At 33.6% G+C, this 72,089-nt stretch overlaps 1 protein-coding gene across 1 annotated transcript; it reads left to right on the forward strand.

Moving 5' to 3' along the window:
• The first annotated feature begins 10,574 nt into the window (after window positions 1-10,574).
• Window positions 10,575-45,652, forward strand: LOC133327723 (capon-like protein). The gene is made up of 7 exons (XM_061536267.1): window positions 10,575-11,094; window positions 11,335-12,212; window positions 17,960-18,143; window positions 33,766-33,854; window positions 41,179-41,346; window positions 41,414-41,536; window positions 44,489-45,652. Exons 1-7 carry the CDS (start codon window positions 10,575-10,577, stop codon window positions 45,635-45,637), a joined length of 3,111 nt encoding a protein of 1,036 aa, XP_061392251.1. The 3' UTR covers window positions 45,638-45,652.
• Window positions 45,653-72,089: the final 26,437 nt, after the last annotated feature.

Genomic DNA, 72,089 nt, shown 5'->3' on the forward strand with positions numbered 1-72,089 from the left:
TTAAAGTATTCGATATGAAAGAGTTAAATAAAATACTTGAAAACCCTATATAATAAATACGGATTAGAATTCTGAGCAAAAAGTTGAAAGAACCCATAACTTGTTACAGTTTTATGCTGAAATCGAAAATCAGGTTATTCTCGTTGAAGCTCCATTGACAATCCTTTCCCAAATCGGTAGATAAATTTGGATAAAATTTTCAAAATATCAGAAATTGGCCAGTTTTAAAAATATCACAAAAGGGCCAGAGACCTTTATATGGAGACTGTGTCAAAACATTAATTCATATTAAATATTTTCTGAATAGATGTATTTCGCCATTTCGGTGGAATAATGCGGATAAACCTTCACTATCCCGAAAATGGGTTGATATATTTTAAAAACGCCATAATGCAAAATTATAGTTACTTTAGTGGAAAATTTTGGTTGAAAACATCAAAATGCTGAACATAGGACTTTACCGTTACATATGATTTTTGGCCACACATGGACATATATCAAAATTATTCTGCAAAATGTTGTTCACGCTCCATGAACCCGTAATGCCAAATAATAGCTACTCCAATTGAAAAAATCGGTTAAATACTAAATATCGATAAAAGAGCGATACCGATGAGAGCTATATAAAAACGTTCTAGGAAATTTGGCATCAAAATATGAAATTAAAGTCAATTCGTGTATTAACGCCCCACTGTCTGCAAAATAAGAGGTAGCGTTATATGGAGTGAAAAATTTTAATAAGATTTGGAATTGATTCCCAAACTGCGGACAAAATGTGTCCAAAATTCCCAAAATGTCGAATATTTGGGGTAACGTTATAAGTTTTCATACCATACAAAACTATGTTGTCAGGGTATTATAGTTTCGTGCTGCTCCAAGAGTTTGTAACTTCGAAAAATATTGGTCCTAGACACACCTTTAAGTATACCGATCGTCATCGTCACTAGCTGATCTCGACATGTGTGTCCGTCCGTCTGTCCATTATAATTTGTAAACATGATACAGCCCATAGTTATGGATCAGGAAATTTTGCATGTAGGATCTCTAACCTCTGATCTTTACCTATAGGGTTCTTCATTGGCCAGAACCCAGGCCAATGAAGAACCCTATGGGTAAAGATCAGAGGCCGCATTTATTGCCCGAACATCGCGTAATCGTACATGGAGAAAATTTACATTGATAAAGATTGGTAAATATTTAGCGTGTCTAATGGACCCTGACCTCTGTATGAAAAATTACAAAATTTATATTCTCCTCCCCTGAGGAGGAGGAGGAGTGGTTGGCCTTTAAATTGAACCCAGGCCAATGAAGATCCCTATGGGTAAAGATCAGAGGCCGCATTTGTTGCCCGAACATCGCGAAATCGTACATGGAGAAAATTTACATTGATAAAGATTGGTCAATATTTGGCGTGTCAAAAGGACCCTGACTTCTGTATGAGAAATTACAAAATTTATATTATCCTCCCCAGAGGATGGGGAGTGGTTGACCTTTAAATTGATACCAATATATTGTCGTATGCACCTGGCTGTGGGAGTTATACTTAAATATTTACAAGTTTTTACGTATTCATATATTATTTAGAAACCCATTACCACACTAGAGGGCGGAAATATAACGCTGATCGCTTGGAAATTTTCCAAAGTTCCAGTTATGGTCAAAGACAACTCCTATAATTTTCGGTGATGATCAGATAATAATTTTTGGATGAAGTGGACTGAAAACTTATTTTTGTGCTGTTCTTTCGAGTCGATCTATGAGCCACAATTATAAGCCGAACCAACGGTGAAGCGAATCTGGACAAGTAATTAGAAGGGCTGTACTGTGCTGTTCTTTCGAGTCGATCTATAGGCCACAATTATAAGCCGAGCCCACGGTGAAGCGAATCTGGACAAGTATTTAGAAGGGCTGTACTGTGTACTGAATATTAGTAATATTCGGAAAATATGTCAGTGTAAGTCTGCTGTTGACCTCCAATCGGGGAAGAGGGTTCAAATTTCACAAAATATTGCCCAGGCTCGGAATAAACATCCGCAGAATGTTTGAGTTCCGTGGTATTTGTGTAGGGTATTGTATGGTATATTGTCCGACTATACTGCTCCGCTCACTGTTTTTTTAATTGCAGGTCGAGATATACTATTTTCAATACCAAACATCCTCTATCTTAAATATTGCATTCTATAACGTGATTTGAATAGACAGGCGGACATGTCTACATTGACATCGAATTTTATTCTGTTCAAGAATATTTATACTATATAGAATCTCCGACCAATATTTTCAGGCATTGCGAACTGAATGAGAATTTTTTTTATTTAATCATATTCTGTGGGTATTTATGAGTCAACTATCCTAACTGGCAAACTGTGTGTCTCTTTCGATTTTATGTTATGATTTATTGTCGCTATAATTTCGTGTTTTCTTGCAATTATGTCAAATATTAATAAGACATAATTTTCCCATCTGTCATAAATACATGAATTCGTACCACAACCGATTGTCTAAATAAAATCTATATGCTGTCTAGGATAGATAATTTTGTGTTTCTTGGAAAACATACATATTTGTTTATTTCAAAAAGTGTAGCGATATTAACACCAAACACCATCTTAACAAAAAATAAACACATATACACAAAGTTTCTTGTATTCTTTTGTTTGTTTTTCCATAATTGCCAAAACCACATATAAACGTATTTCATCTTAAGATATGATTTAAAAAAAATCATAAAATATTATTACCCTGCAAATCATTATTGGTTGCAAATTACCATCGACATTATCGATGAGCTACTTTAGATAAGCAATAAATCTTTGTGATTTGACTGCTGTTGTGGTAAAGAAAGGAAGAGCAGAAAATCAATTTGGTCTTAACATCACTCATGTCTAAGTATAAAAACAAATACAGTAGAACGAGACATTTTGCAAATGCTACAGTAATGACGTCAAATTATCAATCTCATTTGGAATTTAGTCAAATCTATTGTATATGTGTTAGGTTTTCATTCCGTAACATTTTCCATATGTTTAGGCGGAATTTATTTGTCGTAAGGTAATTGCATTTATATATAAAATCTATAAATTGGAATTAATAATATTAAATGTTACATTTTATATATAACCAAAAGTTAATTAGCTAGTCACATGATGTGACACATATATTGTATTTTCGAACGTGTGCGATGAAAGAATTTCAAAAATGTTTCACGAGAATAAATCGTTAAATAAAATACCAACAAAAATATGTATGCCAAAAAGTTCTTAAAATATATTCAATACCTGGCAAAACAACGGAATGATGACATTCCCATACTTAATAAAATTAAACGAACATTATAGACAATAAATAACTTGATAATCCCTTAATTCCTTAATACAAAATTACTATTCTAGGAAAAAATATTCCAAATTATTATCTTTTTCGAAAACATGTTGAAATGTGTTTCACAAAAGAAAACCGGAACCTAAAGTAAAATACTCGGTCCCTACACTACAATTACCAAAACTTTGTTTGTCTGCGTAGGTACTTCTCGACTCAGTGTAAAATGCACTACATTTGCATCCACAAGCGCGATACTGGAAATATTAAAAAATATCAGTATATAAAGACATTTGTAAGCATTTCAGTATAAGTCTCGTACCCGCGAAAATTCCATATACTCGATATCACATTTACAAAAATTTTGATTTCATCCTAACTTTGCCCATATTTTTATTTCTTCCAAAATTAGTTCAAGTTCGAACATGGGGAACATATTCGAACTTGAACTCCTTCTGGTACCTCCCACACAGGGTCACAGTTCATATATATTAATATATATAAGGTTAATTATCGAACCTTATGTTCTAGTTTTTTCGAGTTTTAAAACCAAACCCAAAATAGGAACAAATCATATAACTATTTTAATATAAAAAAGGAGGTTATATGGGGACGGCCTCAAAATAGTAACAATTTTAGGGCCTCAAAATAGTAACAATAGTAACAATTTTCGGTAGAAAGATTTGTTAACATATACGACTACAAAATACCAAACTGCAGCGAATTCGGTTGAAAAACGCGCTCTAGATCCCCAAAATACCGAAAATTGGGGTTACCCTTATATGGGGGCTATCCGAAACAAATTACCTATGTTTATAATTTCTTTGTGGAGAGATTTGGTAGCTATTAAGAACTCAAAATACTAAATTACTGCCAATTTGGTGGAAACATACCATAAAAACCCCCAAAATACTGAAAATTAGGAGGTACCGCTATATGGGGGCTACCTGAAAAGGTGGACCTATATAATTTTTTGTGCAGACATTTAGTACCCAATAAGAGCTCAATGTACCAAATTTCACCGTATACGGTTGAAAAACGCGCTGAAGAACCCAAAAATACCGAACGTTGGGGGGTACAGTTATGTGGGAGCTATGCCTAAACGTGGACCGATATATCCCATCTTCGAACTTGACCTGCCTGCAGACAAAAGACAAACCTATGCAAAATTTCAGCACCCTATCTCAATTCCTTCGGAAGACGGACGGGCGGACATGGCTAGATCTTCTTAGAATTTTACCCTGATCAAGAATATATATACGTTATAGGGTCGGAAATGAATATTTCGATGAGTTACAAACGGAATGTCAAAATTAATATACCCAGAAAATGTTCAATATAGGTTAGACGTTTTTATATAGTCTCATGAAGACGCATTTTCCATCCGAGGGGGTTTTGACCTAGTCCCTATATAATGACTCCATCACATTTTGGGCGAATATTCCAACACAAGTGGCATGCCGGGTACTTGGTGGGTAAAATTTTTTCTCCCAAAAAATAGTTTTCACATTTGTTTGTTTCGTAAACATTTTTAAATATACGTCCATATTAAATATACGTTATATTCTGGACTCTCATTTTTTGATATTCTGTATTCTACTTAGAAAAATCTCACTACCTAATATCACATATATAGGTCCTCGTTTTGGTGTATCACATATTACGGTAACATTGAGGATTTCAGACATATTTTTTAACGGACATGCGTTAGTTTCGGTATGCTCAAGGGTCTAGCCTATGTCTGTAACTTAGTATATCGCTATTTCCTGGTAGTGTTAATCAATTTTTTTGAATTTTGAATGTCCACCTCATTTTGGAGGGTATTACTTGGTCGGATTTTATCCGTTAACCAGGCTTTGTCGTTTGTAGGAATTCATTACCAATGTTCCGGTCCAGTGAGGATGAATCGTATTTTCAATATTAAGTGTCTGTAAGCTGGTATTTTGTTTTTCAGAAGACATAAAATCTCATGGCTGATGAGGATATAAACATTTCGGTCTTGATCGGACTTAACTAAAGTTTTTCGAGTTTTAAACTCGATCTAATTTGGATATGAGAATAAATTGAATAGTGCCTTCGCTTCGTGTGGAATTAACGTATATATTCGAATAGGGGGAGGTACCAACATAAGTTGGCCTGTAGTCTCCATCTTCGAAATTTATTTGAAGTTTTTTTTAGACACATCGGTTAATTCTTTCGAAAGACATCTCGTGTGCCAGTCATTAAGGCAGGCAGACGGACATGTGTTTGTAAATCTTCTCTAAATTGTGTGAAACGACCCTTAGAGTCCAAAACTCTCGATTCGGTGTCTAAAACTGAATCGCTTTGTAGTTCATCAGATCAGAAATATCAAGTAACAGTTTATCCTCTAAGAATCCGGAATACCAAATAGAACGCTCTTAATAAACATTCCAGCCAAATTTCATCCGCTTCGATTGGAGACTAAACCTTTATAATCCGAAAAGTGAAGGTATGAGTGGGATAACGTGTACCTGTGTATAAACAGAAATATCATATTCCAGCTAATAATGCTGAAAAAATATGCTTTAATTAAATGGAGGTTATTTGAAACCATGAACTGATATATTTCGTACTCAGTACCCACCATCCTAGCTATGTGGCATTTCAAAGGCCTTTCATTAATAATTTCTAGACAGGGTCTCGGCCAGGTCGACGTAGATTATTACTCTGGTAAAAATGTATGGTATAATATTTGTACCTTATGAGATCTTCGGAATGGACAAATTAAGGACGCGTACCCCATTCTCTATTTAACATTTTTATCACATACTTGAGAACTTAAAGGAAAAGAAAATGAGTTGAAATCATTTTGTAGTTGTTTTTGGTAATTAAAGAAAATTCCTTCTCTTCGGGCATAACTTCCGATCACTGCAACACCTGATTCCAAAGACATTCAAAAGAGTACATGTCTGGCGCTGGCATGAACAAGGATTTTTAACATCGCGAACATATGAAATTGTTTTTATTTATTTATTTATTTTTTTTTTTTTTGGAAAATTCCCTATTTTCGACCACAACATATGTTAGAAAATAATGAAGAACATGATCGGTTATATCTTCAAGATATGTTGAGATTTCCACATGAAATTTTAATGGGACATTCTTGAATTAGGGTAGGTTCGAATTAAATAGAAATCCAAAAATCCCAGGGTATACAAATAAATCAATAACATAAATGATTTACAATAAAAATTTTAAATTCAAATTAAAATAATAAGTGATATAAATTTCAAATTCCATATAATTATTTTTTTTTATTTCACATTCTTGGTGTATTTCCTTTTCTTCCTTCTTTGTGAACGTCGCATTTTTTTGCAAATGTTATGAATAATTGCGTTCATAGTTTCTATATTTAAATTTTATGTCTGCTCAATTTCTGACAGTCAAATTTCAAAATATACTTATACATATATAAAATACACTTGGAAAATTTCGAAATTTGGTGAAAAGCTTCAAGAGACAATTAATGTTTAAGTGAATATATATATATATATATATATATGTTTGTATGTATTAAAGTGAACCCATTATGCCAAATAGTCATAATTAGATTTCAAGTGTTTTTCCTTAATATATATTGTTTACTTATCTATGATTATAATAATTATCATAATTAACTTTAAATATTATTGTGAAACATAAACATATGGGCATTGGACAATTTTAGTCTTATAATTGCGTCTTAAATATTAGCATGCACCTATTGGAAAAAAAAAACAATAACAACTATGTATACTCTTATAGACGTATGAAAAGGAAACAGCATGTCGATACATATTCGATTTATAAATTTAGGACATTTATTATATTGAAAATGTAGTCAAAGAACTAATAGGTATTGCTTTAATTCATGAAATTTAATAAATATTTTTCATATTATTTTTGTGTTTATGTATATGTGAAACCTTATATGTCCCATTATGTCATCTAAGTGCCACGAATACTCATATTTCCAGAATATGTCAAATATGTTAACATTGTTTTGTGACATTCGTCTATGGTATATGATGAACAACATAGTGGAATGGAATTCATTTGAAATCCATAGGTCCTTTTTTGTCCTGAACATCACAAAAATCAAACATTCTGCCTCTGATAATTTTATATACACAAAACATATTTTTTGTGTATATCTTTTGTTTGTTTGTTTGTTTCTTGTTTACATGGATTTCAATTCATTTGTTCTGACATTCATATCTTCTACTTATGAATGTTGTCCTTTATCTAAGGTATACAATAGAAAAATATACGAAAACATATATATGTATGAACATATTCATTTATATGGTAAATACCTACTCGCGTATGTGTTTATGTGTAATAAGAAGATTCATTTTGTTATCATCATCATCTTCACATCCAAAACATTCAGGTGAAGTGGCTGCCGTCCTATTAGACATGTATGTGTCATAAACATTGTGGTGTTTGTGATAGATATTTTTTATTACATATTTACAAATATATAAGGGAATTGTTGTATATAAAAACGTGTTTTGTATATATTCTTTGAAATAATGTAATAACACACAAAATGATACAATAATTTCGAAGAAGAAAAAAATTAGTGAGCTATGTCAAAATATGACGACTAGGACTTTCGAAATAATTTAATACTACACTAGATTTAAATACGGGATATGCGATAAAATAAGCGTAGGCAATTTTCTTCCAACAGGTCTTTTATTACCATCTCTGTTGCAGAATCTGCAAATGTGGTCATTAAAATACCTGAAAACAGGTGGAGTTTTTTATATGTGTGTTACATAAAAACATAACATAATATTGGATATTTTCTGATATTATTTCAGCCGATAAGAATCCATAATTCCTATATAGATTTATAGTTGTTTCTAAGACTATATTTATATCTACTTTTTGAGCCGATATAATTTTGTACCGCAGTCTGTCCATGTATTTCACTGTGCGACAAGATTTTGGGGAGTTGATAAAAATAAATTGAATATAAAAAACCCCATACTTCGGAGATATGGAGATATTCCTAGTCACCCTATTATACATTAAGTGATTGCTCAATATATTGATTTGTAGCCTTTGTATGTAATTGAGATTACATTTCTTCATTAAAATCAAATGAGGATTTTAAGTCCTTAATTATTGAACCGGACTCCAATTATCACAAAATGTGATTTTTCATGCTCGCAGTGTTTTACAAAAATGTTGCTTATACGATTTTAAGAGAGGTCCTTAAAGCCCAGACATCGATATTTTAACGCTTTAATTGTATTCTCTCAATTTTACCCGCACTTAGTTTTCTAAACCCCTATGTCATTTAATAGATCCACTAAAAGTGCTTAATTATAAAAGTGTTTACTAAAATCTTAGACAAAATTATAACCGGTTCTATAAAATTTTGAACCGGATATTGACAAAATAAACCCGGTTTAAACACATAGCATTGGAATTATTTACTAAAATCATATTAAGTTAGACCAAATAAGCTAATTTCGAGGAAAAAAGAACCGGTTCTATAAAATTTGAAACCGGATATTGACAAAATAAACCCGGTTGAAACACATACCATTGGAATGTTAATAAACAAACGCGCTAAATATATTGAACCAGACTGTTATCGGTTTTATTATCTGAATATCCGGTTCCTTAATTTAGAAAACCGGTTCTTTCTCCCTCGAAATAATTTTCTTTTTGTCTATATTCGTTTTTACTAAATATAACGGACGAATTCGAAAGTTATTCATAATAATGCTTAAGTATATATTGAAATACATACATATAAAGGGTTTAGCAACATAATGCGGATAAAATTGAGGTAAAGCCATTAAGACGTTAAAATATCGATACCGATATTATGAGCAACATTTTTGTAAAACTTTGCGAGGATGAAAAATCACATCTTGTGGTAATTGGAGTCTGGTTCAATAAATTAGGGACGAAAAGGACACATGAGTTAGAAGGACAAATGTTCTACAAAAAATTGTTATTCGATTTTACTGAAGAGGTGCAATCTCAAAAAATACATATAATAGATACAAATCAAAATATGAAGCTATCTCGTCATGTATAAAAATATCACACCATATCTCCTAACTTTGACCTACGACGCATTTTTCCTTCTGGGATTCTCACATACCAAGGCCTTTCATCCCCAATATACATTTTCCATGCCCATGTCATGATCTCGATTTTGTCTCAAAATTTTATTTTGAAACATTTATGTCCTATTTTACTTATGACTAATTGTTTGGTCTGTAAATGTACACCAAAAAAAAATAACATAATTTTTTTTCAAAATAAAAAAGTAAACAACAATATGAAAACCTCCCATGGAGTACTGTCCTAGAAATGTTCCACTTTGAAATGTCGATTCCATCTGTAAATATGTTATCAGGTCACAATTTATTGTGGACCGAACATGTGGCGAAGAATAAATGTTCCCTTGAAAGGCAATTGAAAGTTGGAAAAAAATGTGTACACAAAATAATAATCAATTTATTTTTAAACTATTTAGTATAACAAACAAAAAACTTAAATAAATACATATTTGAAAAAAAAAACATTTGAACAAAAATATTATAAACAAAAAAATAAGAAGAAAAAAAAACATTGTTTGTGCCAGAAAGTGAGAAAAAATCACTGAAATAGAAAACCAAACAGAAGCTGTCGCATTTTTCGTCTGTTGTTTGTGTTCTGCGTTCAGAAAAAATGATTTTCAGCGGTTGCCAGCTAAATCTCATGGATGGACTCACAGTTGGCGTGCAGGCAAGGCGGGTGTGAACAAATGCGTTGAAAATTAATTTGCAAATATTGACTCATATTGTCAAAATGAAATAAACCTACATGGTACATGGTGTGAATAACCTAAGACAAGGATGTAAAAACCCCGAAAACAAAACAGATTAATAAATTCTCAAACAAAAAATATATCTGCATACACAGACAGACATATCGAGTATCGAGACAGACATATCGAGTATTTAAATTTACGCTACATAGTGAAGTGGCCACTAATACTTAATTACCCCCTGGTTGAAGATGGCCTTGTCTAAAGTTCAATAGAACCTATTGCAGGTGGTAATTAACCAGCTAAACACTAAGGAAAACCACATGACAAATGATCCCAGAGGGAATTCATTAATTAAATATTGACCGTAAACTTCGACGGAACTCATTGTCTGCCAATCTAAATTAACATTTCCGTGGTAGACACATATTTTACGGGCTACTGAATTCAAAATAAACAACAACAACAATTTGTCATGATGAAGCATGATGTAATGGTGAAACCCTTACCCGTTAGTGTTGGCAAAGACATACCAAAAAAGAGTCTGTGGAAATCACGTTCCTCTTCGGAGACTTCCACGCCAAAAAGTCCCATGACCAAAGCTTTTGACTTTCTACCATGGTCACGTAGCAAAAAATCCAGTGAAAAATCAAATAAATCCACGGAGAATAAAAACAAATCAGATCTGCCACCACCGAGTGGTGCCAAGAGCAGCTCCAACACATCCTCCGAAGATAAACGGGATGCACTGAACTATCAGCGAAATATTTCCCGAAATGGCGGCAGTCTAATCAAGGACATTTTGGGTGATAAACAAAATAAAGATGAACGACCGCTCAAGAAGTCATCATTGCGTCGAGCTCGCCAAGTCACCACGCGCAACAAGAGTCTCGATATTCACGAACTCATCAATTGTGTGGAAAAAGAACTCGAAAATGGCTCGGAAATGGGTGGGGAAAAAGGTCCGCACCGTTTTCTCGATGATACATTCATTGAAAATATAATGAGGGCCAAGGACGCCTATCAGAGAAATCTCCTTGAAGAAGAGCAGCAAGAGGAAGAAGAAGAACTTCGAAGAAGGCAGCAACATTATTCCTCTCGGCATCCAGATGATTTCCCTGATACTGAAGATGAATATTTTTATCAACAACAGCAAGAATTGGCTCATCTGTATCCCAATGGGGGTGGTGGTGGTGGGGATAGTCGTAAATGTGTCAATGCTACGGGTTCTGGTAACACCTCACCAAAACACATCCTATTCAACGATGAGAACACGGTTTATCTGATAAAGAAAGGTCAGCCGGTCAATAAATCTCTCAAAAACTGTGATAAAGAACGTAAAACTCATACGGAGAACATACTCAAGGCCCGCCTTAGATTCAAGAAAATCTCATCATCCTCCTCCCCTGCCTCAGCTGATAGCAATGCCAATAATACAACAACACATGCGGATTATAAATCCTCAATACTTTTAAATAATAATCATGTGATAGGCCAAGATAAAATGGTCCCTTCTCGTAGAAGTATCCTGCAAAGGCAAATTACCAATCCCGAAGATTATAGTGGCTATAAGCCTTGTACTAGTCCCATTCAATTGCGTAAAAGATCTCCTTCGGCTGGACGATATCAGCAACACCAACACCATAAAATGCAGGGTTCTGGTGGTGGTGGTGGCGCCGGAGGTGTTTACTCCTCACCTCCCTTTCAGCGACGCAAATCTTTAACCGAAGGCCTGATCTATGATACGCACAACAGCGGTGGCATGCTGTTGCATGATAGCGGTGGTGCGGCTAACTCCAGCACCAGCAGCATGGGTAGCGGTGTTAGTGCAAGTGGTGGCGGAGGTGGCATTTTAAATGATCGCCCCAAAACCGATAAACCACGCAAGAAATTGTCCTTTCGTGAACCCGTGGTCGCAGAAAAACGTCGCTCCCGCCGCCAAAGTGCGGAAGTTGTTTCGGTCACCACAAATGGAATTAATGTACAACCCGCCACAATCAAAACCAACTGCAACTCACCAATTTCGAACTGTGATAATTTAGCTAATAATAGTAGTCGACGTTCGACGCCATCTAATGATGTGACAACGCCGACAGAAGAGGATTTAATGCAGGTAAGGCAGAAAATAAATGAATAAATATATAAATGACATTGGTAAGCTAATTTAATCGTAACAGAACTATGTACTTTTAAAATGTCCTTTTTTACGAAGAAATTGGTCGAGCAATCAATTTGTAATTCAAATTCAAAATATTACAATTTTGATTAAAATTATTTTATTTGTAGTTTGAATAATAACATTTTAATTAAATTACAATTCTAATTTAAAACATGAAAAAAACCTCAAATGAAATGATTCGAGTTTAAAATGAAATTCTTCGAATTTCAAATGAAATAGTTTTAAATGTTAAGTAGATTGTGTTGAATTTCAAATAGAATAATTTGAAATATACAAAAATAGTTTTTAAATTAAAAAGTGTATCTTTGAACTTAAACTGAAATAGTTTGGAATGAAATTCTTAAATTAAAAATGCAATCATTATAATTACAACTAAAATGTTTTGAGTAACAGCTGAAAAGGCGTAGAGAGAAGAGTTATGGTTTGTTTAAATCAGTTTTTTAATTCAACATGTGTGAATTAAAAACCGATTTTATTCAAAACATTTGATATTAGGAACGTGTTGAAAAATTGGAAATTCTAAAAAATGGAAAATGGAAAAAATGTGTCATTCCCCGTGCAGCCCTGGCGTATTACCCGCTTTAGCCGATTTTCGGTACATGGAAGGTCCTGAATGATAATTTTAATATTTTTATTCTTTATATTATTATACCCCTCCCCCACAACGTGTGTTTTGTATTCAATTTTTCTTTCCGTTTGCCAAACTTCGAACTATTCAAATGAGACCCCATAACATTCTTGATCAGAATAAACATCTATGTCAAATTAGCCAAGACCATCTATCCATCCGCCCGTCTGTTGAAAACACCATAGACCAAGCAATTTTTAAGATAGCTACATTGCTACTACTCCTAGGATATTTGGTATTGAAAATGAAAATGAAATGGATATATCGGTCCACTTTAGGTATTTGAAACTTTTGGACACGTTTGTTAATCAAATTGACTCTAGATTAATGATTTCGATTCTCATCGATTAGAAAATCTGCCTTAAGTTTTTTTTTCAATGTTGCCCATGGTTCCATTCTTTAATCGAATTGGCTCTAATTTGATATTTTTGATTAACAGAAAATCTTCCTAATAAGAATTATAAATCTTGGCCCATATTTCGGGGTAGACCCCATAGTGTCAGGGTATTATAGCTTTATGCCCCAATAGTTTGTAACGCCGCGAAATATTGGTCCTAGACCCACCTTTAAGTATACCGATCGTCATATCTCGACTAGCTGAGTCGATCTAGACATGTGTGTTCGTTCATTCGTCCGTCCGTCAGTCCATTATAATTTGTAAACACGATACAGGCCACAGTTATGGACCAATCTTCACGAAATTTTGTATGTAGGATAGGTTCTGGCCAATTAAGACCCTTATTGTTTTTGGTAAAGATCGGTTAATATTTAGGGGATGAAATGGACCAAATACTTAATTTTTGTCGGTTTTTCAGGTCGCTTCAGAGCCCGTAATTATGACCCAAACATCGCGAATTTTTACATGGAAAAATGGATGGGGCCAAAGAATAAGCACGCCAGTTTTGATAAAGATCGGACAATATTTAGTGGATCAAATGGACCCTGACTTTTGTGTGAAAAATGACAAAATGTTTATTCTATTGCTTATACATTTACTCCTAAAGGACATAGACCTGAGAAGTTGATAGTATATCCAAGAGAAGTGGTTGACCTTTAAATTGATACCAATTATATCGTCGTATGTACTCGGATGTGGAAGTTACACGTAAATATATACAGATGCTTACGTATTCATATATTACTTAGTAATCCATTACCTCAATACAGAGCGGAAATATAGCGCTGATCGCTTTGCACACAACACAACAAACGGTGAAGGGAACCTGAGAAGTAATTAGAAGGGCTGTACTGAATATTGGGAATATTCAGAAAATATGTCAGAGTAAGGAAGTCGTGCTGTTGATCTCTAATCGGTCAAAAGAGTGCAAATATCACGAAATATTGCCCATGTTCGAAATAAACATCCTCAGAACGTTAGAGTTCCGTGGTAGTTGTGTAGGGTATTGTATGGTCGGCCCGGTCCAACTATACTGCTCCACTCACTGGGGACTTCAGCATTTGGTTACTTTGGGCACATTTCAATCGATTTGATTGTAATTTGATATTTGACACTGAAAACTATTTATAGCGGTCTGCGTTTTGGCAAAGCTCCCATATAACAGTACAACTCATTTACGGGTTTTTGTTTTAATTACGTTTTCCAACCAAAGTAAGTTTAATTTCACATTGCTGGGTTTTCGAAACTGGCATACATATAAACAGAAAATTATTAATTTTGGTCAAGTTTAGCCATGGCTCCTATACAATAAGTACCGCTCTATTTCCGATATTTTAAAGGGCTTAGACCCACTCTGCCCTTGAAGGGCCTCTAATTTGGCATTCCGAGTCATCGCAAGAAACATGTCTTTTTGCAGAAACTTTTGTACATGCGTTTATGGTTCGACATAGCTTCATAAAAATGTTCCGTCCCATTTTCCTACACTACAAGTTTTGAATGATTCTTCTAACCAAGTTGTTGTATTTTGACATTTCGTGTTCTTGATTGGTGGAAAATAAGTTAGCCGAAAATTTTGGTTGTTCATCCATCTTCTGGCATAACCCCAATAAAAGAAGGGACGCGGCCGAATTGGCTATAATGGTTTGATTTTTACTTGTCCACATACAAAGGACCCACGTTGGTATTCCAAGACCAGTTTTTCAACCTGAGGATCTATAATTCGAGTTTTCATTCTCTCAAATAAAAATCCTACTGACAATGACATGACAATGACAACATATAAAGTTCAGGAACTTACAAAAATAATGCACCACTAATGGTGGGGGTTATAAAAATTTCAGCCCAGCGGAACTTTAAGACGTTTTTACTTGTGTTTTTTTGATAATATTGAAGTCAGTGATGCTAAGACAGATAATAAATGTACCATCATGTTATCGACATAATGACACACGTTCGTTAGGTTTTATGTTAATGTTTCATTTTATTATACTGCCATTTGGAAAAGAAAGCAAATGTAAAAAAAAAAACAAATAAAAAAACAACCAAATGTACAAAGGTGTGACTAATTGGATATTTTCTCTTTATTAACAAATATATGTTCAAGACTCACTTTCAGCTAATGTCATTATAATTGGCCAACCAGTTCGTATTAATGTTGGGGATGTTGCAAGGAATAAATATATAATATATTACTACTAGCATATACCCATATTAACACTTTTAGAACCGTTTAGTACCAATGTTCTCTTATAGTACTCAACCCTACACACAAATTCTGATCGCAAATGAAATCTAGCTCTATACAGAATTTGGTGTCATTTTTACCCTTTGTACTCCTGTAAAATCTCCAAAATTCAAATACGAATTTCCAACACTTCCCACATACCCCAATCTTAATTCCAAATTTCAGGATTCTATCGGTTCACCTAAATCCAATTTGTTTCAAATTTAGTGCCATTTAGTACACATAGGTACAAATTTCCATTACTACCTACATCATGCAATCCAATGGAAATCTTATTATTCAATTTCAAGATTTAATCTCTATCGGTTAGCTTTTAATCCAAACTGTGCCAAATCTAGTGCCAATTAGTACAGATTTGTAGACATTTCCAAAACTTCCTACATACCCCAATTCTACACATCCGCAGTGATCCTAAATTAAAATTTAGGATTCCAACTCCAATCCTACACACCCCCACTGATACTAAATTAAAGTTTTAGGATTCCAACTCTATCGGTTCACCCACATTTCACATTGTACTAAATTTAGTACATAGTAGTACCAATTTCCAAATCTTCCTACATACCCCAATCCTACACTTCCACAGTGTTCCTAAATCAAGATTCCAACTCTTTCGGTTCACCCACAAATCAAATCGTACTAAATTTAGTGCATAGTAGTACCAATTTCCAAACCTTCCTATACCCCCACAGTGATCAAAAATCAAAAATTTCAGGATTCCAACTCTATCGTTTCACCCACAATTTAATTTGTACCAAATTTAGTACACTTAGTACAAAATTCTAATACTTGCTACATACCCCAACCCTACACCCCCACAGTGATCCCAAATTCAAGTTTCAGGATTCCAACTCTATCGGTTGACTCACAATTCAAATTGTACCAAATTTAGTACACATTAGTGAAAATTTCTAAAACATCCTACATATCTCAATCTTACACCTCAACAGTGATCCATACTCCAAATTTCATGATTCTAGCTTTATTGGTTCAGCTAAAATTAAAATTATACCAAATTTAGTACCATTTAGTACCCATAAGTATTATTTTCTTAAACTGAATCCTGACCCCAATCCCCCTACAGTGATCCTAGCTTCAAATTTCATTGTTCCCGCTCTATCGGTTCACCCAAATCCAAACTGTTCCGATTATAGTACGATTTAGTACTTTTCGTACACACAAGTAAGAAATTTCCAAAACTACGTTTATATCCCAATCCGACACTCCGACCGTATTTTTAATTTCAAATACCAGAAATCCAGCTCGATTTGTATCTCCAAACTAAATTTGTGCCAAATATAGTACCATATAGTACTTTTCGTACACATGAGTACACGCTTTCAAAGCCATATCCTTAGATGGACCCTACTTCTAAACCATAATTCACACTCCAAATTTCAGGTTTTTATCCGTTCCAATGCTACAGAATTGTACCAAATTTAGTACATTTTCTTACTTTTCTACATTTCTACCTCCACCGGTTCGCCAAATACAAATGGTATCACATTTAGTACGTTTTAGTACTTTTCGTACCGTTCTAGTACGAATTTCCAAAAGCCCAGCCTTATCTGTCACCTCTAGATCAAGAGTGACCCTCACCCAAAATTTCAATATTCTAGCTTCAGCCGTTTCGTCTGGACGTTGATGAATCGTTAAATCAGTCAGTCAATCACTTTATTTCTTTATTAGTATAGATTAAATTTGTACCAAATATAGTACCATATAGTACTTTTCGTACACTTAAGTACACGCTTTCAAAATCATCTCCTTAAATAGACTCTACATCTCAACCCTAATTCGCATTCCACATTTCAAGTTTTTAGCTGTATCCATTCACATGCTACAAATTTGTACCAAAATAAGTACATTTTAGTACTTTTCGGATAGTTATAGTTCGAATTTCCAAAAACCCTTTGCTACACCTATCCTACACTCCATCAACGACCACGAGACCAAATTTAAGACTTCTACCTTCACCGGTTCGCCAAATACAAATGGTATCACATTTAGTACGTTTAGTACTTTTCGTACCGTTCTAGTACGTATTTCCAAAAGCCCGGCCTTATCTGTCACCTTTGGACCAAGAGCGACCCTCACCCAAAATTTCAAGATTCTAGCTTCAGCCGTTTCGTCTGGGCGTTGATGAATAGTTAAATCAGTCAGGACCGTTCTAGTACGAATTTCCAAAAACGTTAAATCTGGCAGTCAGTCAATCACTTTACTCTTTTATTAGTATAGATAAAATCAATTGTGTGGTCCAGCTTAAAGAGAACGGTCGTTACCATTTACTTATTTTTTTTTTTTTTAATTTTTGATTTTTAGTATATTGTTATTCTAATAATTTTATTAATTTAATTTATTAATTCCAAAATTATTAATTCATTAATTTGTATTTATTTGTCTCTTTCCAGTCTCAGGCCATGCGTATTGTACGTACCGTTGGACAGGCCTTTGAAGTATGTCACAAATTTAATATACACAAAAATTCCCTGGATCAGACAGAAGAACGTTCAGATATCTCATCATCCGAGCTATTGGATGTCGAGACACGTTCTGAACAGCATGCCAGTGATGATGATATTCATAACAAAAAAGGTGAGTACTTGGTTTTTTAAATCGTAATATAAAAACATGGAAACGCATAACGGAGTTAATTAAAAAATAAATATAATGGATAATTATATAAACAAAAAAGACCGCATGCGGCGAACATTGTTTATTGGGTCAAGATTCAAAAAAAATTTACACAACACAACTTTAGGCCATTAACTTCACTTACAATATCTGTTTATTAAAAATTCAATAAAGGTGCGCATTATATTTTGTCCATCTTTTTCTTTTGCACGGACTACAAAGAAACGAAATTTCCTATCGTCGACGTAGTCGTGTTTTTTCATTGCGATATACGTTAATTTCATTTTATCGGAGGCAGACAGGAAGTGTGCAATTCATTGCATGTTCTTGCTACTTTAATATTAAAGATTGAACCATTTTTACATACTACTTACATATATTACACATCATGTATTACATACATCCTATTTTCTTCAATTACTAACAATACATATGACACATGTACATGTGATAAGCTGACTGTAATAATATTGTAATTGTCTTTGTATTGTGAATATATTTACACCTTTTGTCTAATGATGTCCTTAAACCTCTCATATACATAAGTATAAGTAAATTTCTAAATCACATATATGTACATGGTATTTGTATGACCACCTATAATACAAAGAGATTAAAACAGTGGAAGATATTGCGAATTAATCGTATGTCAGTTTGGATCAAACATGTGTGAAAGTAACTGAATATCAGAAATGACTTTTTTGTTTGTTTTATTTTTATCAGGAAAAAAAAATAAATAATGCAAATGCGGGACCACTGGCTTGTGACAGAACATTTGAACAAAGATTTCAAGGCGCGTCTGTCTTGAGCTCAGCTCTTCCAAATATAAAGACCATCTTCCGAATTATTGTTTTCCACATGGTCTTTCAATCGAATTCATAGCTTTCCCCTTCTGCGTGAGCCATTAGTTGGCTCGTTTTTATATACCCTTTGACCTGGGGCATCCTCATCCATTCTCACCACATGATCTAGTCAACGTAGTCGATGCAGCTCGATACGTCTGACTATGTCGATGACCGAGAATAGATGGTACAATTCATGGTAATTCGACGGCGATATTCACCGTCGACGCAAATCGGCCCATAGATCTTCAAGTGTCAGCGTCTTTTAGAGTGTGAGTTTGGTCTGGTGAGAACTGGCGTCTTGAATTGCTTCCTTAGACCATAGTAACATCTGTTGGCAACACTATTCTTTTACGGATTTCATAGCTCAAAAAATCATTCACTACCTCGAAGTTGTAGTTTTCAAGTTCCACAACTTGTCCGAGTCCACTGGACGTCTTGCCCCTTATAAAATCAGCTTTATCTTCTTGCCATTTACAGCCAGTACCACTTTGGCAGACTGGTTCTCAATGTGGCTATTACCACACGCAATGTTCGACCCATTATTCTGAAGCCGCATTGTTTTGGACCAATAATGTCATCGACCATTGACTGGGGTATCTTCTTCACCGTTACTATTTGTTACCAGAAGCTTTGAAAAATGCGCTGTTTGGATCTGTTACCAGGTCTTCTTGGGCGGAGTGGGTAAGTTGGGCGGAGTGGCCTTCTGATACATTTTGTGTTTGCACTTTTCGACGTCGTATTGTGTTAAATAGCATATTTGCTGCTACATTAACGAGTGCGAACCTTGGCTGCTCCAAAGTAATGTTCCGAATCGATATTCGCTCCTCGAATCGATCGAACGCCTAAAACACTGGATGAATGTTTTCCGTATTTCACAACATGATCAATTTGAATACTCGTTGCTTGATCAGGAGGAATTCAGGTAGTCGTGTGTATATCGATATGCTTTAATCTGGTGCTGCTAACTACCATGTTTCCGTGAAGTCAATCAACATCATGCCGTTGTCGGATGTTTATTCATGGAGGATGAATTTTCCGGCATACAATATTTCCCCTTTCCGATTTTTGCATTAAAATCTCAGAGTAGAATTTTATTGTCACGCCAGGGCACCGGCCATATTCTGTTTCTAGACGCTCGTAAAATATGGCTTTCGTCTGTTCATCTTTGTCTTCCGTCGAAGCATGGACGCAAATAAGATTGATGTGGAAGAACTACGCTTTTATACGGATTATAGAAATTCGCTCATCTACTGGTGTGAATCTGAAGAGGAGGTATTTTATTCTCCTGTTAACCATAAATCCGCAGCCAAATTCATGTCTCGTTTCATGGCAGCCATAATACGGTGTGTACTCATCTGATTTATTTACACCATTGCATTTCCTATAAGGCAATAATATAGGCTTTGTACATCTTGAGTACATCCGCCAATGCGAAAACTGCACCTCTTCTGTACAACGTTTGCAGGAGTTGTCAACATTAGGGGGTTTGGTAGGAGGAGTATGGGAACTATCCCGACGTTCAACAAGCGTTGAAAGCGTCCATAATTGAGATGATAGAGGGACCAAGATAAGCCAGGGCTTTGCCATTTTAAAGCCAATCAGAGCCGTTACTTGATCTCCATCATCCCCTACGTCAACAAGAACTTTTAAAATACCGAATGCGGCCGACATATAACTTTACTCCCTATTTTTGATATTTTGAAGATTTTAGCCGAATCCCTATGCGGGTAATGTATTTTATTAATCATACGACCCCTTGCCCAACTATTAACAAAACATTCAAATTGTATAATACAAAATATTTCCAATATTTCCAATTGTATAATACAAAAATCTTTCAATGTTAGATTGTTTGTCTTAAATATATTTGCATGGTTAGCATGTTGTCAATAACAACGATTTGTATAAGAAATGTTAACAACTGCCACCACAAACAAACGGCAATTATAGCATTAATTATAAGCTGTTAAGCAGCTTGTTGAATTTCAATGATTCACAATTAGAGATAAATCTGAAGATGGCAATAATGTGTACAATAACTTTTTTCAAAATTGAATGTACATTTTCATTGATCCATGATATAGCAGAGGGAAAACTCTGATTGTTTACATGTTATGATGTGCGATATTTATCATTTAATTAATTTCATATTTAATTAAAACAACAAACTGGGATTTAGTCTAACTATTGTGTGACAACAAAATAAAATGCTATACTCAATAACAATTCCAACATAACTGCAAATTAATTACAACATATTATACATTGTTTTCCCAAATGACTGTCATCACTTTTTTCGTATACAGTTCATAGGGCACATTATGACCTCATCAACATATAAAAAATGCATATTTCACTAAATACAATTTTTATGTATTTTGTTGAACACGAATTATGACATTTTTTCATAGCTTTTTCTCCGCCATTCTTACTGTTGACATTTATTAAGAGTACGTGAAAGAGGAAAGCAAAAAAGGGAACATTGTTCACGTCATGTCAACATGAAACACCAGCTCATCCTGTTCTACACAAGTGATTTAACAGTGCCATCGCCCTAATACTGCTCTTTAGCTTTATCATCAACACCATCCAAAAAAAAAAATGTTTTTAGCTGAAGCCAACCACCACCCACCATTGTTAAATATAACAAGGATTTTCTTGGTTTTATTTTGGTCCAAAATATTTTTTTTTTTTTGTATGTTTTATGTTTGTTTGTGTGTGTCTTTCTTTTATATTTATATGCAGAATTTTCGTTTTAATGGCTTTCACGCCTCAGACTAGCTATAAAAATCCCATTTGCGTCTTTTTATGGCAATTTCTTCTTCTGGTGTCAGCAGTAATTTGCTGCCTGCCACGCTATTTCGTGACACTCTTCAGCAGGCCGAAATCAATTTTCACACACACAGCATTTTGCGCACAATTTTCAGTTTATAGATTTGTATTGCTCATCGAATTATGTTGCATGAAAGATTGAAATATTAAATTAGTTGACAGGAACGTGGAAAACTATTAGGTTTTTATAGAGCTGAAAAGGTTAGATTTTATATACAAAAAATCAGAAAGCTCACTAAAACACCGAATAATGGTGTATCGTTATATGGGGCTATCTTCATATTGATATTTTGGTAGAAAGATTTGCTACCAAATAAGAATAACAAATTTATAGACAAATCGAAAAAGCGTTAAGTTCGGCCAGGCCGAACTTTGGATACCCTCCACCATAATTATACTGAGAGATATATGCAATGAAAATATAAAGGAACATACCAAAGAGTGGGCAACCATTATGTACACCAAATACAAACTTCAGCAATTTTTAATGGGGATTTCAATTCTTTCCTTCAGGAGGTATCACTATATTGAGGAGATGCCTAAATGTCTGCCGATATATTTCATTATCGTCATGTTTGAGTTTTTTTTTTATCACAATATCTTTAGAAGGCGGAATGCTTACAATACATGGCTAAATAATCTTTGTAGGGTAAAAATTGACTATTCCCTGTAACGACTACCCAACTGCAACAAACGGAATAAATCAGATTTTTTTAATATAAAAAAGGGGGTTATATGGGGACTACCCCTACTACATATATACATATATACAACTACAAAATACCAAATTTCAGCGAATTCGGTTGAAAAACGCGCTCAAGAACCTCAAAATATCGAAAATTGGGGATACCCTTATATGGGGACTACCCGAAAAAATTTACTTATATTTATAATTTTTTTGTGGAGAGATTTGATACCCAATAAGAACTCAAATTACTAAATTACAGCCAATTCGGTGAAAAAATCCGCTCAAAACCCCCCAAAAACTGAAATTGGGAGGTACCCTTATATGGGGGCTATCAGAAAAAGTGGACCCATATTTATAATTTTTGTGGAGAGATTTGCAACCCAATAAGAACTCAATGTACCAAATTTCAGCGAATTCAGTTGAAAAACGCGTTCAAGAACCTCAAAATACCGAAAATTGGGGGTACCCTTATATGGGAACTCTGCCTAAACGTGGACCGATAAAGCGAACTTGACCTGCCTGCTGACAAAAGACGACTCTATGCAAAATTTTGGCAATCTATCTCAATTCGTTTAGACGCTACAGTGATTACAACAAACAGACGAACATGGCTATGTCGTCATAAAATTTTACGTTGATCAAGAATATATATACTTTATAGGGTCGGAAATGATTATTTCGATGAGTTACAAACGGAAAAACAGGAGGGTATAAAAATCAGAAAGCTCACTAAAAACCCAAATAATGGGGTATCGTTATATGGGACTATCTTCATATTGATATTTTGGCAGAAAGATTTGCTACCAAATAAGAATAACAAATTTATAGACAAATCGGTTGAAAAAATAAAAATTTATGCGGGATACCATTATATAGAGGCTCTCCTCAAAATCGATAAATTTTTGTAGAAAGATTTCCTACTAAATGACAATTCAAAATACAAAATTAAAGGAAAATCGGTTGAAAATTGGCCAAACTCCCCTAAATAATAAATTATAGGAGGGTACCTTTATGCGGGGGCTGTCCTCATAAGTGGATCGATGATTTTTGGTAGGGAGATTTCAAAATACTAAATTATACTAAAAATACTAAATTATACTAAATTGATAAACTTAGCCAAAATCCCCCAAATAACGATTAGTGCGAGGTACATTTATATGGGGCCTATTGCCAAAAGTGGGCCGATATCGACAATTTTTTGTAAGAAAATTTGGTATCCAATGCGAATTCAAAATACTAAATTATAGCCAAATTTGGTAGAAAAACCCGGCCAAACTCCCCATAATAGGGAACATTGAGGCGTCTCGTTATGTGAGTCTGCCCTCAAAGTGGACCTATGTGGATAATTTTTCAAAGTAGATTTGCTATAAAATGAGAATTCAAAATACTAAATTATGGCCAATTTGGTAAAAAAAACCTTGCCCAAATACCCCAAAATTATGAATAATGGGGGCATCGTTATATGGGATCTATCATAAAGAGTGAGCCGATATCGATTTTAAAATACTAAATTTTAGCCATTTTGTTTGAACAACTTGCCTTGAACTCCTCAAAGTATCGAAGCTTTTTTCAGAAGTGGTCCTATATCGGTAATTTCTGGTAACGAAATTTGATATTTAATTCAAAAAATTCAAAATACAAATTTATAGGCGAATCGCTTGGCCAAAATCTAATCCTAAATAAGGAATAATGGAGGTACCGTAATATGGGAGCTATCGCTGATATCGATTATTTCTCGTTAGGAAAATTGGCTGCCCAATTACAACCATATTACAGCAAATTCGGTAGAAAAACTCATAGCCTCACACGTACGTACGCTATATGGGGAACATATGGAGGCTGTATCTTTGCAAATTGTCTGTTGGGAGGTTTATTATATTAAATATAAAATTACAGGCTGTGACTCAGTTTGAAAAAATTTGGCTAGGAACTTCAACATACCGAAAATTAAGTGAAGCTTTTTAAAAAAGCTTTAAAAATTAAATTTAGCGAAAGTTTTCTGTGAAAACGTTTTTCATATTCCATGAAACCGGAATGGCAACATTCTGCAAAAATCTTTAAAAATTCCATACGTGGATCTAAACGTTTGGTTCCAACAAAGTATCAGGAATGCCAAATTACAACCACTTCTGTGGACAATGGGGACAATGTCAAAACAAGGACCTATCTAGAAAGTATTCTTTGAACGCGTTTTTCATCCTCCAATAACCTGAAATGACAAATTACAGTCACTTCGATTGAAAAATTATATTAATGGACATTCATATGGAGGCTATGTCAAAACAGTGACCAACATAGAACATTTTACGCATATATGCATGCCACCCTTTCATAAATTGAACCAGTGAGCGGAGCAGTATAGTCGGATGGGGCCGACCATACGATACCCTACACAACTACCACATAACTCTTTTTGCGAATTTTTATATATTTCGTGATAGTTGCACCCTCTTTCCCGATTAGAGGTCAACAGCACCTCTTCCTTACACTGACATATTTTCCGAATATTACCAATATTCAGCACAGCCCGTCTAATTACTTGTCCATGTTCCCTTCAACGTGGGTTGTGTTGTGATGTTCGTCTTATAATTGTAGCCTACAGATCGAATCGAAAAAAACACAAAAAATAAGTTTTCGGTCCACTTCATCCCAAAATTATTATCTGATCATCACCGAAAATTATAGGCGTGGTCCTTGACCATAACTAGAACCTCATGGAAAATTTCAAAGCGATCCGCGCTATATTTCCGCCCTCTAGGGTGGTAATGGTTTCGAGTACATACGACAATATAATTGGTATCAATTTAAAGGGCAATCACTCATCTTGGATATACTATCAATTTCTCGGCTCTATGTCCTACAGGAGTAAATATATACGCTGTAGACTACAAATTTTGTCATTTTTCACACAAAAGTCGGGTTCCATTTGGCCCGCTAAATATTGACCGATCTTTATCAAAACAGACATGCTTATTCTTTGGCCCAATCCCCTTCTTCATGTAAAAATTCGAGATGTTTGGGCCATAATTGCGGCCTCTGGAGAGACCAGAAAAACCGACAAAAATTAAGAATTTGGTCCATTTCATCCCCTAAATATTAACCGATCTTTACCAAAAACAATAGGGGTCTTTATTGGTCATGTCGAACATTTCTAAGCACCTCAATTGGCTAATTTCAGTCTCTTTTGTAGGAAAATACGGCTATAAACTTCAAAATACTTAAAAACGGCAACTTCACAAAAATCCAATACCAGTAGTTGACATGTATGTTCGAAAATTTTAAGCTCTATGTTCATTTTGCGTTTTCTGTCGTAATTTCAATAAACAGGGGTATTCGACGAATATTTCGTAGTGTTGCAAATGGAATGACAATTTTAATATACAGTCCTTAGAAATTATTTAACCCTTTGAGCCCCAATTTTTTTTCGTGGCCATAGAACGATTTTCTGAGCACCGTGTCTTTCTCTTAACCAAATATTTGTAAACAAAATGTGTGAAAGAAATGTGAAATGAAATTATTTATATTGTCTCCATATTTTATTTTTATCATTCGATTTTCTATAAAATTCCCCAATATCGTTAACATTTATATGACTTTAAAACAATGAGGTGAAGGTTATGACCTTCATTACCAAAAGTTTCACTTCCATATTAAAAAAAAATCTACATACACTGTTCTCAATTTGCCAAAAAAAAAAAAAAAAAAAAAAAAAAAAAAAAAAAACAAAATCTCGTAAAATGTACTGACGTCAATGAACTTAATATTTAGATTGTTTTTTAAGTAAGCCATGCAGAAGAAAATGTTTTATAATGTTGATTTTTTTCCCTATTAAACGAAATTCAATCGAATCGAATGGTATCAATATTTATCGCCTGTGTCAAGGCTTTAAATAAATATATTAATTGATTAAAATAAATAAAAAAAACTAAAAATTTTAATTGAATTGAATTAAAGCATACGAGTGCGCACATGAACAAAACGATTTCAATCCGATTGGACCATAACATAAACATAAACAAAAACAAAAGACTAAAAGCAAAAAAATCGTATCAGAGGGTACTGTTGGTATGTTTTGCCCGTCCTCTTAATTTTTATTCACAGAAATTACTCTATGAAATTTAACAGGTGTATTTAAACGGCTATGGCTATGTGAAACCGTCGAAAATTATCGACAAATACAAAAGAACACAATAATTTGCTTACAAATATAATCATACAATACAAATATAAATATAGCATTGGATAGCTTTCATTACCATAAAAAGCTGTAAACAATTGTTCATTAATACCTAATTATAGCTTATAGTCCAATTTAAAAATTACCAACATTAAAGTTTATTTGTGGAAAGTTGCAAATGGTGAATTGGTAAAAATGTATGTATTAGTTTTACTAAAATTTATACATGTAAAGAAATGTTCATAGGCCTCTAAGATTTGTTAATAACGAAATTACAACCTTTTCAACGTCTAACCTTAGCAATGGCAATACTCTTGCCAAAAAGAAAACATTTAATAGTATTTTAATTTTTTTTCTCTCGAAATTAGTTCAGGGTTACTTGTTTATTTGGTTATTTATACAAACATATCAAAATAGAATTTGTCTTGTCTTTTATTTCATTTTAATTGATATTTTAAATGAGATTCTTGGTGTTAAAGTTTATTTAATTTAAACAAGTCATGGCCGATGCAATGATAACTTCATACGTAAACATAAAATAAAATTTTTCAACAATTTTATGCGATTTGTATTATATTTATAACATTACATATTTAAGGAAATATTCGTTAACCTTTGTTTGACCTTGGAGAAAAATGTGAAGTAGCATACATTATTTGTCGAATAATTATAAAAGTCTACACCTATGGCTACTTAACTGTATTTAAACAAGTGAAGACGTTGTTAAACTGGGTCGGGCCGAAATTATATACCCATTCCATTCCAAATTCCTTAATTCGGTACGATTATTTATATAGAGTCTATGACTATGTCACTGTGAAAAATGAATATCGGCTTGAGGATACAGGCCTAGGAGCTTTAACATAGTGAACATTGAACCAGACCTTTGTATGGGATGAATACAAACACACTGACCTGTATTAAATATTTTCTGGGATGAAATGTCTTTACTGCGAATGAAGAATGCCAAATCGCCGCCACTTCGTTGGGGAAAATTAAGCAAATAGTCCCGAAAATGTTGTTAAGCTATATGGGAACATGGAATCATAATAAAAAAATTCTGCAAAGATTATTTCACCATCCAAACTCTATAAATGATCAAATTTCAGTGGAAAATATTCTTGATTTTTTGGAAATATATTTTTCACCTGATATTTTCCGTCGCAAAATACATACGTTAGAAACGTCGGAAACTTAGGTTTTTGGCAATATATTTATTTTCATTATTGAATGGTTATCGAGTTTGGTTACTTTAGGTAGTATTTTAATTTGAACCTATAACTACTCAGGAATGTATCTTGAACATTTTAAAAACTCCTACAGATATCATCGATTTATTGTGATGCGACACTTGACAGTGAGAGCTTTCTCAACACCTTGTATTTTTCTTGAGACAGCTTTTTTTACGATTGGTGGTTACAAATTAAAAAACCCATTATTATCGTATCGTATGAACTAGTATAATTCCAACCGGTGAAGATCATCCCTACTTTCTAGCTTGGTTTGTGGTCGAAATTATGCGATATTCAAAAAAAAAAATCTTAGGTCCACCTTATTGATAATTTTCGAGTAAATAATCCTAGTTCACACCTTATATGTACTCCTTCTAATGGCGTTGAAATCGAAAAGGACGATTTTTTTAACACATCTTAATGGGAAGCAACATGTCTTTAACGTAATGTATGCTCATTTGCCAGACGATAAGATATCGTCGAAAATTTAAATCCCTCTATTGTGTGTTCGCCTCTATTGTGTGCAGGTCAGTAGCACTTTGGGAGAATAGTTTGGATGTAGGATCATATTGTGATCTGACAGCCGATATGATATTTAAGTTCAATAAAAAGTCAATTTCCTGTTAACCGGGAGCTATTTGTGTAATAACAGTTGCCAGAGGGAATTTTCGGTATCAGTATGAGTTTCGGTATGAGTTTCTCTCAGGTATCAAAGTTTCCCATAATCTTCCCATGATCTGACAGCCGCTATGATATTTAAGTTCACGGGTCTTCAATAAAAAGTCCCTTTCCTGTTATTTGTGTAATAACAGTTATCAGAGGGAATTTTCGGTATCAGTATGTGTTTCGGTATGAGTTTCTCTCCCGTATGAGAGTTTCCCATAATCTTGATTCATATAGGAGATGATGCAAATGTGGTATACACATTTGTTTTTAGGTTGCCAAATTTTTATTTTTTATCCGATTAAATTGAAATTTTGCACTTAACATGCTACATGTGTTGTCTTTCCATGTATCAAATTGAAAATAATATTATTCTAACAATTTAAGAGATATTTGAGAAAATATTTGAAATCCCATAAGAAGTGATTTTAAAAAAAGTGCAGGTAATGTGGTATACCACATGATGTTAATGTGGTATAGTATAATTTTCACTTCCAATTGATATCTTATATAATTTATTGTTTTTAATGAATGCGAATTAGCTCGAGATTTATGTCTGTTAAGATTTTTAACGGATACGTTGAGTGCAACTTTAATTTTTATTATATAATAATGTCTACACATGGCAATATTTAATTTTTGTATGGAGAAGTTGTTAAAACTCATAGCCTTTGTTTTTCATCCTTGTGATTCATGGTAGACTCTCGTAGAGTACAAATGTTTCACATAGTAATGAGATTTTGTCTAGTGCTGGCCTTTTTTCATGCAGAATCAAGGTATACCACATTACCTACACTTGTGTTTACTGAAGAAATGTCTAGTTTTTTTCCAAATTTGTGATTATGTGGAGCTATCGCGCACATTATTTGATTTTTAGTTCATACTGATTATTTTAATGCTTTAGTAATAACGATTAAAGTACATCCGTAAAATTAAACTTCAACCGAAAAAAAGTCAATTTCATGAAAAATTTTATTTTTGGTACTGATTCTCAACGTGATTTAAATAAATTAAACAGGTCATTGCTATCTTATTTTTTTGAGAACAGCAAACTATAGAACATGTTTCAATTATTTTAAAATTTTCAGTTTACAAAAAAAGTGACTATACCACATTACCAACCTATACCACATTTGCATCACTTCCACTATATTCGATCTCAGTTAAGCTCTATATTTTATTTGGATATCAATTGGATGTATATACACTATAGTCTCTAAAATCATTGTCCGACATATACCTAGGCAACATGTTACATTACATGGACATGGTGGACACCAATGAATCCAGTGTATAATTTTTTCATTGAAATACAATTTAGAGGGTATGACCTTCTGCAAAAAGACAATTATCGATAGACCTTGTCGACCTGTTTATGACTCCCAGATATATAACATTATTTGATTTTGTTTATTTTTATTTCTTTTTGGTAAAAATAAATATCTTCGTCTTGTCCGGATCAACGTTGCGGCCCCTCAGCATCACCGATTTCAGCCTTTCATTCCTAAAAATAAGTACGAATATTATATATCCCAGAAAATAACAATAAATGGCGAAGTTATTGAAATAAGTGGCGTTTATTACATTTTTACACTTTATACAAATATATGAATTTATCGACGTTGTATCTTTTTGACAGTCGAAACCATAATAATTCGTGTCACGGTCCGTGCCTCAAAAACTTTCCAAATATAGCCAATACGTCGTGATAGCCCAATGTAAAGACCAATATTTAAAATTGTCTACGAAGATGTTCTCTACCTATTAGCAACACAGAATTCAAAAATTTAAAGTCAGACCTTCGGATATGGCTAAATCGACATAGAATTTTATTCTGAGAATATCGCTAAAAATAAAACTAAAGGAACTGGCAAGGATCAGTGGCGAGATTCGAAACTATAGTTTTCCTGCCTCATCCCCTGGTGAACAATGTCATAGTTTTTTAAAACCCATTTCAAAAATCGTGTCATATTTCCATTCAAAAGAACATATGTCGTGCCAATTTTGCACCGGTTACCTGAAAGATATTTTTTTTATTTAAATAATATATATTTTTAATAATTTGAAATTTTTCAATATTTCATCTATAGCTATGCACCCATTATCATGTCATTACAATAAGCCCTTCATACACATCTGCTGTCATAAGATGTCATTGTTTATTTCCTTGATATTCTTTTTTTTTGTCCCTTGTCAGTGTCTTTATCATTTCATATGTATATTGATGGACATCAACAAATTCTATCACACACATAATCCAAGTATAAATAAATTCACTTGATAATAGCCTGCGATTAAGCAATAAACATGTTTCTACTTTGTGACTTATTTTTGTTGATGAAAATATTTACAACAATAAAAAAAGAACTCCAAAGAACCCAAATCAGTCGACAAATGTGATATTTCGTTTCTGTTTCATTTCGATTTTTTACGAGTACAAGGTGGTTGTTGACGTCATAATATGTGGCCAATGTGGTGATTGGTGTGTGCGGTCGGTCGGTCAATGGGCCGTATTTCAGCCATTACATTAAGAAGAAACTGAAAACGTTTTTTTTTCTGTTTTTACAAAATGCAGACTAACAAAACGTGAAAAAACACTTTCAATCAAAGACAACAAAGATAAAAGTACGACATCAACGAATTTCATAAAACTCACATGTCACTCATGTGTATGTTTGGACACATAGCATTAGTTAAACAAAATATAAAACAAAGAAAAAATAATCAAAATACATTTCTGTAAAAAAAAATATTAAAGAAAACCCAGCGAAAACATTTAATATGGAATAGTGTAATAGTCAATACAAATTTATTGTTCTATATAATGAAAACCAGTAAGGAAACTAGTATAGTTGGACTGGGCCGACAATATGATACCCTTCACCACTTTGGGTATATTCTACGTATGTATCCTAAAAGACGTCGCCTTTTTGAAGAAACATTGACATGATTTTGAACGAACTTAAATATGTGATCTTTATATATATGTAAACCGACTAACATCAATTCCAAAATATGCCATTCTGCAACCTATTCTAAATTTTTATAATAGATTTAAAGCAAAATTTACACACGCTATTTGGTATGCTTCACTGTTTAAAATGTACCAATCAGGTTTGGTGTATAGTCAAAATGAATAGGTCGAAATTATATATGGAAGATAATCTGAACCGATTTCAAGGAATCTTGCTAGATATTAATTTTTATTAATTTCTATACGTTTTGCCACTCGGCCTAGGTATGGGCCTTTAGTGTACCATTTACTTAAAATCGTCACAGGAAAGGTTATAGTAACAGTAAATTGTACAAAATTGTGTGCCGATCGGCCAATCTTAGGGTCTTTAGGGCACAATTTAAATTAAATCGGTCGGAAATATATATTGAAGCTATATCTAAATCTGAACCGATTTTCACGAAACTTAGCACGCATCAATCTGGACCGAATTCAGTACTCTGTGCCAAATTTCGTGCAAATCGAAAGATATATAGGGACATTGGTGCACCATTTACCTTAAATCGGACGAAACTATATATGGAAGCTATATCTAAACCTGAACCGATTTTCTCGAAACTTGGCACACATCATTCTGGACATAATTCAGTATCTATGCCAAATTTCGTGCAAATCGAAAGATATATATGGACTTTGGTGCACCATTTACCTTAAATCGGACGAAACTATATATGGGAGCTATATCTAAATCTGAACCGATTTTCCCATTTTCAATAGGGTTCGTCCTTGGGAAAATTAAGTGACCTGTGCCAAATTTCATCCAAATCGGATCATAAATGCGACCTGTACTTTGTTAACAAAAATACATGGACGGACGGATGGACGGACAGACGGACGGACATGCATAAATCGACTCAGAAAGTGATTCTATGCATATTCTCAAAAGGAACCATTGGTCTATCTCGATTATTTTTGCCTGTTACAAACATATCCTCAAACACATAATACCCTGTACCACACTGTGGTGAAGGGTATAAATATCGTTTCTTTCTCACCATAAGGCGAGGTGTTATTCCATTTGCAATAACGGCACGAACCCATTCTATATATTTATGGAGGTTCCAGAAGAAAAGAGCCGGCGGTTCCCATTCATTTCCATTTGCCTGATATTGGATGTGTTAATATTGAAAATTGTGACCATTTGTGGGGGATTATCAGAAGGAGTGAATCAATGGGTCCCATTTTCGGACTTGATCTAGGCTTGGTAAAGATAATTTTTTGTACAAAGTTTTAGTTAAAATCGGATAGTCCGTTCGCATGATATTGGATTAATAAATATCGAAAATTTGAGGCGGAGGTACCAGAAGTCGTGGGCCAATGGGTCCCATCTTCGGAATTGATGTAGGTTTGTTAAGATAATAGATTGTCCAAAGTTTGGTCCAAATCAGACATTTCATTCAACTGATATTGGATTTATAAATATGGAATTTTTTTATCATTTGTGGGGATGTACAGGAAGGAGTGGATCAGGTGTGGACGTCATCATAAAGATTATAGGTTGTATAAAAGTTGGTTCAAATCGGATAGTCCGTTCCCATGATACAATAAAATAGATTTTCAGCTAAGTTTAGACCATTTTGTAGGAGAGAGTGTGGACTGATATTCCCCATCTTCAAACTTGAACTAAGTTTGGGAGAAATATTTCGTTGTGCAGTAATTGAATGAAATCGGTTACTTCCTTCGAGAGTCGTGCGCACCAACCGGCCACACAGACGGACGGACATTCGGAAGTAGATTCCAAATTGTCTAAAACGGATTTAGTCCAATGAAGAGTGGGATCTAACCCATATAAATATCCCCTTTAATTATGTCCTACCCCCCGAATTTCAAGCTGGGTGTCTCGAATTCGGAACATTATTTTTGCACAGCATGAATAACCTACTACCAAATAATGCTATAACATAGTCCCCATATAAAGATCCCAATCGATTTAAGGAATTTTGAATGCGCACCCCATGTTAGAGGGCATCGAATGTTCTTTCGAGCAGGACTTAACGAAGTTTTTTACTTGTTTTTATCTGAGAATTTGATCGCACCATTTAATTTAAATACAAATTTTAACATACACACGAATATATGCAATCACATTGTTAATCTAAATGTCCCTCACTTTTTTTCTTTTCTTGTTTGCAGCTGTAACACCGGACATAAATGTACCCCAAAGGCCCAATCATTTGGAATTGATACCGCAAACGAATCTCAGTAAATCTGGAAGTTTAGTGGTAAGTACTAGTCACACATACAATCCATGAGGGCATATACTCGTACATACATATCGTTTATGCCCTGCATACATTTACATAATTCCATGAACAATTTTCGGTGTATGGAGTAAACAAGCACCAATGACCACACATATCCGTATAATGCCCCTAAGTGGTGTAAAGTTGAACATCATACAGACAACACTCTCACACACACACACGCATTTGGAGCAATGAGGTGCCATAACATGTTTGACAATCACTTGAGGCTGCTTGCATTTTAATGATATATGTGCATACATTCATATACATATGTATGTGTGAATATTGCTAGATAAAATTGTTGTAATTCAACCAGGACATTGAATGTGTATTGGAGGAAAAATAGGACATCGATTTAGTAGATCAAGAGATATTAAGGTAGAATACCACAATATACACAGAATTTTGTAGGTGCACACAAAAGTTGTAGAATATTACGTATCTACAAAATTTGGAACAAAAAAAAATATTTTATGACACTGTGCAACACAAAAAATACTTTACAGGAAATTCCAAAAATTTAAAAATAGAAGACGTGTGTATTGGAATTTTGAAAGATTACATCGGAAGGTAACCTAAAAAGGCGTGGCTACATTTCCCCCATTTCCAAGGCATTTGCATAATATTCGAATTACGGTTTTTAGAAATCGTTGCTATTAAGGTATAAGGAGGAGAGAACTAATTTAAAACGTGGTTATATCAGTTCCAAATATTCTACAAAAATGTACGTCATAAAGTGTTTTTATAAGTCTCAGAATAGACCAAAACTAGAAAATCAACCTAAACGTCAAAAATCTTAAAAATTTGAAGAAGGTATATATAATTTATATACTGAATATATAGACGTCAATTTAGAACAAAAAATTCGAAAAAAATGTAATGGAATATAAAGAATGGAATATTCTACGACAATTTTCACTATGAGTTTCAAAACAAAGTTTTTATTTAAATTAAATAGTTTTTTAGAAATTCTGTTTTGACTTTTGTAAGTTTTTATTGAACACCTTGCAAATGTCAATATCTTCAATAAGATTACATCTAAGAAGTATTTCGTCAAGGGTAAAATAATTCTACATTGAATTTCACTATTAGTTACAAAGGAAACGATTTTTGAAAACTCGATATTTATTTGTAAAAAAATTCTCTATTTTTATACCCTTCACCACACTGTGGTAATGTCTTTGTGCATATGTTTGTAACAGGCAAAAGGAAACGAGATAGACACATGGTTCCTTTTGAGAATATGCTTGGAATCACTTTCTAAGTCGATTTATGCATGCCCGTCCGTCTGTCTGCCCATGTTAAATTGTAAACAATTAACATGGGCAGAATGAATTAGATGAAATTTGGCACAGCTCATTCATTTGGCCCAAGAACGAACCCTATTGAAATTGAATAAAATCGGTTCAGATTTTGATATAGCTCCCATATAGACTTTCGTCCGATTTAAGGTAAATGGCGCACCAATGTCCCTAAATTACTTTCGATTTCCACGAAATTTGGCACAGCGTACTGAATTAAGCCCGGAATGATGTGTGCTAAGTTTCGGTTCGGATTTAGATATAGCTCCCATATATATTTTCGTCCGATTTAAGGTAAATGGTGCATTAATGTCCCTAAATTTCTTTCGATTTGCACGAAATTTGGCACAGCGTAGTGAATTAAGACTAGAATAATGTGTGCTAAGTTTCGTGAAAATCGATCCAGATTTAGATATAGCTCCCACATATATTTTAATCCGATTTAAGGTTAATGGCCCACCAAAGTCCCTCAATTTTTTCGATTTGCACAAAATTTAGTACAGTATAGAATTATGTCTGCTAAGTTTCGTGAAAATCAGGTCAGATTTAGATATAGCTCCCATATATATTTTAGTCCGATTTAAGGTTAATGGCCCACCAAAGCCCCTAATTTTTTTCAATTTGCACAAAATTTGGTACAGCGTACTGAATTAAGTATAGAATGATGTCTGCTAAGTTTCGTGAAAATCGGGTAAGATTTAAATATAGCTCCCATATATATTTTCGACCGATTTTACATAAATGGTGCACCAAACTCCCAATGTTTTTCTGATTAACACGAAATTTTGCACAACGTATCAAATTGAGACTTGAATGACGTTATTGTGTTTTGTTGAAATTCGTGCAGATGCAGCCATAGCCTCCATATGTATTTCGATCGGATTTCTGATTGAGATTGCATTTTTTTATAGTGCGGCATACCGAATAGCGTGTATCAATTTTGCTATAAATCGTTTTCCACAAAATTTGTCCCATGGTACGCAGACGACTCTAAATCTGCCCGAATGAAATTAAATTTATAAAAGATTGCAGAAAGACATGAGTATGTTCCTTCGAGGGAACATTGACATACAATTGTAAGGATACATATCGACGCCTCCGAACCATAGTATGCTAAGTCTGAAAAGTGGGTTTTTCAGTGGAAGCTTTCAAAGTATGGAAGTTTCTTTTATCGTGCGTGCCATGCAAAGTACATTTTTGCTTATAACTTTGGTTTGGATTGGCTGATGATTACCAAAATTTCAGTGAATTTAAATTAAGGACCGTCGTATCTAAAAACGTAAAGAAGTTTAAAACATGCTAAGTCGACTTAGCATACTATGGTTCGGAGGCGTCGATATGTACAATATACCATATAGTCGGCCCAGACCGACTTTACTACTTTCCTTACTGGTTTTATTTTAGATTATGTTCATATTCACTGAATTTTTTCTTACTAATTTCAATATGAAAAATATTTTTTTTTTCAAATGTGTTTCACTTGAAACCCAAAGTTCATTTACCGTTCAACAAAACATTTACCAACAATTACAAAAAAATGAACGTTGCAAGTTCGTGTAAAAACTCTTTCATAAATATTATGATAAACTATAATCAAAACAAATCGACTTACAATACAATAAAATACAAAACTTAGAAATTTGAAATACATATGAATCGTTTTTGGCTGGAAATTAAACATACCTACATACATATATCGTTTGATTGAAATGCCAGATAAACAAAATCGTTGAACTTTGATGTTAGAATAGTATTGAATTTAAAAATTCCATTCCATTCGCACAAATGTAAACAAATGTTGCTATGAAACATTTCTATTTAATCGAAATGAAAAATAGAAATCAAATTAAATGTGTGATTTGCAATTGGCCAAAGGAAAACCAAAAACATGCTATCATCATCAGCAAATGAACACCTGATGTGAAGGCGTCAGCTATTAGATAAATAAAAATCCATTTGTATGCAGGCGATTAAATGTAAAAATGCATGCTAATTTATATGGGAAAAATAATGGAAATGATATATTTGGTTAATTCTAAAATAATTTAAAAATAAAATAACTGTGCCAAAAGAGTGATATTTTTTGGTCTGCCACTTTTTGTACCCTGCAACATTAGATGAGGAGGGTATATTACTTGTATATTTACGAATATATCGAAGCCGTCTTTACAATAAACAAATAAATTTTCTTTGTGTAGCCTCCATATAACTGATTAGCCTCCAACTACATTTTCTTAACAAATATGTCCCTCTATTCCTTGGGTATTGACAATTGCATGTATAAATTGCACTTTTTATGGCACCGCCAATTTAACGCTAGTTACCAAGATATCGTTATAGTTAGGATAACTGTTTCAACCAAATCAGCTTTAATTTTATATTTTTGATTATCATTGAGTAGAAAATCTCCCTACTAAAAATTATCCATATCCGTATACGACTACCCCCACATGATTTGTTTTATTCATAGAATTGGCTCTAATTTTTTAAGGGGACCCCCCATTCTCGGCGTCAACATTTTTTTTAATTAAATTCGAAGACGAAAGTGAAAATCTCAAGAACTCTTGAGGATATAGCCGATTTATTGTGTCAGCACCAAGTGACGGCTAAAGGGCTTCTCAAACTTTAAACACGTTTTTCTCTCTTGCGAATGGCGGGCACGATAACTCAAAAACTAATAACCCAATAGATTCCAAATTTTCACACGTTTCTCTGTGAGTGTATAGCTATGCTAGGATAAAGCCAATCGGTGAAGATCTTCCTTATTTTTTAAATTGGTGTTTGGTTAAAAATCGGCGATTTTCCCAAAATATTTTTTCAAAGGTCCGTCATTTTGTGTGCAAAGTCAAAAATCCTAGTTCATACGAGAGCCAGACATGTCCTCTTTCTAACACCGTTGGAATTTTCGGATTCCGATGTTCCAGTGAGGAGTTATCATGCCCGCCATCGAAAATAAGGACTTTTTTGTAACACAAAAAACAAAACAACAACAAACAATTTTGGTAAATTATTGTTCTTCCTTTTTAAATCTTCAAATATATATGTGCAAACTTACAAACCTTAACAAGCATTGGTATTCATTTAACAGCCCATTTAAAATCATAAAAATAAAAAATCGTGAATGGGGGGGGGGGGGGGGGGGTTACCTTAAGGTAATCTACCTACACATATATAGAAAATATTAATATAGTTCTATGCTTTGACATAGCCCCCATATAAAGGTCATACAAGATTGCAATGGCTGTAAATTGGCAATGTTGTCTATATAAGACCATGTTTAGACATAAATTTTCGTTTGTTTTTATCCGAATCAAAGTGGATATAATAATATATATATAATGGCATATTCAAGATGAAACTGAATATTATTTTCGGTCTTCTGTATGGGGACTATTTCAAATTGAAAATTCAAATTACCGGATAATCTGGAATACCGTTGTATGACGGCTATTCTAAAAATATTGGCCAATATTTATAATTCTAAGCAGAAATATGTGCTATTGAATGTGATTTCGAAATACAGCCAATTCGGATGAATAATTTATCCATAATTCCCAAAATACCGAAATTTAGGAGGTAACGTTATTTGGTGCCAAAATACAGTCAATTCGGTTATAAAACGGGCTCATAATCCCTAAAATATAGTGCCGTTATATGGGGGCTATCCCAAAAAGTTAACGAATGTTGATAATTTTTAGTAGTGATACTTACTTACTTACAAAATACCTAAAATTGTGAGATATTTGTGGGAAGATGTGTTATGAATTATAACACAGTAGGGGAGACTGGGGCACCTTCGGCATTTTTTTAGAGCTCTATATTTCAGTACTTATTCAACATATATAACAACTTTATGGCTGATTATTGTCATTTGACACTTAATTATAAAAAATAGTACCAAAAAGATATAAAAAAATAGTTTTAGTTAAAAAATTTTACAGTTTTGTAAAAAAAGTCAAATTCGCCGAATGTGCCCCAACCCGGGGTAGCTTCGGCATTTGATGGGGCACATTCGGCACCATAGTCATAGCCGGATAATTGTCATCGCTATCAGTCTGGTTCAAATTCTGATCCTCTAAAGGCTCTATTTGGTTTTAATACGCCACATAATGTTTGAATTATAGGGCTTTATTTTCTAACGGCGGACGTTTACATCTCAAGGTCGCACATACCATCAGAAATAGGGTTTTCTATCACATTTTCGTCAATACAAGCACGTTTGATCTTATATATGCAATTTCGAACCATATTAAAGGATTAGTTTTAAAGACAAACTCAAAAACATTTTAAGGAAATAATATTGCACAATCTGTATATGGCCGAATGTGCCCCACTTTAAAATGCCGAATGTACCCCGAATTTTATTTTTTAATTTTTTTCGATCAGTTTTGTAAAAACATTATACTTTTAAATATTTCTATAATAATACACATCGTAGTTAACCACTTTTTAATAATATTGTCTTAAAAATGTAAAAAGTTTTATACACAAAATACTTACGAAATGGAATTGAAATATTACAGATGCCGAAAGTGCCCCAGTCTCCCCTACCTAATTACAGTTAACACCGTTGAAAAACGTCTCCAAAGTACCGAACATTTGGATGCACCGTTATATGGGGTCTATGATAAAAAGTGGGCCAATATTAACCATTTTTGTTAGGAACATGTATTAGCGTATGGGAACCCAGAAAACCAAATTGAAGACAATTCTATTGAAAAACGTGCCAAAAAATCTCAAAATACCAAATATTTGAGTGTGCCGTTGTATGGGCGCATTACTAAAAGGTGGACCGGTATATCCCATTTTTAATACCAAACATCCTAGGAGTTATAGGAATGTATGTGCACAATTTTAAAGCCCTGTCATAAACAGACGGACATTATTAAATGGATGATAGAGAATATGGGTATTTTGTGGTGTAGCAAACGGAAAGGCAAGGATATAAAAAATATCAAACTACCGAAACTTAGAAAAATCGGTTTCGAAAAAAATATATTTTTTATATTCATTAAAAACCCACAATATATTTCCACCATATGTTCTTATTTATTTACAATGAATGGCGTTGATTGAAACCAAAACACAAAATGGGAGACCGCTGTGCTAAAAATAAAATAATGCCTCGCTGATAGATGTTCAGACATAAATGTTAATTTTAATTGTATTGGTCATTTGCTCCAGAGCAACAAAAACAAAAATTCTTTGAAGTCAACAAAAATTACCAAATTGTTGTTGGTTTTTTGTGGACTTAATTATATTCCTATATACGCACATAATTTCACATTACATATGTGTTTGATGACAGCGTATTTCATTCGAAATTCAAAATATGTGATGAGGATTCATAAACACATGTGTATAAACGTACAAACATATATGACCTTTTTTCTGCTATTCTCATATTTCTCTTTTGTTTTTTTTCTTTTTTGGTTTATTTTTCTTGTGTATTTGGCGTCTCATGTCTAGATTTCGTCCTCTAGTTTGTTTGTGTTTTTTCCATAATCAATTGATTTTTGCCCCTAATTAATGGTTTTCTTCTATATATACATATCGATTGGGGCTGACTTGTCTATATGTGGGTGTGCTTGTGTTTTTTTTTTTCATTAACCAGACAATTATTAAAAATTATTTATTATTTGGCAGTTAATAAGCGTGGCATTTCGTTGGCTCATTTGTTGTTTACCCAATGATAAACATCTATTTTCATACCAAAAATATAAAACACAAAAGGTGTAATATTTGTTGGTCAACAACATTGGCTGGGCATACAGTTTTTGTTAGCGCTATAATGGACTTTTGTGTAGATTAAAAAATAATAATAATATTGATGATTTTTGAACACATTCCAATGAAAATATATATTTATTTTTAATAAAATTGTTCTAAAGTTTGGTAAATAAACAAATATCTGCATCCGAACTTTTCGTCTTTTTATATTTTCCCTTCTTCAAATGTGTTTCTAACCTAACACCCTGTTTATATATTTTAAATTCCAGACCGACGAAGACAAATCCCCAACATCACCATCTTCGCCCAGTCGTGAAATAAATAAACTGAAAGATCAACTGGAACAGCAGGCAATGCAAACACGCCATGCTCTAACGCAGCTAATGATGGTGAGAGAACAATTGATATCGGAAACGAATGCACGAATTGAAGCCCAGGTATGGAAATTAAATTGTATTTTTTTTTTAATTAAAACTAATTTAAAAATTATTATTGTTATTTTAGGCTCGCACACAACAATTGTTACAACAAAATCGTGAACTACTGGAACATTTAGCCTCATTGGGTGCATACAATGAACAGCAGGCGCCTGGCTTGACCACAGCCAATATAGGAATGGCACCTCAGGTGAGTTTAAATGTTAACCGAGTTTATTATGTTTTTGCATGGATTTCAATTACTATTTGTTGTTGCAATTTTTTTGAGGAAATGTTGCCACCTTTTATACATATATTTGCTATATACATATATAATTTTTTTCAATTGCTGTATTATTTTTTCATTTATTGTTGGCGCATGTCGATTTCATTGCTACTTTACCGTTTGTTATTTATTTAGTTTTTTTGTACGGATGTCAAAACAATTAAATGAAATGATATATAAATTAGCACATCCGCTTGTTTTTTTTTATTGAAATGAAAGACTAGAATATCCATAACTGGAAAACCGATAAACCGGTTACGCAAAATTTTATTATTAACATACTCACATATTCCGTTAGCTCTAAAGTTCGGGATTTTTGTGTTAAACAATCGGATATTGTTGAGTCCTAGTCATTGTGCGATTTCATTCTGAAATTTATGTCATATAATTTCGTGCAAACGAAAGAAATGTGGGGACTTTGGTGCTCCATTAATATAAAATCGGACGAAAATATATATGGGAGCTATATTCAAATCTGAACCGATTTTCAAGAAACTTAGCTCACATCATTCCAGACTCATTTCGATACCATATGAAAAATTTCGTGCAAATCGAAAGATAAAGATATATTTACATAAAATCGGACGAAAATATATATATGGGAGCTATATCCAAATCAGAACCGATTTTCACGAAACTTAACACACATCATTCTACACTTAATTCAGTAAACTATGTCAAATTTCGAGCAAATCGAAAGATATATAGGGACCTGCGCCAAATAAATGAGATGTGCCAAATTTCATCCAATAGGGATTATAAACGCGACCTGACTTTGTTTACAGTTTAACATGTACAGACAGACGGAAGGACGGACGGAATGCTTATTCTCAAAAGGAACCTTGTGTCTATCTCGTTTCCTTTTACCTGTTACAAACATATGCACAAAGACATAATACCCTGTACCTCAGTGTGGTGAAAGGTATAAAAACCGGAAAATTAGTGTCCTGAAAATTTAAAATGCCCGAAACAATAAATGGGGCGGGAAAAATATACATACATACATGAACATTTCAAAAAAATCCACCTACGATCATTCAAATATACAAATTTGTGCAAGACCTTTATAAAATTTTCAGCATGTAAATATTTCAGTCTTCAAGGATGCAAACCTTTGAAACCCTAAATTTTAGACCGCTTTATCAAATTTTCTATTCCAAATATCCTATCACAGCTCTATCGTAAATATTGTTAGAAGTGTCGTGATTTAAAAGAGAGGCGACCAGGGCTTAGTCTACAAAGAACTTTATTCTGATATAGGTCTCCGACTAAAATGTCAAGATGTTGCAAACTTTGGTGCATGGCATAAAACCATTTATTTGAACAAGCCAATATTTTTATGCTCTTAGTCTTAAAGCGATCGATTTTAGATCATAGGTGTCTTTGTAACAAGTTTGTTTCAGACAATTTGGATTTGGAAATGTCCGTCCGTCTGTATTGTGCGTACAATAACTTCCAAAGGGGTCCACACTTTTTTCTTCCAAATTTAAATCAAGTTCGAAGATTGGGAATGGAATGTTAATCGCTTTTTGGTTTGGTATCTCCCATGCCAATTTGTCAAAATTTTGCCAAAACTAACTGAGATTCCGAGTGGGCCAAACATTACACATCGTAATATGTGTACCGAACAAAGACCAAATAGGAAAATGGATATATTGGTCCACTTCTTCTAACTCTCCCACAGATTATGATAAATCATATTTGGGTTAAACTTGATAAAATTTAATATTTGTACTTAACATAGATTTAATGCAAATATCGGACAAGAGAGGCCCACAAATATTCAAGATACTAGGAAGATAAAGTATACAAAAATATTCTTCATTCACTTTGACTAAAGACATGTCATCTCAATAATAACCCGAAGAAGCTACAAACAGTAATACAAAGATTTTGGAATTTTAGAGTTACCAGCAAAAAAACAATCTTAACACCATTTAACAAACGCATGATCTATGGCGAATTTGTCCTTCTGGTTTTTTAATATGCTCAAAATATTAATATTTACACCGACAGAGATTTTTAAACGGTATAGATACAACTCGGTAATTTTACTGTTATTACAGAAACTTTTACTGTTATTTTAGAAACTTAAATCCCACGGGAAACTGTCTAGAAATATCCTTATGTTCCAATTAATGTTATAACGAGCATAACATTCATTTAATTGCAGTTGCTTTGCATACTTTTAGGCGCTCAATTATAAATGTGATTTTTCCCAGAAATAAGGTGTTATTGACAATTTTTAAGCAACAAAATGAGTAAAATAATTAAATGATAGTTAAAATGCAGTACCAATTATTCGGATCTTACGGAAATAAACTATATTAAGAATTATTTTTATCTCTCCAAACAATTTTCTTCCAATTTTGAACTTGATATGTATTTATATTTTGCTTCTTTGATAATGAATTTTAATTAAAGAGTACATTATTCTTTGATTAATCATAATTACTAATTAATATAATACTTATGCTTCCTTCGAAAGTACTTCAACCATATACCCAACATACGTTTGGGTATCACTTAATCGGTCTTCTCCGACTTTCTTTATTAATTTAAAAAATAAATGTTTCGATTATTTTTATTAAAAAACCTTGGCTGGCATGTGAAAAAATGTATTTTATTATGTTTAAAATAATGTGTTTATGAACTTTTTTATGTCAACTAGTGTTTTGTTTTTTTTTTTACGCCAATATGTTTGCTGCTTCTGCTCCCTTTACAATAAATGTGCTTTCATTTTGTGTTAACAATGTTAAGCATGGCTGTTTAAAGATCCAGTGTAATTATATCAATATATTCAAAGAAATACAATAATCTTCAACGTTTCCATTATTTCCTTGATTTCTTTTCCATCGCTCGCAAACATAACTTTAGAATCATCTACAAATGTTACTGCAGGCCACAGCTGGTAATGCCAATAATAATTTGGCCACAATTAATCAGCAAATTAATAATTTGGGTACCATCAATCAACAACTGACATCGCTCAGTCATCAACTAAGCGGCCTGAATCAACAAACACAAAATCTACAAAATTTTCAACAACAACAGCAGCAACAGCAAACCCCCACATCGGCATCGTCGTTAGCTCAGCAACAAAACAATGCCCTACAAACACCAACATCATCATTTAGCCAATCGCAATTACATCTTAATGTTTCTGGAGCAAGCACAGGCAATCTGACCACCAATACATTGTCGACCAGCCCCTTCCCATCGATGAATCAATTACAAAATATTACATCACAACTGCAGCAGCTGAGCGCTTCACCAAATGTCCAACAGCAACAGGAGGCCCTGTCTAAGGATCTGTTTCAGGTCAATCAGGAACTACTGAATCGACTGCAAGCATTAAATTTGGGAGCCAGTGGAGCGACATCGGCTTCTGCCCTGGCTCTACCCAATGGTGGAGCCACAACACCCTCCTCCTTCTTCTATGTCAATCCGATGTCATGCAGTCCCTCAAACAATAACAACAATGCCAGTAGTAATTATAATTTCTTAAGCACTCCCACACCCAGTTCTATGGGCAATTTAACGCCCTCACCCATGGGCACCCTTAATCGCAACTCGTATTCCAATTCACCGTTAACTCTAAACGACGAAATACAATTGAGTTTGGATAAAAATCTGAATGCGCTCGATGAGCATTTGATGAAACCATTCAATCATCAGCTAACACAGTCGGTGTCAAATGGCAATATAGCCGGTTCCGGTGGCGGATCCAGAGAGAATAGTCGTTCATCGTCAACGGTGGACTCGCCGCTGTCACAAATGGTGCGCAGCACATCAAATTTAAATAGCAACAATAACAACGATATGAGTCCATCATCTTCAAATTCGCCACGTTACAATACGGTTACCCTCAAGGTTACCGACGAAGCCGGCAATGTGACAAATCAGCGTAAACTATCCGCAACTCCGAGTTTTATACAACGTAGTACCAGTGAAAAAGTACCAAATCGTAGTCAAATTATGAGTCAGGTGCAGAGAACTGCATGGGCTAGGCATACAACTAAATAACAATGGGAGATATTTGATTAGAGGGGCGAATGTTGTTGAAAATGAGAACAACATTGTGAGAAAGTTGATAAAATTTTTTTGAGCCGTATTTAAAGGGTAATTTGATTTGTAAATATGGTAAATAGTGTTTGAAATAATGAGAAAATGATTCAGAAAGTTTCAAAGAAATTTATGGAAACATTTTATAATTATAAAATATATAATTTTATAAATTTTATAAACTTCGAGTCTATTCACTATTTAATGTGTGATTGTTGTGCATAAAAACTGCGTATTGTTTTAATTCTAAATATTAGAAAAGCAAACATGTATGGAGACGCACTTTTAATTCCCAGTCAGTAAAATTTCAGTGAAATCCGCAAAGATCCAAAGAAAGTCCCATCAAATTCTCGATATTTCAAAGCAGTTTTTTTTTTCCAATTTATGAGTTTTACCAGAGAATTTGTCTTTGGGTGTGGAACCCAAAAAAGGACTTTCATAACGTGGTATGATATCCATTTAACTTTGATCCGAAGAAAAAAATATTGTTCGGAAACCTCATAATAATATATTTTAGATCACAAATTTTATGTCGACTTAGCCATGTCCGTCTGGATCTCTGTCCATTGCAATCACGATAGTATTCACAATTTTTAAGATTGAGGTTTTTAACTTTGTACAAATATTTCTACTATAATTCGGATGTTTGGTATTGCAAATGGGACATATAGATTCAGATATATTCGTTTTGAAAAAAAGTGAATCGCATCTTTTCGAAGTGACTGCAATTTGAAATTGTGCCTTCGTGGCGTTTAAAAATATCATTCATTATAAGTCCATATTTTCAAAAAGCCCCCATAAAAACGTCCCACCCGGTTTTCAGTAAGGCGAAGGTCATGCGAAAATTTTCGTATTCTCATAAAAACTCCTAACGGGAGTCTTTATTTTGACATGCATAACCTCATTTTATGGTCCTGATCCTATTTTAAAGTCAATAATTCGGAAGGTTCATAAAACAAAACATTTAATTAAAAACTATTTCCTACGGATTAAACGGAACGATATAGTTCAATAAAAATGCGGAGTGAACCAAAAAAGATCGAACTGGTTCAGGTCAAAATTACTCCACTCTAAGGATTCTGATAAAAATTCTCTCGTTCTCTTAGTTCTTTATGATCCAATCTTCTAGTTTATTGGCCAAATTAAATAACGAGTACCAATGAACGATTGAACTTGAATGAACTATGGAACTAAATGAGTAACCTTACGCGGAGTGAACCAAAAATGATCGATCCGCTTGCGGAACAAGATTGCTTAACTCTAAGGATTGTATTAAAGAGATTAGCGTCGTATATACCACATTCGTCGGAGTTCACATATCAATATTTTGCTTATGTGAAATACGTGTAGGGTACCAAAGAACTAATATATATTTTTTTGAAATTTGAACAATCCCAAGTTTTTAATAATTATACAATTTATAACGAATTGTTTAATCTGGACATATTTGAGTTTTTAGATTAATCTATATCACATGTGAAATCCCTCATTATTTCAAACATTTTGCCAAAGAAGAACCCCGAAATTCCTTTCCCATCTCAAATACCACCAGATTTTATCAACAATCTCTCGCAATATGTATGTGAAACCATACACAAATCTTTAGTATTTAATTAAAAAAAAAAAAAATAATTTTATTTATTTTAAAATAATTTTAAATAAAATAAACCTGAATGGAGTATTAAATATTCCATTCACTATTATTTTTATTATAAGCTAAAGTATTATGTATGAAAAAAATAAATAAATAGTTTTGTTCCCAACTACTTTATTTTTAATTCAATTGAATGTTCGTTTAATTGTTGAAAATATTTTAATTTAATTGCCCTACCTTACCAATCTAGAGATTGTTTATTTTTAGTAATGAATTTATATATTTTTAATTATATATGATTAATTATTATAGGATTATTATTTTTATGTAAATATATACATATATATGAATGATGTGTGTAAAAATTTATATACAAACATAATATATGTAATAATATATATAATTTTTTATTTTGTTTTTCTTTTTTCGTTCTTCGTCAATTTACATAGTTACATATGTATATGTGTATAGAATTAATGGAAATTTGAGAAATTGGAAATACAGTTCACAGTATTAAATTGAAAGCAATCAAAGAAAATAACGAAAGAAAATTTCCAAGGGATAATCGATTTTCATACTTTTTTTCAATAAATGTTAATTGGTTTCAAAAGAAACCCAAAATAAATTGGAATTTTTAGGAAATAATTAAAAGAAACAAAAAGTAATTGCCATGGAAAATTCTTTCAAATTAATAACAATTTAGGAAAAAAATATATAGAATGTCATAAATTTTGTGTTGGTGGTAGTTGAAGTGCTTAAAATTTGCGATTTCAATTATGTATGGATCTTACGGCAGAACCATACTTGATACTATCAAAACTTGACATACTTAATTGATCTAGCTATACATCCGTCCGAATGTCCGCATTTCGTCATGAAAACACTTGACCAACCAGTAAGGAAAGTAGTATAGTCGGACGGGGCCGACTATATGATACCCTTCACCACTATGGGTATATTAAACAGAACTATTAATATGAAATTGGATGAAATAAAATATGTGATATTTATCTAAATGTGAATCGACTTAGATCTATCCATAAACATGTCATAAATCGACTTCAAACAAATATCAATAGGTCTGTACTTCAGGAAAACGCAACTAAAAAAATTGAGCATAGAATTACGCTCACTTTTGTACGTTGTGCAAAATTTGATGTCAATCTGACTAACATGAGGAGTGCGATGTCCAATTTACTTAAAATCGGGCGAAAATATATATGGAAGATATATCGTAATATGAACCGATTTCAACGAACTTGTCACAGGTTAGGGAATACAAATTTCAGTACGTTTTGTTCCTATCAGCCATATATTAAATCCTTGATATGTCAATTACATAAAATCAATCTATAATATAACGGAGCTATATCTAAATCTGGACCGATTTTCACAAAACTTGGCACACATCAGTCTGGACTAAATTCAGTACGCTATGCCAAATTTCGTTCAAATCGACGGATATATATCGACTTTGGTGCACCATTTACCTGAAATCGGACAAAAATATATATGGGAGCTATATCTAAATCTGGACCGATATTCTCGAAACCTGGCAGACATCACTCTACGCTCAATTCAGTACGTTATGCCAAATTTCGTGCAAATCGAAAAAAATATATAGGGACTTTGGTTCACCATTTACATGAAATCGGACTAAACTATATATGGGAGCTATATCTAAATCTGGACCGATTTTCACGAAGCACGGCACACATCAGTGTGGACTAAATTCAGTACGCTATGCCAAATTTCGTGCATATCGAAAGCTATTTAGGGACTTTGGTGCACCATTTACATTAAATCGGGCGAAAATATATACGGGAGCTATATCTAAATCTGAACCGATTTTTCCAAATTTCAATAGGGTTCGTCCTTGGGCCAAATGAATGAGCTGTACCAAATTTCATCCAATTCGAATAATAAATGCGGCCTGTACATTGTTTACAATTTAACATGAACAGACGGACGGACATGCGTAAATCAACTTAGAAAGTGATTCTATGCATATTCTCAAAAGGAACCATGGGTCTATCTCGATTCCTTTTGTCTGTTACAAACATATGCACAAAGACATAATACCCTGTTCCACAGTGTTGTGAAGGGTATAAAAATGGCCAAAGACGATACATATGGTGTATGCTAATGTCGGTTAGCACTAAGTGTATCCTATGGTCCACAAAATATTATTTTTGTCTGTTTTCCTAATCGCTCTACAGACTAGGCTTATGACGTAATGCTGCACAATTCTACTCGGGGAAAGGAATATGGGTAACGAATAAGCATGACTGTTTTGGTAATAATATATCAACATTTAGCGGATCAAATGAAACTAGACTTTTTTGTGAAAAACATTAAACTGTTCATTCTATGGAGTTTAATCCATTAAGGCATGCTATGGAAAAAATTCCAGTGTAATGAAGAAGAAGTGTTCACTCTTAAATTTATATAAATTGTATTAATGTTCGTAGAAGGATATGGGTGTTACTCATAACCAGTGGTGGGTATAGCTAAGTGAGAGTAAATGTAGGTGAGCGTAACTGAGAATTTATGACCAGAAATGAGGAAAGGAGAACAAATGAGACTGCGTTTTTTTAACATTTATGGTAACGTATGCTTTTGGGAAGTTTTGAGCATCAATGCTCTTAAACTAGTGAGCGGAGCAGTATAGTCGGACGGGGCCGACCATATGATACCCTACGCAACTTCCACGAAAATCTAACTTTCTGTGGTTATAAATTCTGAGCATGGAAAATATTTAGCTATATTTGCACCCTCTTGACCGACTAGAGGTCAACAAATATTACTATATATTGACTCGAAAAACTCCAAAAATTAGGTTTTCGGTCCACATCATCGCGATATTATTATCTGATCATCACCAAAAATTATAGGCGTTATCCTTGACCATACCTGGAAAATCCTCATGGGAAATTTCAAAGCGATCCGCGCTGTATTTCCGCCTCTAGTGTTGTAATATGTTACTAACTAATATCTGAGTACGTAAGCACCTGTAAATATTTAAATGTAACTCCCACATCCGAGTACATACGACAATATAATTGGTAGCAATTTCTCCGCTCTATGCCATTCAGGAGTAAATATATACGCTACAGAATACAAATTTTGTAATTTTTCACACAAAAGTAAGGGTCCATTTGACCCGCTAAATATTGACCGATCTTTATCAAAGCAGGCATGCTTATTCTTTGGCCCAATCCCCTTCTCCATGCAGAAATTCGCCATGTTTGGGCCATAACTGCGGCCTCTAGAGCGTCCAAAAAATCAGACAAAAATTTAGTTTTTGGTCCATTTCATTCCCCAAATATTAACCGATCTTTACCAAAAACAATAGGGGTCTTCATTGGCCAGAACCCATTCAACATGCAAAAAATCGTGAAGATTGTTCCATAACTGAGGCCTGTATCGTGTTTACAAATTATAATGGACAGACGGACGGAGATATGACGATTTGTATACTTAAAGGTGGGTCTAGAGCCAATATTTCGCGTCGTTACAAACTCTTGGGGCTGCACAAAGCTATAATAACCTGGCAACATAGTTGTGTAGGGTATAAATATTTATGGAAGTCTACTTATTCAGATATTGCTTAGTATTGGTACGGCACAAATATCGCGTCTATCGTTCATAAAGTCCCACTTATAGTCATGGGCGACACCTTTATTTTTCGTTGTTGACCGGTTAATGTTAAGAGGATCAAATTGGTGGGACCCTTAAGTTGGCTCATTTTCGAAATATGATGGGCACACATGTCTACTCAGCTAGTCAAGATATGATGATCTTAAAGGTGAGTCTAGAACCAATATTTCGCAGCGTTACAAACTCTTGGGCCTGCAAAAAGATATAATACCCTGACAACATAGTTATGTAGGGTATAATCATCTAGTCACTCGGTATACCCCAATAATGATCCACGCTCCACACAATTGTACACGGGAAAAGGAATCTGGTTAATAATATCTGGTATAACCAAGCGTGTTTTCATGATAATCGATTAATACTTCGGAGGTCAAGCAAACAATATTTTTTATGTGAAAATTGTATGCTCTCCCCCTTATAGCAGAGTTTTTGTTATTTATCTATTTTTGTGATAACAATGTTTTGAAAGTTTAAAAAATATTTGTTTAAACTTATGTGTCGACGAATTTGCCACCAAATATATCGATGTTAACGTATTTAAATACCGCATTTAAATACTTTAACATCGAATATGTAACTTAACTAGTTTTTGAATGTATATTCTCCGTTTGAAAAAATTGTCGTAAATTTAATTTAATTTTTTTTTTGTTTTTTGTTTTTTCTTTTCAAAACCAAGAAAAACGTGTACAAACATTTCCTGCAGCATAATCAGTCAAATTATAGACATGTTCAAAAATTCAAACATATACATTTATATATCATTATATACCATTATACATACAATAGCAAATAATAGTAAACAAATTTAATATAACTAGCTACAAACTCTGTAAATATTAGTATTTCATTGAGGAAATGTATTCTAAGAATTTCATCGTAATAGATTCAATATTTTATTAGTAATTAGTAAACATTAAATATCAAAGATATCAAACATGGAGTAAATCATTTTCAATTCGATTAAGAAATATATATGTAATAAAATGACAAATTATGTCATCGTGTGCTAAGAAAAATGCTCAATGTATTGTATAAACGTATCTTTATTGGAATAACAAAATAAACGAATAATAATATTAATAGTAATCAATAATAATTTAATACTGTGGTTTTTCATAGTAAATTAATATTATGACAATGCAAATAAATATACAAAACATTATTTATATCGTTGCTATGATTGCCATTGAGATCATAATTATTTTCACTTTATTTATTTGTAGTGGCAACGATAAGAGTATTAGTTAAGTAAATTTGTTGTTTTTATTCATTAGCTATATTAATTATTAACAGCAAAAACAATTATAATATCAGAAGGAAAAAAAGTAAAACAAATATATACTTATATAGAAATAAAGAAAAAATATATATCAAAAAGAAAAAAAGGTATCATTATTTCCAAAGCTAATTGGATTTTTATTGCAGTCGTTTAACGCAAGAAACCCTTTTTTGTGTAAATGGTTTAAGGGACCCCCCCCCATTCTCGGGGTCAAAATTTTTGTTGATATAATTCGAATCTACACTGATTAAAGAATGTCTCTACAAAATTTCAAGTGAAAATCTCAAGAGCTCTTGAAGATATAGCCGATTTATTGTGTCAGCATCAAGTGACGGCTGAAGGGCTTCTCTAACTTTAAACGCGTTTTTCTCTAAACATTTTTTTGTGAATGGTGGGCACGATAACTCAAAAACGAATAATCCAATCGACTTCAAATTTTTACACGTTTCTCTGTGATTGTATAGCTATCGTATGAACTAGGATAAAGCCAATCGGTGAAGATCTTCCGTATTTTTTAACTTGGTTTTTGGTAAAAAATCGGCGATTTTCCAAAAATATTTTTTCAAAGGTCCACCATTTTGTTGATTTTAGAGCGAAGTCAACAATCCTAGTTCATACGAGAGCCAGACATGTACTCTTTCTAACACCGTTGGAATTTTCGGATTCCGATGTTCCAGTGAGGAGTTATCATGCCCGCCATAAAAAAATAAGGAATTTTCTTTAATTACAAAAAACAACAACAAAACAATAATAAACTTTTTTTGTAAATTATTTTTCTTCTCTTTTAAATCTTCAAATATATATGTGCAAAGTTACAAACCTTAACGACCATTGGTATTGATTTACCAGCCCATTGAATTCTTGAAAAATTAAAATCGAGTATGGGTGGGGTTCCCTTAAACAGTTATATTCGATTTTTAGCTTCTGGGCAATGTTACGCCTGCTAACATGCCGTTCAACTTCGATCATTTCTCCGATTTTATCGACATTTTTGAATTGGGAATTAAAATGACGGTTGAAGTGTAGGATTAAGGTAGGTTAGGAAAATCGTACTTATGGATACGAAAAGTAATAAATGTTACTGAATTGAGTAAAATTTGGATTTTGGGTGAACGGAAAGAGCTGTCAACCTGAAATTTGGAATAACCAGTAAGGAAAGTAGTTAAGTCGGACACGGCCAACTATATGATACCCTTCACCACTATGGGTATATTAAACAGGACTATTCACATGAAATTCGACGAAATAAAATATGTGATATTTATCTAAATGTGATTCTATCTATATCTATCCATAAACATGACATTCGTTTGTTACAATGGGACAAAAGTATGTAAATCGACAAATATAAATATATGATCCGTTGGGCTATGTCTGTACTTCTAGAAAACGCAACTACGTAATTCTATGCTCAATTTTGTACGTGGTGCAAAAATTGATGTCAATCTGACTAACATGAGGAATTTAGTGCCCAATTTACTTAAAATCGGGCGACAATATATATGGAAGCTATATCAAAATATGAAGCAATTTCAACGAAACTTGTCACAGGTTAGGTTATACTAATTTCAGTATGTTTTGTTTCTATCAGCTTATTGGTTCCTTGGGGCGTCAATTACTTAAAATCAATCAATCGATTTTCACGAAACTTTGCACACCTCATTCTGGACTAAATTCAGTACGCTATGCCAAATTTCGTGCAACTCGAAAGATATATGTGAACTATTTACAGTAAATCGGACGAAAATATATGGGAGCTATATCTAAGCTATATATTGATAGAATTTCCCGAAACATGACCGACATAATTCCAAGCTCAATTCAGTACGTAATGCCAAATTTGGTGCAAATTCAAAGATATATAGGGACTTTGTTGCACCATTTAGATGAAATCGGACGAAACTATATATGGGAGCTATATCTAAATCTCTCGAAAATTGGCAGACATCACTCTAAGGTCAATTCAGTACGTTATGCCAAATTTGGTGCAAACTCAAAGATATATAAGGACTTTATGGCACCATTTACATGAGATCTAACGAAACTATTATATATCTAAATCTGGACCGATTTTCTCGAAACTTGGCAGACATCACTCTAGGCTCAATTTAGTACGTTATGCCAAATTTGGTGCAAATCGAAAGATATATATGGACTGTAGGGTACCATTTACATGAAATCGGACGAATCTATATATACTATATATCTAAATCTGGACCGATTTTCTCGAAACTTGGCAGACATCACTCTAGGCTCAATTTAGTACGTTATGCCAAATTTGGTGCAAATCGAAAGATATATTGGGACTTTAGGGCACTATTTATCTTAAATCGGACGAAAATATATATGGGAGCTATATCTAACTCTGAACCGATTTGAGCTGTGCCAAATTGCATCCAAATCGGATTATAAATGCGACCTGTACTTTGTTTACAATTTAACACCAACAGACGGACAGAGGGACGGACATACATATTCTCACGACAAGAAACTATGGGTCTATCTCGTTTCCTTTGCTTGTTTGCTTGTCTTATCTGTTGACTTATGATTATTATTGGAGATCATGAATGAAGTAGTTTTGGAAAATCGCACTTATTAGTACGAAACGTACTAAATTTGGTACAATTTTAAGTTTGGGGAACTTGTAAAGCTGCAACTAAGATTACTGTCGTAGTGTAGAGTTGAGATAGTTTTGGAATATGTTTACGAAAAATACAGAATGGTACCTAATCAAAAAAAGTTTTGGAAAATATCGGATTTCGAACTTTTGCAAAAACATAACTTTAAAGACTTCAGCCGAAAACCAGATGTACCCAATTTATCTCTCATCCATGGTTCTTAATGGACAGCAATGAAATAGGTATAGATCGATGTATTATTTTAGGGTGCGCACCGAAATCGGATGTGCGTTAATGGTATATGGAATTTTGGGAAATTATTCGCGTTTTACGACTTTATGGGTACTTCAATGCAACGTGTAGGTCATCTTAGCAGTCAAATTAAATTTCGCAAAATATACATGGATTGGAAGATAAACTTCAGTACTTCTTGGAAACCGCATGCACATTGAATGATTTTGAGGATTACGCGTTTTAGATGCAATTAAAAATGTGTATTTCATAATATAGTTTTATTTTAAAATTTGTTCCTGTTTGTAGAACCCCAAGTTGTACCGAAAGTATCTTGCAATAATCCGCAAGGTGTATACTTCTACACAAGAAGTGAATATTTTCATATATGCCAATTTTTCGGTGAAATTCGGGTAAAATAAAATAATAAACCCAACATTTTTTTGTGTAAAATTAAAAAAATAAATATGATGACATCATTTCTTCAAACCAAAAACAATTATTTTTTCTCAATATATTGTTTTGTGGTCGCTGTCATTTACAAACCGCTGCACATACTTGTGTGATTTTGATATCATTTGATTTATCGTGGTTCATAAATTTAAGATTTATTGCCGATAATATAAAAATTGTCGTCGAAAACTGCATGTAAAAATTAAAAAATAAAAAAAACATTATTCGGTATTTTTGGAATTGTGAGCACGTGTTTCAAACTAATCGTCTATATTTCAAATTTAATAAAGGTATGCCATAATTTTATATCAATAATACACACACCAACGATTTCAGCCTATTTTGATTTTTGAATCTATTTTGTTTGATTTTAAAAATCAAATTTTGCAAAATAATTTGATTATTTTTATTAAACAAATTAACGAATTCCAAATATAAATTTTAAGTCCGTTCAGGATATCGAAAATTGTGGACTTACATTAAAGGCTAATATTATATTATTAAAATTGTTGGTAGGAACATTAAATTAAAAACTAAACTATTCGTTGGAGGTTATGTTTTTTTACTTTCGATGAATATGGCTCGATACAGGGACATAGCCAGGATTTCAATTCGGGGGACCCACTGAGAACCAAAAAAAATTTTTTCTCGCGTTATCGTTACCAGGATTAAAAAATTACATCATCAACGTGTTAAAAAATGTCCAATAACCCTGAATATAGGGGCCGCACTGAAACGAGGACCAATGTTAATAATTTTTGGTAAATAAATTTTGGTAAACCCAAAATATCAAAGTACAGCCGATTGGGTTAAAAAATATTTTAACAATACTCAAAATTCGAGATACCGTCACATGAGAGCTACCGTAAAAAGTGGACCAATATTGACCATGTTTGGTAGGGAGATTCTCCGCCCATTAAAATTCAAAAAAAAAAAAAAAAAAAAAATACAGCAAAATTGGTAAAAAGACTTGTCCATAATTTCCAACATACTGAAATTTTTATTGTATCGTTTTTTGGGGGCTACTGAAAAGTGGTTCAATATTGATAACTTTTGATACAGACATTTAATACCTAATGAGAACCCAATGTATCAAATAACAGCCAATTCGATTCAAAACGTGCAAATTTTTGGACAACTAGCTCAGTTTCTGGAGATGCTAGAGTGATAACAACAGACTGATGGACATGGCTAGATCGTCTTAGAATTTTACACTGATCACGAATAAATATACTTCATGAGGTCCTAAACGAATATTTTGAAAAAACATACAACATACATACAATATGCTGAAGCCAACATTTTTTTTTTGTCTTTTGCTAATTTACGACTAAAATACGCCATTTACAGACTTGTGACCAACGACTGAATTGAAGAACACCGTATTGGCAATATAGTTCTAATGTATTATTTTTCGATTATTCCACCGCATTCAACTAAGCCGGATGCTGACATTTTAAAGCCAAAATTTCCCTGTTTTCGGACGAGATTTCACTTCGATTGATGTATATCTCAAGAACATTTTTATAAAAAAACCTATTTATTGGGTTGAACTCCGCGTGATTTTAGTTTTTTACGTGCTGAATCTACTGAGACCAGCCGTGTTCAAATCCGCCCAATATAACTGCGGTCAGAAGTACTTTGAAAGTAGAAACATCTGCAAATACATAATTTGAGAATTCCGCGTGTATAATCGCTCTATTTTGTATATTAATATAAACATTTATAAGCCATATTCCTGAATAAATGCGTCATAAAATATATCGATACGTGAATAATTTTATCCAAAATAGATTGGGGAGGCATAAACACGGTTCTTTATGGATATGAGCATATGAGATTTAAAAGCTTTCAAAATATTCACCCTTTGTAGGGGAGGAGCTAGAAGGAGTGGACCAAAAAGTCCCATATTGCAACATTATACGGGTTTGTGGGGTAGCTTGATTTAAGTTTGGAAAAAATTGTACGATGTGCAAAGTTTGAAGGAAATCGGTTACTACCTTCGAGAGTTATCATGCACATCAGCCAGCCTGACAGACACGCAGACGGGCGAGCGGATATTTGTATATGAGTCCAATTTGTCTGAAACGGATTTTGGTCCAATATTTCGATGAGGCACATTTGTGCCGTAGCAAAGTATAAATCCCCTCATTAGCCGTAAGGCGGAAGTTATAATAAAAATATTTTTTCTTAATCTATGCATCAAAAATTATAGATGTACTCTCAAAAAGTCGATTACTCAAATATATTTCGAAATTCAATTGCAATTGAACTAAACAAATTAGTAATTTTAAAAAAATTTATGTATTTTTTTCTTAATGATATAATGATACGAAAAATCCAATATCTGTATAAAAATTAAGAAATCAATCCTCATTTCGGGGGGGAGGGCCCGGGCTACGTCGGTGGCTCGATATATATTTTATAATTTCGGAAGTAATGAGAAAATTCAAAAAATTTTATACTAATTTGTTTGATACTAAAAAAAAAACATTTGGAAATTTTTAAAAATATATTGATAGATTTGGATAAAATTATAGAAATCTTTAAAAATATTTTCAAATTGATGCTAACCACAGTTATCTGGTTGTTTGTTTAACATTCCTCCACCATATCGTATCTGTGTGGCGTATGAGCATTATTTGTGTAAATCATACGCCCCGACCAACCAATATAAAATCATTTTTAATCTTCTGTCATCAATTATTCACTTGGCAACAACAGCTTCTTGCATCACCACAGCTTGATGGTAAAATTATTTGACGACACCCACCACCACCGGTAACGTGTGCTCACGCACACACACACATCTATCTACAACCAAATGTCACTTTGTACCCAAGACGATGTTGATTGAGGGCTGTCTCAAAGAAGGCGTTGATATATGAGACCGCCATTTACATTTAATTGATAATGATGTGCATGTGAACGACGCAGAGCAGAGCATCTCACCTCAACAGCCAAAATGGGAAAAACTTTATAACGTCTAATTAATTTTGTGTAAATTGACGTTTAATGAGTTTTACGTGACACACGCGGATCTTGTTACCTCTGCTGCATTCACTGTCATTGGGGTTTTAATGAGCGTCTGAAATTAGGTTTGTGAGGGCGTTTGTGTGTGTATGTGCGTGTAAATTAAAAAATAATTAATGTTGAGGCATTTACAAAATTTCCGTAATAAATGTTTGTTTAAAAAGGGTCGATAATACACATTAAAAAATTTTAATATGTTTTTACAGATATTAGTTCCTTAGTTTTAGATACACCATAAGGTGTATATAAAATTTACCACCAGCGGAGACCCGATATATGGTTTGGCTTTTCAATCAATTCAACTGAAATTTGATATATTGTATTTTCATTGGGTAGAGTCCTACAAAAAACTATATATTAATCCAATATTTTTGTTGGTTTTTATCATTGGGTAGACAAATCTCTATTTAAAAACTACAGTAGACCACGAATATTAGAACATAAGGAAAACACGGACAACTTTCATATTAGAGTTGGGCAATCTAGTTCACTTAGCTGATCGATCTTTCTCGTTCCTTTTTTTAAGAAGCAACTACTTCCTTAATGCTCCATATAGTTCCTTTGATCCATGTAGTACCTTTGCTTCATATAGTATCTTTGTTCCATATAGTTCCTTTACTCCTTACAATACCTTTGCTCCATATAGTTCCGACTTCTACATGGTTTCTTTGAACCTTTCTCATTCATCGTTCTTTTTTTCGGTTTTTGTTTTTTCCATATACAGTTCCTTTACTCCATACAATTCCTTTGCTCCATATAGTTCCGACCCCTACATACATGAAACTCTCTCTTTCATCGTTCTTTTTCTTTTTATACCCTCCACCATAGTATGGAGGGTATATTAATTTTGTCATTCCGTTTGTAACTCATCGAAATATTCATTTCCGACCCTATAAAGTATATATATTCTTGATCAGGGTAAAATTCTAAGACGATCTAAACATGTCCGTCCGTCGTATACCTCCCAATTTTCGGTATTTTGGAGTTCTTGAGCGCGTTTTCCAACCGAATACATTGACATTTGGTACATGGAGTTCTTATTGGCTACAAAATGTCTCCACAAAAATTACAAATATTGGTCCACTTTTTCTGGTAGTCCCCATATAACGGTACCTCCTAATTTGCAGTATTTTGGGAGTTTTGATCGTTTTTTTCCACCGAATTGGCTTTAACTTATTATTTTGAGTTCTTAATAGGTACCAAATCTCTCCACAAAAAATTATAAACATAGGTCAATTTTTTCGGATAGCCCCCATATAAGGGTACCCCTAATTTTCGGTATTTTGGGGTTCTTGATATATATATATTAATATATATGAACTGTGTGGGAGGTATCAGAAGAAGTGGACCGATATTCCCCATGTTTAAACTTGAACTAATTTTGGAAGAAATAAACAGATGGGATGAAATCAAAATTTATTGAAACCAATTTGGTCCAAATAAACATGGGGCCTAGGACCAGTACAAACCGATTACCATAATCGGTTTTTAGAAATGTCGGTATAGGTACTCTTTTTCGTATGTTCCCTATGTTTTTATTTCAAGTACTTGTCAGTATATCTATGGTGGAGGGTATCCAAAGTTCGGCCCGGCCAAACTTAACGCCTTTTCACTTGTTTTCGCTCACATTGTTGCGTGTTGATTTGTTAATAAATGCGAAAATTGAAAATTGTGCAAAAATGAAAAAAATGAAATGAAACTACAGAATTCAACTGCAGGACGATAAGCACAAAATACTTTTTTTTTATAAATAAATAAAAAATATTAAAAAAATAACCCCACTTGTTCGGATATCAGATTTGATCTTCAATCGTCACGCGTTATATGTTTCCATCCTGAGTGCCCATAGTTTGGTATTTCGGTTTCTCCTAGCATCAATTCATCTCATGATGGAGGGTATACAATGTTAGGTCCAACCAAACGTGTTTTTTTAATTTAATTAATAAAAACTTAATAATGTTATTTATGTGTTACTAATTGCAAATATTTTTTTTTATTTATTTGCAGCTTTCTTCAACTGCCAAAGTAGCCCGCTGGTTTCAACAACTTCCCTGGAATAATACCACATCGCTGTCACGACCCGAAAGTGGGTTTGTTTCTGGTGATTCACGTTCCGAAAAATTTCCCGATGATCAGCAGTATTTTAGTGAAGATTTATGTGATGAGTTTCTGTTGGTAGAGGGCAGCAGTACTATTTGGACCAAATTAAGTGCCAAGAAACGACGTAAACTACTTGGAATGCGTTTGGGCAAAGTGACAACATTTTAGTTTGCCAAAAAAAGAAGAGGGCATCAAACCAAAAGTGTTAAGCAAACATAGCTGCTTATGGACTCAGAACTACACGAACATTACTAATATAATTAAGTCATCATATTATTTTAGGTTTTTAATTAAGCTGATTTTATATTGACAAGGAAAGAAAACAACAATTTGAGATTAAGTTGACAACATGAATGGCCATGATAAGAAATTAATTTATAGAATTAATTAAGTTAATAATAATTTTATTTAATTAACATATGTTAAACATTCCTCAGTTTCCTCAGTTTTTTGCTTTTGCTGACTAAAACATGTAAAATTGACAGATTTTTTATTTTTGGAAAGATTGCAGCAAAAGTTAAGCAAAACTGTTAACAAAGTAGCAAGTACTTAAAAATAGACTTAACTACTTTTCTCAACATTCGAATGTATATGGAAAAGTTTTTCTAAGAATATTTATTTTTTTAATTAGTTTATGCTTTTAGTTGATTCAGTGGCTCAGATATAGTAACAATATGGTATGACATTTTTTTTAGTAATCTGAAGGAGAACTTATACTCAATTTAACTATAACTATAAATGTTATCAGTTCAATATGTAAGTTTCATTGAATATTTCTCGTAATATTGTTTAAAAAAATAATAGATACTTCCGAACAAATAGCCACCACCATACATAGAACCGAACGAGATCGAATCCGAAAAAAAAAACACAAAAAATAAGTTTTCGGTCCACTTCATCCAAAAATTATTATCTGATCATCACCGAACATTATAGGCGTTGTCCTTGACCATAACTGGAACCTCATGGAACATTTCAAAGCAATCCGCGCTATATTTCCGCCTTCTAGTGTAATGGTTTATTAAATAATATCTGAATACGTAAGTACCTGTAAATATTTACGTGTAACTCCCACATCCGAGTACATACGACAATATAATTGGAATCCATTTAAAGATAAACCACTCTTCTTGGATATACTATGCAATTCTCGGCTCTATGTTCCTCAGGAGTAAATATGTACGCTGTAGAATACAATTTTTGTCATTTTTCACACAAAAGTCCAGGGTCCATTTGACCCGCTAAATATTGACCAATCTTTGTCAAAACAGGCATACTTGTTCTTTGGTCCAATTCCCTTCTCCATGTAAAAATTCGAGATGTTTGGGCCATAATTGCGGCCTCTGGAGCGACCTAAAAAACCGACAAAATTAAGTATTTGGTCCATTTCATCCCCTAAATATTAACCGATCTTTACCAAAAACAATAGGGGTCTTCATTGGACCGAACCTTTCCTACATTCAAAATTTCGTGAAGATTGGTCCATAACTGTGGTCTGTTACAAACTCTTGGGGCTGCATAAGCTATAATACCCTGACAACATAGTTGTGTAGGGTATAATTATAGCCACTTTGGCAAAAAATACGACAATTAGACTGCATATGGAGATATATATATCGAACATTTTCTGCAATTTTGTTTTTCGCCACTCCGAAAACTAGGTATAAAAACTTAAAGGCATTTCTGTAGGAAAAAAAGGGGTGGGACCTTTACATGGGCTGTTGTGTTAACACATAAGTCTATGCTTTGATTTTTTATTAAAAATGTGTTTCGCCCTCTATACACCTAAAATGTAAAAAAAATTACAAGCATTTCGATCTACATATACCGAAAATAAGGTGGTATCAATACCTCATCAAACTTTGCCAAAACTTGGACCGATATTTTTAAAGGGTTTTATTTTCAATACAATATTTTGAAAGTGTTTTTTTATGTAGTTTTACTACTATTGAGATATTTAAAGGTATAGATTTTATTTGTTTCAAAAATATTGTTATGTGGTATTAATTTTTTTCTGAGGCTTTGTGCCCTTATATAACGTAATATGTAATATATAACGTAATATGGTTTGTAAAATTTTCTAGAAAACCTTGATTTGTATCGGAACCTAAAACCACTTTCAAAATAAACGATTCACATATCGGAGCCATTATGCACATCAATGATGATTTCAACTTACCATTTGAATTTATTTTTAATCTTTTAATTTCCAGAATTTATTTTTAATCGTCTACTTCTTACTAATTTCACTTTCACAAATCAAATAGTCATACTTATAAAAAATCAATATTTATATATTTGCGTAGTATTAGATGTAAGAAAATATCTAATCGTGTAGACATTTTTTATTATTAGCTAAAATTGTATTTGTTGAGACTGAAATCACATATCGTAACACACATTCACGAAGAGGTATTCACACGAAAACAGAACACGATTGATTTGAATAGTCACAAATAACGAAATAAATTGAAGTTTTCAAATCGAATTACAGCATTCATATAATTAACCACAACATCACAAATATTTATAAATCATAATTAATAATCAATATAGTTTAATAATTTTTATACATATTTTAATTTTTACAATATAACACATTTTTAAATTAATTTAATAAGATTTTATATGATTTTTATATATATATATAACAGAAAAAAGCACAGAACTAACGCTCAAATTTTTTATACTTAGATATAGCTTAATAATTTAATTAAATAATTTTATATAAAAGTAAAAAAAAAACATGAACTCGACAATAAAATGTACTGAGCTTTAAAAAGTTTTTTGTTTACATCGAATATCGTATTAACGGTAAGTGAAAAAGTATATTACAAAATGATACCCTCCATAAGAGGAAAATGAACAAAAAACATTAAGTAGATATTTTTCTAGTCTCTTTACAGGGCACAATTATGCCCCAAACCTTTCGGAATTTTACACATAAAAGATGATTGGACCAACAAATAGGCATGGATATTTTCAAAAAGCATTTAGCGTGCAAATGGGCCCAGACTTATGTGTGGTAATTACCAAAATCGCACAAAGGTTTGGGTCCATTCAAAATGTCCTTGAAGCCAAGTGTATAGTAGCTATCATTAGGTTTTATATAAACGCGAATATAGAAAGTTAGTTTTTTTGTTGTGTGGTGTAATACGAAATCCTTTTTTGAACAATCTCACCGCCCCATTTTTGGCCATAATTAGGGCAGTGGGTTTATGAAAAAATAAATATCCCATATAAGTGTTTGAAGAACGCAGACTACAATTCTGCAAAAAAAAGTGACATTTTATAGAGCGAATCAAAAATGCCGGTCATTTTTTTTAAAAAATAAAATTAATCAAACTTTTGTTGAACACGTTCTTGACCTATTGCACTGATGGCGGGCCAAATTTTTTGTTGATTGAATTCAGCCACTGCGATGATTCTATGGACAATTCTAAGCAACTTTGGTGAAGGAACCATAGGTCTATCTCGATTTTCGAGTTTCCCACTTAAAAAAAACATTTTTTTCCAATAACATATTTTTGATTAAAATTCTTTTTTTTATTCATCGTTATATTAACTTTTGTATATGTTGAGGGGTTTGGAGTCGAGAAATTCATTCATGATCTTTATTTTTATCTATGACCACCACCATACATATTTTTTCGTCCATTTTCTGAGAAAAATTACAAGTTTTTCGGTAAAATTGATAACAAATCGAATTTTGAATAAAAATTATGTTATAGGGAAAAAATATTTTTTTTCCTATAACATAATTTTTTCCTATGGTTCCTTCACCAAAGATGCTTAGAATTGTCCATAGAATCATCCTAAAGGCTGGGTTTAATCGAATTTTTTGGCTCCATACAAATTGGCCCGCCCTAATATATATACACCACGAGTAATCAAATGATATCAAAATCTCAGAAGTTTAAGTAGCGGTTTGTAAATTACAGCAACAACAAAACAAGATATTATCTGTTTTTGGTTCGAAGAAATAAATAAATATGATTTTTATACCCTACACAACTATGTTGTCAGAGTATTATAGCTTTGTGTATCCCCCAGAATGTGTAACGCCGCGAAATATTGGTCCTAGACCCACCTTTAAGTATACCGATCGTCATATATCGACTAGCTGAGTCGATCTAGACATGTGTGTCCGTCAGTCTGCCAATTATAATTTGTAAACACGATACAGGCCACAGTTATGGACCAATCTTAACGAAATTTTGCATGTAGGATATGTTCTGGCTAATGAAGACCCCTATTGTTTTTGGTAAAGATCGGTTAATATTTAGGGGATGAAATGGACCAAATACTTAATTTTTGTCGGTCCAGAGGCCACAATTATGGCCCAAACATCTCGAATGTTTATGAAGAAGGGGATTGGGCCAAAGAATAAGCATGACTGTTTTGATAAAGATCGGTCAATATTTAGCGGGTCAAATGGACCCTAACTTTTGTGTGAAAAATGAAAAATTTTGTATTATATAGCATTTATATTTACTCCTTAAGGGCATGGATATAGTATATCCAAGAGGTGTGGTTGGCCTTTAAATTGATACCAATTACATCGTCGTATGTACTGGGATGTGGGAGTTTCATGTAAATATTTACAGGTGCCTACGTATTCAGATATTAGTTAATAAACCATTACCACACTAGAGAGCGCAAATATAATGCTGATCGTTTTTAAATGTTCCATGAGGTTCCATTTATGGTCAAGGACAACGTCTATAATTTTCGGTGATGATCAGATAATAATTTTGGGATGAAGTGGACCGAAAAGTTATTTTTTTTACGATTTGATCTATAGGCTACAATTATAAGCCGAAAATCACAATGCAACCCACGGCGAAGGGAGTATGGACAAGTTATTAGAAGGTATCCACTGAATATCGGTAATATTCGGAAAATATTTCAGTGTAAGGAAGAGGTGTTGTTGACCTCTAATCGGGCATGAGGTTGCAACTATCACGAAATATTACCCAATCTCAGAAAGATAGAGTCCAGTGGTAGTTGTGTAGGGTATCGTATGGTCGGCCCCGTCCGACTATACTGCTCCGCTCACTGGTTTTTAATTTTACACAAGAAATTTCAGAAAAAAAATGTTGGGGTTATTCTTCTATTTTACCTGAATTTCAAAACTGACATACATAAAAATAATCACTTCTTGTATATAAGTATACAACTTTCGGATTATATGAAGACCCTTCCGATAAATCTTGGGGTTCTATAAATAGTCTTAAAATAAAACTATGTTATATATAAATTGCGTCAAAATCTCGCGTAATCCTCAAAGTCATTTGATGCACATATGGTTTCCATGAATTACCAAAGGTTATCTTCCAATCCATTCATGTTTTATGCCATATATAGATATAATAAGCACAAATAAGACATACTATGAATCTGCTAAATTGCCCTTCTAGATATTATTTATAATATTTAGATACGAATTCTTAAATTATTAAGAACTTTCGACTTCTATGTGTTTCTGATTCCAAATAACGATGCTCACAAATGTTGGCATTTTGAGGCTTGTAGCCGCATTTTCGAACCGAAAAAACACTTGTTTGACAGTTTGGGATCTTGTATTCTGTCAAACATTTACTCGGAAAATAGATGAGGGGTTTGAATTGTCTACGTTTTGACACAGCCCCCATATAAATGCTGCGATTTGGCATTCCACGCTAATTGTTGCTATGTTAAAGTTCATAGCTTATTTCCAAGTTTTTACTCATTATTACATTTTTTATTCTGTTGACTTCATGTTTCTGCATCAGTCCAGCTTAATTCGTTTGTCATGCTAAATAATTATTTTCTCCTAATTTAATTACGTTCCCGCTTATCATTCCTAATGAAAAGAAAAGCCTAACAATTAAACTGGGTCTGTTGTCGAAAAAAAAAATAATTTCAGGAATTATTTACGACCGTCAACTGCTAATTAAAGGAGATGGCAGTGTCCTTGTGACACAATGCTATGACGATTCTAAAAGGCTCAAGCAAAACACACCTTTATTAGAAAAGCCGTTAAACATGCACCTCAACAAATAATTAGTAACAAAAAACACAACCATTCGAAACAAACAAAAATAAAAGAAGATACACGATTAAGAACTGGCAAAGATAAAAATTGTAATTTGTTTACAATAGAATATAGCGTGTAAAAATTATGTTGGACAATGGTGATCATGGGCGAGTTTTAATGTGGATTCGGATTTTGAAATTTTACCTTACTTACCAGCACTTTCTAAAAAAACATTCTATATAAAGTCCTGGACAGATCCTTTACAGACCAATAGGCCGCCTAACGTAATTTTTCTTCTTCTCAAAATGAAGACACAGATGAATGGAAAGCGTTTTGCTACGATTGAAAAAACCGCCTTTCAGGAGGTTTGGAAAAGAATTCAGAAGTGATTCGAGGATTGGAAAAAGCACTGGAATAAGTTTATTATATATGAGGACGATTATTTAAAACAGGACGAGGTTAAATGCGGGGTTAAATTTTTGATCCGGCATATTTTTTCGAAATAAGACCTCGTATATGAAATCGGAAGGTCTATTCAAGTTAGAATCGAAATAAGGCAAAAATTTTAGACTAAATTCAGTAAGTTTCAGCGTGTTACAAATAAATACAGAAACAAGTTATAGCCTGCCTCAGTGTGTGTGGAAATAAATTAAAAAACACAACGCTTATGCTCTGAACCTAACCAATGTTAGTCATTTAAACAAAAAATAACTGTTCAACTTAAAAAAAAATAAAGAAAGTTGAAAAGTCGGACGGAGCCGACTATGTGATACCCTTCACCACTTTTGGTAAATACAAGAGATGCTCATACGTACAATAATCTATAGAGTACAGAGATGCTTAGAGTATGTGGGTACCTACCTTGCGGTCTTACTCCACGGTGCTGTAAACACCAGTTAATACAAAGCGTCAACCAACGCCCCACACCTAAATGCAGGTACCAATCTTGGATGAGGAGCGGAGCCCATCTAAAACTCCTGCCTTTCTATGCGTTACGCAACCGGTTGTAATGCAACTCCACACCGAGCCACAGCTCTACCCACGATTTGGGTATAAACCACATCCAGCACGATGTTCCCCGAAGGGCCAACACCAACTGCCAGGCTAGATCCGCAGACCTAGAGGCTCTGACACCCGTGCTACCGAAACCTTTAAATAGTTGGAGACTGGTCACTCACAGACTATAGCCTCTGCCCAGCTTCATAGCCAAAGCTACTACCATTAGGACTAACATGCAGCCTCTATACAATGAAACAATTGCTGAAAGGGGATACAATGCAAAAGTGACCACCAACATCACACAATATTGGTAGCCACCATGCATCTCACCCCTCCCAAAAATTGCTCCACAAGCCTGCTAGTCCGGGAATGGTCCCCCACAGACTAAACTCTGCGCGTTTTCGTAGCCGAAGCTACTACAATTTGAACTAATAACCGCAGGCTCTCCACAATGGAATGACCACAAAGAGAGGATGAAAACAGATGCAAAAACCAACACCTCCCGATGCTAATTCCCACACCGTCTCGATCCTCACCCAATGATCATTCCACAAGCCTACAAAGTTCGGGAATGGTGCCCCTACTAGTTCCGATCCACGATCCGGGACTAGTAAACCTATAGGCACCACCGGAACACCAGAATACCCTCACGGGCATTCCGCTCAATACACACACACCAAACAACAAAGCCTCCCAACAATCCACACAACACAACACACAGGACAGTGACCGCAACCACTCGGGTATCCGGTCCGTCGGATCAAACACACAGGACAATGACTAAACACCCTCACGGATATCCAGTGACTAAACACCCTCACGGATGTCCAGCCCGTCGAACCAAGCATCCGAACAACGAGCAACCAAGGGCCCTAGCCAAGCACGTCTAAACAGACGGTTCAACACCACCAACAGACAACAGCGACCGAAACCAGACATACGTACAATATTCTATAGGTTTATACCATAGACAGACGACAGCCTTAATTTGCATTAAAAAGTTCTTAATTTGAATTAAAATTTACCCCTGACAGACGAGAGCTTCTGCATTTATGAACCAGTTTTTTGTTTCAAAACTATTGTTTGTCTGTGTGTAGAAAGAAAATATTGACATTTGTTTACAATATTTTTTAGGATTACATCTTTTTGAAATTGATACATGACAGGAAGGAAAACTAACAGCTATAATGAAGATAAAACAGGTCCAAATTTGAAGAAATGTTGAATTTTGCCTTTATTTCTAATTTTTATTTTCGTAAACGTAAACAAATTTGACAACAATCAATTTATTTTCTACAGCATTGCCATATTGAAATTGCTTAATTCAGTATAAATTCAGTTCGATTTTGTGCATTAACAACACATAAAAATGAGGATAATGTACAAATTAATTTGAATTAGGGCTGTTAATGCAAATTAAGGCTGTCGTCTGTCTAGGCTATTAATTTGGTTAAATCGGGGGAAAATATATATGAGAACTTAACACAAACCATTCTAGACTTATTTCTGTTCGCCATGCCCAATTTCGTGCAAATCGAGTGATATATAAGGAATTTGGTGCACCATTTACATTAAATCTGACAAAAATATATATGGGACTTATATCTAAATCTGAAGCGGTTTTTCTCAATTTCCCTTGGGCAAAATTTCATCCAATTCGGATCATAAATGCGACCTGTACTTATTTTACAATTTAACATGGACAGATAGACGGACATGCATAAGTCGACTCAGAAAGTGATTCTATGCATATTCTCAAAAGAAACCATTTGTCTATTTGTTTTCTTTTACCTATTACAAACATATGCACAAAGACATAATACCCAGTACCACAGTGTGGTGAAGGGTATAAACATTAAATTGCTATGATTTTAACAAAAACCACCACACTTATGCGACCCATTTAGAAAAACAAACATAACACAGCACAGCACAACAAAAGAAACCCAACAATTGACATAATTTGCTTGAACGCCACTGGAAACGCCACACATTTTCTCTATAACCACAAACCTACCTAAAAATTAAAATAAAGTTGTCCGTGTTCCGGTTGTTGAATGTTTTGTTTTACTATATTCTGCACACTTATCCGTAGAATAACAACAACGTCGGAAAGTTCTACAGGAAACGGAAGTTAATTTAATGTACAAAAGCAGAGGTGTAACTCCGAAGCTATGCCAGGACAAAATAAACCACTATCTCAAACTGCATGTCTACACACAAAATATAATTATATTTTGTTGTTGCTGGGTCTTTAAACAAAGCAGCGCAATTTAAAATAATATCCGTTGAAACTTTTTTTTGGCTTTCAGCGAATAAAAAATGATTGTTTACTGCTGGCATGTGCCTCGAACTAAGTTTAGTTACAACACGCGGTTTGAAATATGTCACATCTTTCACAGTCGTATATGTCAACATACAAATTTTACAAATGGGTCATACAGTGGTTTGCATGGTTGTAAATGATTGCTGGACTTCTAAGGGAAATACTCAAAATATCAATTCAGCTGGAAAATGGGGAAATGAGCTTTTAAATGTTCCTTATTTAAAAACTCATATCCTCATGTCATGTGTGAAATACAGTACTTTTGCACTTACACAACATTTTAGGATCAAGAATATATACAACTATGTTGTAAGGATTTTATAGCTTTGGGTAGCTCCATGAGCTTGTAAAGCCGCGAAAAATAATCCTAGACCCACCTTTTAGTATAGCGTAACTTCTGGCAATGTGGACTTTGCGTCGAGTGTGGAACACACACCCACCCACTTGATATATGTTCTTTTATTGAATACATAATTTCATTTGTATTCAATTCAATTATCGAAATTTTGTATTCAGTAGGTTCGGTTCCGTTAATTTTTAGGTGATCAAAGGTGATCTATTCAGGAAATAAGCATCGTGCTTTGTATAATACTCGGTCTATATTCAGCTGGTCAATTGGACTCAAACTTGTGTGTGAATGGCTGTTGGTGTCAGGTATGAAGAAGCCTTAGTAAATATTCTCGAAAATAGTAAGGAAAGTTAAAAATCAGACGGAGATGCTACTGCGTACAATATCCTGTCGAGAGAACAGATATTGCAGGAGGACCATTTTCTTGAAATCGGACGAAATTAAATATGTGATATACATAAATATATGAACTAATTATACACTACACAACTATGTTGTCAATCTTCAATCTTCACGAAATTTTGCATGTAGGATGGGTTCTGGCCAATGAAGACCCCTATTGTTTTTGGTAAAGATCGGTTAATATTTAGGGTATGAAATGGACCAAAAACTTTATTTTTGTCTGATATTCTGGTCGCTCCAGAGGCCGAAATTATGGCCCAAACATCGCGAATTTTTACAAAGAGAAAGGGATCGAGCCAAAGAAAAATCATGCCTGTTTTGATAGACATCGGTCAATATTTAGCGAGTCAAATGGACCCTGAGTTTTGTGTGAAAAATTACAAAAATGTGTTCTATGGCATATATATTTAGCCCTGAAAGACAATGACCCGAGAGGTTGATATTCTATCCAAAAGGAGTGGTCAACCTTTAAATTGATACCAATTATATTGTACTCGGATGTGGGAGCTACACTTAAATATTTACAGGTGCTTACGTATTCATATATTATTTAGTAACTCATTACCACACTGGTGGGCAGAAACATAGCGCTGATCGCTTTGAAATTTTCCATGAGGATCCACTTATGGTCAATGAGAACGCCTATAATTTTCGATTATCATCCGATAATAATATTAGGATGAAGTGGACCGAAAACTTAATTTGTTGTGTTTTTTTTTCGAATCGATCTATAGGCCACAATTGAAAGCCGAACATCACAACACACGTTGAAGGAAATCTGAACAAGTAATTTGAAAAGCTTTACTGAAAAGGTTGCAAATATCAAAATATTACCATAGCTCAGAATTAGGGCCACAGAAAGTTCGATTTTCGTGGAAGTTGTGTAGGGTATCATATGGTCGGCCCCGTCCGACTATACTGCTCCGCTCACTGGTTTAAATCAACACATACACATGGCATTCTGAAATCTATGCTAAATTTTAGGAAATCGACCAAACTTATATAAGGGATCTAAGTCATTTTTTCTTTTTCGGTCGATTTTTTGTAATGAAAAGGAAAACCAGGGAAGAACCTTTGTACCCAACATTATGCGACGAATTTCGTCGTTGGTTTACCGGTTCATCAGGCATATTGGGCTATGTGGTTCTACAAAGGTCGAATGTTGATAACTTGTATTTACAACGCTGTTGATGAGAAATTGCAGCTACGAATTAAATTTAAATTTATCAATGTTCGATATTTGTCTTCACTCTAGAAATAGTCATTTTCAAAGCAGTTTTTTGTTGTAGTGATGTATAATTAATCCATACACATAAAGTATCTTCGATGGTATACATATGTTTTTTGCGT

Source organism: Musca vetustissima, unplaced genomic scaffold (genome assembly GCF_032173495.1).
Source record: "Musca vetustissima isolate MV318-11 ecotype Yass unplaced genomic scaffold, APGP_CSIRO_Mvet_v1 utg3866, whole genome shotgun sequence".
Taxonomy (NCBI): domain Eukaryota; kingdom Metazoa; phylum Arthropoda; class Insecta; order Diptera; family Muscidae; genus Musca; species Musca vetustissima.

Bases quoted from the DNA above. Each gene is read 5' to 3' on its own strand.
- LOC133327723 (XM_061536267.1), top strand. From the start codon at position 10,575: ATGATGAAGCATGATGTAATGGTGAAACCCTTACCCGTTAGTGTTGGC. The intron at 18,144-33,765 runs GTGAGTACTTGG...TCTTGTTTGCAG, and splicing joins TGATATTCATAACAAAAAAG to CTGTAACACCGGACATAAAT. The intron at 33,855-41,178 runs GTAAGTACTAGT...TTTAAATTCCAG, and splicing joins GTAAATCTGGAAGTTTAGTG to ACCGACGAAGACAAATCCCC.